Here is a 70,694-nt window from a genome sequence, read left to right on the forward strand (position 1 = left end):
TTTCATCATAGTCGTCTTCATGACACTCATTGTCAGTAAAAGGGAATGCATTCACAGTATCCTCTTTGCCTCCAATAATTAGTTTACATACAATGGATGCACATTCTTTGTAGCACCTGTGTTTTAAGTGAATTTAATAGTACAGTATCCTGATCGTTCTTGACGTTGAATCGACACCTGCGTATTCACAATTGGCGATCAGCGAATATTTTGAACCAGAAGATGATATTTTTGGAACAAAAGATGAGGATGCATCTAATCTCTATATATTTCCCCAAAGCAACCTACCAACAGATGGAGTTCAAAAGGGAAGACGTCGTACCTGAATCCAATCCGGTGCCTCAAATTTTTTATGTGATCATTTCAGGTTCAAAGAACAAGCAATCAAAGGCTAAACTTTCATTCCGAACCCGAAGACTCACGCATAATGACGTTGGAGGTGACGTCGTGAATTTGTCAAATATGAAGGAGAAAAATCTGTTGAATTTTACGACTTTTGTGGACTAGATTCTTTCATACATCGGGATTGTTCAACCGAATTCGTCTGTAGTTTAAATTATGCATCAACATCGTCAAAAGCATCAACGTTGCATACCACTACCTGTATAAAAAACACACTTCAAAAGGTACTTAAATTGAATATCGATAGCACCCACAGACAATCAAAGCTAACATCCTACATTTACTTTAATTTCCTCTAGTTGAGATTTCATTCCATACACACCATGTAGTTCTCATCTCACTCTCTTGATAATGATACGGATTCTGAATATCACTCACATGGCCTCCAGCTGATTTCGACAACACTGAATTCTTGTCTTTTGCTACATTTACTTTTGAAAATGTTTGGATAAGCATGCTGCCCAAGGTAATAAGACAAAATGTTCAATGCACTTTCATTAAAAAGAGACTAAAATTCTTCATCTACTTTAGATTCCATACAATTCCGATGTTACTGGAGCAACATATAGACTCAGCATGATCTTCTGCAAAAATTGATAAAAATGTTGAGTGCTAATCCAATGACCTGCAGCTTTTACTCACATTGCTGAACTCTATCTTTTTATGACATGAACATCCCATTGAGTGTAAGCATACTCTCAAAAATAACAATATTGGCTACCCTTTTCAACTAAAGAACCACAAGAATAACTTCCTATACCTAAGTTAGATATCACACAACTGGAATACCATTGAAACAATCTCCTTTTCGACTCGGAACACAAATATCGATACTATTACTCTATACTACAAAAATAGTCTCTTCCTATATAAACAACCCATTCTTTGTAATAAAGCTAGCTGTCAAAGGTAAAAAATTGATGTCTGACTAAATTACTCAGTTAAATGTAATCCAAATTTTATTCCGAAAGTCATTTTCACTTTTTTCTTTCTTTTTAATGTCTAAATTAAAAATAAGGTTTCCAATGATCACAAACATTGATGATACACTTAGATTCGTACAAACAAAAAATTTAAAGTTATACGAAATCATCCAGATTTGCCTTAAAACCAAAGCAACGTTTCAATAAAAAATACGCCATCACGTACAAAAGACATATTAGTGCGGCGAAACTCCAGGCGAAAATCGTCTCCATGAAGAACCAAAAGCATTCAAAATAGAGGAGCATTTTAAATGAATTTTTTACGAAAAAAAGGCGGAAGCTATACTCAACAAACAACATATTACACGGGAAAATTTAACTTTTATTCATTTCACTGGAGATGTTTATACACGTTAACATAAAGGACTTATTCATTCAACTTGATGACATTTAATAGTTTCATAACATTTTTTGGAAAAATCCATTGACGATAAACGAAATTCTTCACGAGAAACGGAAGAAATAAATAGTTTGAGGTTTGAAGAAACCCGTTTGATTAACTTGGAATTCGCGTTACCGTCACCCATTTCTCGTAAAAGTAAACGTTTTACATATAGTCAAGGTTACGAATAGACCTCATCAACTGGTTAGTATATAATGGATGGCAACACTTAGCATAACACATCAGTCAAGATCTGCAATCGTCAAGATGGAGAACACGACATCAGAAGACACTCCCGTTCAGCTGGAAGATTTCGAAAACGAAGAAGATTTGGAGCTAACCGCGGTCGAATGTCCCAGTCCCACCATCAACAAAATTGCGGACATAACAAAAATGCAAGAAGGGTAAAAAAATTTAATTTGTCATACTCAATGAGTGTAACTACAAATGGAACGTAAGATTAGATTTCATTATTCGAATTTTACCTTTGTATATGATTGCAACTTATTTTCTAAATTCTTACAGGGTCGGGCGTCTGTTATATAGATGAAAAATGGATGGACAAATGAATGGACTGCGGCCAGATGTCAGTGTTAGATCTTCGTTCCAGGAAACATTTGAACAAGAATCTGATGTCTATGTACAGAGTGCTTCTCTCCGAGAGTCAGAAAGTGAAAGTGACGACAATGAAGACCCCAATTCTTACGTTAATGACTGTTATAGAACTATTCAAGGAAGTGCTTTGGTAAGTTACTGCATGAGCTATTGGTTCAGTCTTTTAAATCATTCTAGTTGGTCTACTTGGCATTGGTCCTTTTTCACATCATGATGGGAAAATGTTAAAGTGCCTTGTCGATCGTTCTCGCGTTTCCCCAAAAAAATCATTTCATTTGATTCAACTTTGAGTTTTTTTCTTATGATTAAGTCTGATTTCCAGACGCTTTCTTTTCTTATTTAGTTGTCATCTATTAGCTCGGAGCTACCAAGAAACCGACGGAAGAATGCAAGAGGAACTGCCATTATCAACAGAAAAAAATGACATGAAAATCTACAGTCAACAATATTTTAAATTCCTCCCCATAGCACTGAGCAATCTCATAATCTGTCGATGTTAGAACGGAAATAATATTGGAATTTGTTAGGGACACTAAGGAGGCATCAAGAAAACAACCATTTGCCACGACCGGGGAGATTGTTCAGAATTGTCTTTCTACGAAAGCTGTAGAGGTTCTGAAAACGCAGCTTCCGTTTGTTAAACATGTTATTGGGGCTGTAAATCGGAGAGAGAACATCCCTTTCCCAAGATTGACCTGACAGAACCAAGCTAAAAAATCAACCTGGGTGCAGTAGATGGTAACTATCATCTATCTTCCAATTTTTTATAGAACACAACTACAAATATTAATTTCTAAAATTTTTCTAATTAATTTAGACCGAGATTGTTTCACATACACATACATATTTCCCTATACTTGCAGGGTCTCTGTCATCCCGGTTCCGCCACAAGCTTTTTTTAACGAATGAACAACGCCAACTTGTAGGAAGCTGTCGTCAGTGGTTTATGGATGGCACATTTAGAGCAGCACCAAAGGAATTCGCTAAAGAGTCTTTGACTATGTAAAGGTTTTTGAGGCGATACAAAACCCTGTTAACTCTGTATATGTGTTGAAGAATTTGTTTCTGATTTTGAAATAGCCGTATATAGGGCGGTAAAGAAGTGTTTTCCTGAAGTCCATCATTCCGTATGTTCCTTTCATTGGAAACAGGCTGTGTTACGTGGCAATTTTTGGTATTAAGTTATAGAGTTTAATTGCAGCTTACCTTACCAAACCACACGTCCACTCCCATGTCCACCCCCATGTCGGACATATCAACTCATATCAACTCATCAACATCAACATCATCATACTCATTAACATCCTGGTCATCAACTACCGACACGGAGGGATGGACAAACACCACCAATTTTACCACCTCACCTCTAATTCTCCTAACCACATCTAATACTAACCAAAGCGGGAACACAATTGATTTGTGCAGCCCATCGACAATTGATTTGTGTAGCCCATCGACAATCAGCAGCACTGTTGAAGTCAGTTCAGGATATAAAGAAGACGCAAAAAACCCATACGACAAGTCAACAACAAAAAATGTATTTGTGTCTGAATATTAATTTATGTCTGTAATTTGTATTTGAAATTCAAATTTAGAATAAAAGATGACCGATTGACGAAGGTCAAATGACGTCAGACAAAGTTAGACAAAATCTGACATCATGTGGCATACGTCAATTGATCAGACAAGGCGGGGCGGGCTATTGTAGCAGACATCATCTCAACTCAAATAATACGTTGCCGCGATGGTATGGTGCGCCGTTTGTAGCAGCGAAATAGACACTTTTCTACTACCCCTTGTCTGCTATAGTCGTCTGCATAGCAAAATTGCCATATATTCTTTTGCAACGTTTCTTTTTTTAATCAATGGCATTTGCCACATTAAATTTTAAAATAAATCAGCTACAATTAAAAAACGAAATTTTATAATTCCTCTTTTTTCCGCTCCCATCCCTTTGTTTTTTCTTTGGCGCGAGAGAAAAAAAGGGATGGGAGCGGAAAAAATGGGAATTTTATTCTTTAGTTTTTCAACTTAAAATTCAACTTAGATAATATAAATTAAAAAAAAATAAAAATAATAGCTTAAATAAAACTAAAGCAGGTTTATTTTTTATAAAGTGTTTCCCTAGCCCTAGCCGTTCAACTGAAAAAAAGGCCAAAGTGACCTTATTTGCATAAGGTCCTCTCGGCTTTCCAAAGACTTTTAGAACCGGCCAAAAGTACTTCAGGAAATGTAAACAAAAATCTTTAAAAAAATCAGAGGTCTTCCCACTACCTCTAGCTATCTCCACACCAAATTGAAAGCATTTGCTCAAAAACTGTACTATTGAGAGAGAACTGCAAAAACAGCGTTTTTGCATAAGGTCCTCTCGGGCTTCCAAAAACTTTCGGTAGGTACTGTATATAGAGAAGGGGCAACATGTTTTATAAAGACACACAGAGAGAAAAGTCATCCGACTAAAAAGCCCCATTTCCAATTGGGTCGGCGTATCATGTCCCGGTGAAAAGCCAGGGCCCACGAAAGGGAATGAAATTAAATTTTTCCTTTAACTTTAGCTTTCCGTCTCTCGACTCTTCGTATCAAAACATAATCGAGAATACGAGAATCGACAGACGGTAAAATACATGAGCTAGCCGCCTTGTCAGCATTGATCATTAAAAATCGTTCGGCGATAACGAAGAACGTGCGTCCAAAAGAAGGGGAAAGAGTAAAAATATAACGCGAGAAGAAGCAGAGGAAAGAAGAGAATACAAAAATTAATTCTGGGCGTAGGGTGGTTATTAGGCCCTACATGAGAACTTGACTCGTTATACTCTCACAATTCTTTTAGATGCTAAATCTGGTATTTATCTATGAGAGGCACAGCCAAGCGGCATTGTTTGACGCCTCACAACCAGCCGAGACCGACCGAGACCGAAGAAAACTCAGATGTAAAAAATTCTCAGGCATAATCTATAGGACAATCCCGTGTGTGTGTCATGGGCTCATGACCCAGGATCATTAGAGCTGATGTGTGCCAATGATCCGATTAGAATCCGATGCGTGTCGACTTTCATATAAGCGTAGTTGCCGATATGGTTGCCGAAACTGCCACGAAGGTTGCTGGTGAACTGTCCGGGGTGAGCTAGAGGGAAGCTGGCCTGGTCCAGCTCGTCCTGGCTAGCGCTTGCACCCGAATTGCGTTTGATTCAAATCGCTTCAACTCGAATTGCGTTTTTTTTTAGATTTTTCAAATATTCAGTTCATTTCGAATTGGAAAAATCCAAATTCATATTCATTCGGATTGTGAAATTTTTGGGCAAATATTCATTTCCCGATTCATGAATATATTCATTGTGAATATTCACGAATATTTGGGTCAATTCTTGTCAAATTTGAAAAAAAAAATGTTTTTATTGGAAAGTGGAGAGGTGGTGATATAGTCTGTTGTACTATGTGAAACAGCAAGTTAAAAAATATTTATTTTAATTATAAAATTCTTAAATTAATTTATGATGTTGTTCATAGGTATTTACTTTATTCGCTAAAAAATTATTACTTTTGTACATTTAGTTTTTTAGTTTTTTAATAAATAAAAAAAGCCCTCTAAAAATCTTTAAAAAAATACAGGATGTTTTTGGAATTTACTCAAAATTTTAAAAGAAAAATGAGATAGCAAAAGTGTAGATATACCTTTTATCTTTAATCCCCCAAACAATAAAATTTCTTACTTCAAAAATGTGTTTTATAATTTAAGTTCTCCTAAAAGCGTTTTTGGGGGTTTTAAACAAATAATTTTTAAACATACCAAAAAATCTAAAACCATAGTGAAAAACAAATACTAGGTGGAAAATATAATCGCACGAGTAGCCTGAGCCCCGGTCAAATCCGGGGAACTTTGGTCAAGCATAAAGTCGGACTCTTTTTCTATTCTCTTTTCTGTAGCTTAATAGCACGATCTGCCCATAATAGATCTTATCGTGGGAAATCTGCCCAGTCAGTAGATTCCCTACCTTACTTGAAGATTTCGTCATCACGGCGATGCTATAGACATCTGGTGGTGATGCTGGTTGTTGCGTCATGGTTGGGACATCAACGATTACGCTATTACGGCGACGCTATAAACATCTGGTGTTGATTTGTTTGGGCATCTTTGGGCAGCGACTCGACTGACCAATCACAGCGTATTCGCATTGTGACATGAATAAGCTCCTCCCCCAAAATGTTCGTGACAGACACAGGCTCCTCCCCAAAAAGCTTGTTCTTTTATTACTTATGGATGATATTTTTGAATTAATTTATAACAATATTTTATTGCTTTATTTAGAGTGTTTCGCCCTGCCCCATAAAAACCCCGAATTTTTCCACGCCCACTTTTTTCCGCAACTTTAAAAATCGGTAGCGGGTAAACTAACGACTTTAAAATAAAATAAAAAATATTGCATGTAGAAAAAAGTGAGGCAAATACAATAAAATATTTATTTTACAAATCGGATGATTAGGAAAGGCCCTACACGAGAAAAACCAAAACCGGTCCAAATAACCCCACTCTCCCCTACAACATTTTTAGTTTCAATTTCGACCGCTAGATGTGCCACCTCTTCGTTTCGTTAAACGAAGGAGATATTCTATTGTAATTGAATTATCACTAAATTAAGTGCGGTTAAAATTTTGGATGTTTTAGTGTAATATTTCTTGCCAAATTCAAGAAATAACTTTTTAGAATTTTTCGTGATTTCATTCGAATGGATTCTAATGGAGTTTCTGGCAATTCGATTTAATTCATTTTCAACTCAAATAACGTTAAAAAAACAATTCAACTCGAATTTCGATTTTTTATCGAATTGATTCGAGTGCGAGCGCTAGTCCTGGCTGACTGGATGGCCGAGAAAGATCAGGATTGACGTAGGTGACGAGGATTCCTGTGTATAGGCCGTGGTGGCGCGAACGTCAGCGAACGGATAGCAACGTAGTTTCCGTAGTATCCACCATTTGCGGCGCCGAGACCGTATCCGTAAATTTGAGCTTGAATTTGGGCGGCAAGAACCAACACCAACAGGCACGCGATCTGCGTATGGGATTACCAATATGTTAATTTAAAGAATTACGTCAAGATGAAATGTAAAATGAATCTAATCAAACAATAAAAATAAACATTTGCGTGCTTTTAGAGAAAAACCACGCTCTTGACGAGAAACTCTACGAGAAAAACCCGTGCTTTATTTTCTGACTGGTTATCGAGTATCAGCTATCCGCATTACTAACCTCGGGAAAATAATACTACCGCCGAAATTATGTCATCATTGGCTAAATATATCGGTGAGTTTTTTTCCCATGGACACGGATAACATTTGTCAAGTTACTATTGGTTGATTCCAGTTTAGATTGACAGCACGCACGCGAAATTCAATTGAGTATATAATAGAACGTATAATTTAGAGCATCTTATATTGTCTAATACACCATTCAAATATTTCAGATACGCTTTGGCAGCCAGAGGTAAATAAAGCAATTTCCACCGTCGTCTCTACATTCAAATTTGTCAAGCGGTTTTATTAGGCTACATGAAAACATCTGTTGCAATGTTTTCATTGGTAAGCTAAAATATATTACTTTATTCTTCACAGTTCATATCATGAGCAGACTACTAATTGTCGAGATTGTACCGTTAGTCAATTAATATAAATTTTTTTATTTTCATATCAGTTTCTCGTTATGAGTTTGATGTTGGTCACATCGCAAGCGGCCCAATTTGATGGTAAGTATAACGCACAAGTTCATAAGGGAAAGGAAACTGCAAATAGGCCTATACCTGTATGAAAATACTTAATGATTCAAATTTTGAACAGACGTTTGCAGTTTGAAGCGAGAATCCGTCAAGTGCCGAACATTACTTCCCACTTGGTATTTCGACAAAGCGACTGGAACTTGTTACTCGTTCAACATCGGTGAATGCAGCAGCAACTTTAACAGTTTCGGGACAAAAAAGATATGTGAGAAGAGGTGCGCAACACCGGCAAGTAAGTCTACTAAAATTCAAAAAATCCAAAACTGTACACATCATTATGATTAATTCTTTTCTCGCAGATGTGTGCACTTTAAAAAAAGACTCTGGAATGTGCCGAGCGGCGGTAACTGCGTGGTATTTCGATCCGCCAACTGACTCGCGTAATAAAGGCGAATGCAAAAATTTTATTTACGGCGGCTGCGGTGGCAACGCAAATCGTTTCGCGTCCAAGAAGAAATGCGACGACATGTGCGCTTACTTACCCTTTGGAGCCTCAAAATAATTAACCTACTAGATGTTTCCCGCGACTATAAAACTAACGAACAACAAAATCTTCGTTGGATGATGAATTGCTAAGAAGAAGACCATTCAGGCTAAACCGTTATCTTTTGTGCACCACCTCCTTTGCTATTTAAAATTGTATCCTTATAATTGGCTATAGTTCCGGAAAATAAATTGCATCAGTTATTATTTGAAAATGGTGTTCCGTATAGGGTAATCGTTGATAAAGGGTAATCGGCTAATAATAGAGGGAAATAAAGTAAATTCAGAGTCGAGAAAAATATTTTTTTAAATCATTTGTATTCGACTGTTTATTATCAGAATCAAGTTTAATCGAGAGTTTTATTATTCAACGTGTAACACAGGGCCTGAAACTTACAGCTGGTGCGGTGGCCACCAGGTGTAATCGTATTCAGTGGTCCGGGTTCCACCTTCGTACAAGTAATGCGGATAGGCAGTACAACTCATGTGATGGAGAGGATTCGTTCCCTCGCAAGGTGTGCAATGTCTTCTGTTCGGTGTCCCGGCTTTGTCGATCCAAAAACTGAGTGCCCTTTGGTTGATCTGAAGCGGAATGTATTCATCGTAACGCAGTCCCCACTTCCACATGTCCACGTCCGTTTCAAAATACTTCTGAAATTGTTCTTCTTTGGCGGAATGATAGGTTCGGCGGCGGATGTCTTCCGGAAACCAGTAGCGATTCCCACGGTCATTCAGTGCGTAAATGTGGTTCATGTTGTTACTCGGTTCGTTGACATATTTTTCATTGACGAATCTCGTCGCCTTGGGAATTTCTTTGTTCGAGTCGAGATCGTTTTCCACAATGCAGCGCAAGTAATGGTAACGATCCTTGCAAACGGTGCACACACGTCTAATGTCGTGTATGCAGTTGCGGACGGTGAAAGCATTCGCCCACCACTCGATGCTGAACTCCATCAGTTGAAGAGCAACTTGCAGACGTTGGTAAGAATTCACGGGATGTCGTGTTATCAGATCGAAGGCTCTTGTGTTGGTCATTTCGGGTTCTGTCAATGGACGAATTTCAGTTGGAGGCTGCGCCTGACAAACGAATGGTTGGCAATTTGACGTGGTACACGGAGGATGCGTCGGACAGGGTCTGCAAGTCTGAGCTGGACTATTGGGGCAAGGCAAAGCGGCTATGGGCGGACAAGTTGGTGGGGATGTACAAGGTGGCAAATTGCTTGGTGGTGCTGGGCAGCTGGTTGCTGGAGCCGGTGGCAGGCAAATTGGATCGGCGAAAGCGCACCCCGTCTGAAATTTGGCAACGTTTTCCCTCCCTCCTTTTTCCCCTTCTCAATTGTCAATTAATGTCGTCTGTAAACCACGTTGAATTCTGGGCTTTCACTCTCTCTCTCTCGTGTTTAACTGATTTGTTCGTGATTGCCCAAAGTCAATTTACTGGGTTTAAGGACCCGCGTGTGTGTGTGTCGTTCTTCTTATTCTAAGGTATTTCCATCATGAATTTATGTTGTATTTCCCTACTAATCCTGTGTCGTATGTTTCTTCAGAGACGTCACTCGAGTTGAATCTAGTGTGTGACGATCTATCCGACATTTGTGTGTCACAGGACACTAATTGGTATGTGTTATTTATGAATTCATGTCAATCACCTTAATTATAATGTATGTTCCCTCCCAGGCCTATTCACCTCTGGGTGTTGACCCTGTGTACGAGTGATTCTCACCTTGTGTGTAGCCTGTCTTCACAGGTAGCTAAATTTTTACTCGCTCTCTTTCTGATTATGTCCCTAACCTTATTTTATTCCTTCTCAGGAACCACCACTTCCTTATCACAAAGTACACCGTGTTCATTTATGTGAACACCAGTCAAGTCGAACACAATACAAGAGATTTTGCTCTTACGAGCCAACTCAGGTTTTCATTAAGTGGAAACATTTGGTCCTTCGAACCGGAGATCTCTCCACATCAAGCAAGACCCTTCTTGCATCCTACTTGTTGCATCGAGATTCTTCTCACCTTCTAGGCGGTTTAGTGTTGGTTGCTCATTCCGAGCCCTAAACCTGCTGTCAAGTCATCGAAACTCTTCATCTTGATTCCTGGCCGGTCATCGCAGATTCGAGATTCTTCTTCAACGTTGGGTCCATCGACACCACCTACTATGGACGCTGCAGCTATCACCACGTTGAAGAAAAAGAGGACGACGTTACGACAACAGATCACCAGAGCTGTCACCAGCCTCACAGCCTTGGTCAACGCTTCAGGTTCACGGAGAGGCGTGAAGGCGCTGGTGGTACACCTCGATGATCTTATTCTCAGAACCTCCGTCTTGCAGTCAGAAATCACAGCCGTAGAAGAAGACGATGATGAAGCGGAACGACAAGACGCCACGCATCTAACTTACGCTTCCAAGGGGGATGAAGTCATTGCAGCGGCCCAAGTTTATCTGTCCAGTCGCGAAGGAGAAGCCGCATCAGTATTAAACCCACTTGATGACCAGCCCGATCAGAATTCGCCGCTGTTTCCTATATCACCGTCAGAAGCAGACCAGCGCGACCAAGCACAGAAGGATGCAGCCATGCAACGTGAGCAAGCCCATAAGGAAAAGGTCGCAGCGGCTCAAAAGAAGTGTGATGAAGTCAGAGCTCGGGCAAACGCTCTTTGGGAAGAAGCCGAAGCAGCACAAGAGGCTCTCCGTCAGCTGAATCTCTGTCAACCAGATCCGGATCATTTCTCGTCCGTTAGTCAACAGCTAGAGAAACGGTCTCCAGCAGCCGAGGAATGGCGGACCAAGCAACGAAACCTGAACGTCAAACAGGAAGCTCCGGATGATTGGATTGATCTCTACAATGCTGGCCTTCTACTTCCGGTCCATAGCCAATTCTCCTCTCGTTCTGCCGTCTCCGCGGAATTGGACGTTTATAACGGAAAAGCCGTTGAATGGTTTGGTTGGATCGACCTGTTTCGTGCATTAGTGCACGATACTCCGAAGACCCCAGGAGAAAAGCTGGCACTACTAAAACATTACCTTAAGGGCGAATGTCTGGATGTAGTCTACGGGCTCGGTGGCGGAGAGACGGCCTACAAGCAGGCACTGGTGCGTCTGAAAGAGACATTCGGACGAAGAGATGTGATGCGAGCCGCCCACATCCAAGCTATCGAACGACTTGAATTCAAGAATGAACCAAGAGTGTTCAAACGTTTTGCCGAAAGAGTTCGGACCCATCTCTTCGACCTCAGCAGGATTGGAGCCGCATCATCAGCCGACATCATCGAGAAGGTCTGCTTAAGACTCAACCAGCAAGATCGACTCGATTGGAACGCGGGACGACGTGGCCGTTTGGAATTCCGCAGCCTCAACGATTTCGGTACATGGATCTGTGAGCGAGCGTCCGATTACCTCAACGCCTACAGCATAGCCGCGGATCAAGCCAACGAGACAGGAGGGCCATCATCAACACCAAGAGGAGCCTTTCCACGTCGAGCTAAGACTCATCATTCGTCCGCAAGAGCTACAGATGGAGGCGGAGCTGGCTCAACGAAGAAACCCTTTTGCTTCAAATGCGAAAAGGGGCATTGGCTCCAAGATTGCGGAGACTTTAAGGCCCTTTCAGTGGGTGAACGGGTCAATTTCTGCATGCGTCGCCGGCTGTGTTTCGGCTGTTTCAGTTGCAGACATTCAGCAAGAGATTGCCAAAGCAAGCGCCAGTGCAAGCAACCGGACTGCAGATTCTTTCATCATATCCTGCTCCATGAAACTGAGAAGCCGTCGACGACGGACGCCCGTCCTTCAACCGCTCGTGTCATTGGCCGACAGAGAGTGGCCCTGGGAATGATGAGGCTGCACGTGCAATCCGCAGATGGTAACTGGATACTCGCCAATATTTTCGCCGACGAAGGCAGTGATACCACCCTGATGAGGACGTCATTTGCGTCAAATTTAAAGCTGCAAGGGCCGTCGCAGGTGTTGACGGTGGATGGTGCCGGCGGAGTCATCAACCGATACCAGTCCAAACGAGTCCAGTTCCAGTTGCGCGCTGAATCAGGCGAAATCTTTACGATGGAAGGTTCAACAATGAAGATGGTCGCCAGCCCCACTCCTATCACGGATTGGAATAAAGAAAAGCAGAATTGGCCGCACCTCCGCGACCTCCCGGTCGGAGTAGTGGGAGGAAAGGTGGATCTTCTCGTAGGTACAGACTACCTGCATCTTTTGGTGCCTCGCGAGACCAGAGAAGGGCGAGATTATGAACCAATCGCCTGCAAAACAAGACTTGGTTGGATCGTGCGAGGAGTTACCAACCGAGGCCATCAAGTTACATCCATTCGTAGCTGCACGATTGCTGGCCAGATCCCCCTGGATAATTTGACAGCGGAAGTTCGTCGTTTCTGCGACACCGAGGCCTTTGGGACCGAATTCACCGCCGGATGTGTATCAGCCGACGACCGCCGAGCTCTAGCGATGGCAGAGGAGAAGACCCGGAGGTTACCCGTCGGATATGAGGTGCCAATTATCTGGAAGGAGGGGGAGCCGGACCTCGTGAATAATCGACCCATGGCTGCCAATCGCTTCCAAAGCCTTCTCAGGAGGTTCCAGCGCGAGCCGAATTTGGAACGAGACTACGAAATGACGATGCAGAAAACTCTGGATCAAGGATATGCATCACGGGTTCAAGATCCAGCGGATGAAAAGTACTTCCTGGCCCACCACGGTGTCTACAAGGGCGTGAAATTACGAATAGTTTTCGACGCCGCCGCCTCTTTTAAGGGGAAATCATTGAACGACGCAATGCTAAGTGGCCCTGCTCTACAACCTGCGCTGGCCGCCGTCGTCACTTGCTTCCGTCGGCATGAAATCGCTTGGGCGTCTGACATCGAGTCCATGTTTAGCCGTTTCCGGCTTTCAGCAGAAGATTCGAAGTACTTTTGTTTCCTGTGGCGAGATGCGGCAACGTCGGAGCCAGCGGTTTACAAGATGGAGCGACTGCCTTTTGGTGCCAGCTGCTCCCCTTTCGTCGCCATCCGCACAGTACGTCAAATCATGGAGGATGCCGGAGACGAAAAGATGGCTGCCGTCGTACGTGAACGGATGTATGTAGACGATTATTTAAGTTCAGCAACAACCGTGACAGCCGCCGTGCAAGAGGCCTCCACTATGAAGTCGAGATTGGCCGAAGCGGACCTGAATCTGCAGAGCTGGGTCTCCAATTCCGAAGAATTTATGCGAGCCATGGCATGCGGGGAGAAAGCTGAACAGAAGACACATCCGTTAGGCGACAGCGGCGAAGAGAAGGTGCTGGGAGTATTTTGGGATACACGCACTGACACGTTAGGCTTCAAGGTTGCCGAGAAGTCTTACACGGAGTTAACCCGGATGGAGTTGGTTAGCCGAGTTGCTGGAGTGTTCGATCCGTTGGGCACCGCCTCTCCAATCATCGTTAAGGCTAAGATTCGCCTCCGAGACTTAGGCCAAAAGGGCCTAAAGTGGACGGACGTCGTCGAAGGAGAGGACCGAAGATGGTGGGACCAGTGGTTCGAGACTGTCCTCCAGCTGAACGACGTCAAGATGCCGCGCTGTCTCTTCCCAGATTCCGCCAACATCGTCTCATCTGAATTACACACTTTCTGTGACGCTTCCGAAGAGGCTTATGCCGCAGTGGTCTACGTCCGAAGCGTCTATGGTGACGGAAGCGTTGTCGTCCGGCAAGTAAAGGCGACAAACAAGTTGGCGCCAAAGAAGACCATCTCCGTTCCAAGGCTGGAATTGAACGCCGCTCTGCTGGGAGCACGAGTAGCCCGAGCAGTTCAAGAAGCTCTTCCAGCTCATGTGAAACGACGACGGTTCTGGACCGACAGTAGCACGGTCCGAAATTGGATACGAGCCACCGCAGCCGATTATCAAACATTCGTCAGCAACCGCGTCGGAGAAATCCAAACCATCACAGAAGAGGAAGAATGGAGGTTCGTGCCAGGGCTGTTGAATCCGGCGGATGCGGCCACTCGTTCCACCCTAGACGGCATCAATTTTCCTGCCGTGTGGCTGACAGGGCCGGAATTTCTTATGCTGACAGAAAAGGACTGGCCGACTGATCTTCCGTGGCTTGTGGTGAAAGATGAGTCGAGGACTAGCCGCACGTTGCTTGCTTCCGTGCCGGAATCGCCGGTCGTTTGGACCGACGTGAAAATAGCCCCGGACGACATCGCGGCGCTCAGTAAAATGGACGGCCGATACCTGGAGTTGGTGAAGAGCTGCCAAACCGAAACATTCGAAGAGGAGATCCGTCGCATCCGGAGGGGCAAGAATTTGCCGTCTTCATCGAACATTCTGGCCCTAGCACCAATTTTAGATTCCGGCGGAATTCTTCGACTCGGTGGTCGAGCCGGGCGGGCGCAATTGCCCTACGACCAGTTGCATCCACCGTTGTTATCCGGAAAGCATCCTTTTGCCGCGACGGTGGTCCGTGCGTTCCATGAACATTTGAAGCACGTTGGAACAGATTTCTTGTTGGCGTACGTCCGTCAACATTATTGGATCACCAACGGCCGTGAGCTGGTGAAAAGAATACGCCGTGACTGTGTCATCTGCCGACGGAATAGGGCCAAACCAGGAGAGCAGCTGATGGGAAACCTGCCGAAAGCTCGACTGGATGCTGGAGCGTTGCCGTTCACTCGGACAGCAATCGATCTGTTCGGGCCTATAGAAGTCGGTCTCTACCGTAACCGCACGGCCAAACGATGGGGAGTACTCTTCACATGTCTAGTGACGCGAGCTGTTTTTCTTGAGTTGGTGCCTTCTCTATCCAGCACGGATTTTCTGCTATCGTTGAGGAAGTTCATCGCTTTGTACCGCCAGCCGGCGGTTATTCATTCGGATAACGGGACGAATTTCGTTGGTGCGGAACGTGAGCTACGTGAAGCTGTCGAGGCCCTACACGCCTCCGGAGAGGTTCCCGTTTTCATGGAGAAGGCAGGGATTGATTGGAATTTCCAGCCTCCACGTACACCCCACTTTGGCGGCGCTCATGAGTCGTTGGTCAAATCGACTAAACGCGCCCTTTACAACGCACTGGAGATAGAAGGAAAGAGTCTGCGTCACCCAACGGAAGACGTCTTGAGGACTCTTCTATATGAAGTCGCTGGTTTATTGAACACCAGGCCGCTCACATATGTTAGCTCCGATCCCGAGGACTTCCGGCCGCTCACACCGAACGACTTCCTTAACAGATCGCCGACCGCCTTCCCGCCAGCTGGATGTTTCGATGATGCAAGCCCTCGTGAACATTATCGCTATCTACAACGGCTGCTCAACTTATTCTGGGATATCTGGAGGTCAGGGTATCTGCAATCTCTGGCCGCCCGCAAGAAATGGAAGGTGCAGCGGCCAAACTTCACGGTGGGAGATATCGTTCTCGAAATAAATAAGACACTCGGCCGCGGACAGTGGAACATCGGACACATAGTTCAAGTTTATCCTGGGTCAGACGGCTGTGTCCGAGCAGTCGACGTCCAACTACCAACTGGAATCTTCCGGCGAGGAATTACCGAATTATGTCTTCTGGAATCCAGCTCGGCCGGCGAGCCGGCCTCGGGGGAGGATGGATCGGCGAAAGCGCACCCCGTCTGAAATTTGGCAACGTTTTCCCTCCCTCCTTTTTCCCCTTCTCAATTGTCAATTAATGTCGTCTGTAAACCACGTTGAATTCTGGGCTTTCACTCTCTCTCTCTCGTGTTTAACTGATTTGTTCGTGATTGCCCAAAGTCAATTTACTGGGTTTAAGGACCCGCGTGTGTGTGTGTCGTTCTTCTTATTCTAAGGTATTTCCATCATGAATTTATGTTGTATTTCCCTACTAATCCTGTGTCGTATGTTTCTTCAGAGACGTCACTCGAGTTGAATCTAGTGTGTGACGATCTATCCGACATTTGTGTGTCACAGGACACTAATTGGTATGTGTTATTTATGAATTCATGTCAATCACCTTAATTATAATGTATGTTCCCTCCCAGGCCTATTCACCTCTGGGTGTTGACCCTGTGTACGAGTGATTCTCACCTTGTGTGTAGCCTGTCTTCACAGGTAGCTAAATTTTTACTCGCTCTCTTTCTGATTATGTCCCTAACCTTATTTTATTCCTTCTCAGGAACCACCACTTCCTTATCACAAAGTACACCGTGTTCATTTATGTGAACACCAGTCAAGTCGAACACAATACAAGAGATTTTGCTCTTACGAGCCAACTCAGGTTTTCATTAAGTGGAAACACAAATTATTTCGGTTTCTACACCAGTTGGAATGCAGAAATTATAATAAACAATCAGTCCTGTAGCCGTCATCAAAATGAAACCGATGAAAACAAAAAGGAGAAAAAACCACTTCTGACGGGACATGCATGAGCAGTTGCTTGCCCTGCCGTTTGCTAGAGACGCCATTTTTATTGAGTTTAAATGCGTGTACTTTTCAGTAGCAGCCAATGCCCTTAAGTAGACTCGGAGGTTCGAGAGTGACATTGGCACTAGAGTTGCCGTTGCGATTCGACAAATTATACGTTAAAAATCGGACTTCCTGTCAAATTAATTTTGATTTTCCATATTTGCTTAATTATTCCGACCTTGTTCAACCATTAATTTATTGATTTGAGCAACATATAGTTTTATATCTTCAAATTATAAGCAAGTGGTTGTTGCGTTACGAGTTGTGTGTTGTTACGGATTCGAACGCCAGGGGGCAGAATTGCCCGGCTGAAAATCCTGCAATAACTCGGCAATAACTTAACCGCCATAAAATGTTCTAGCTTTGGGAACGAGGTTTTTTAAAATGGATCCTAATACTTGGATTTTGTAGAACCAGCCTAAATATTTTTTGCAAACACTTGAAATCAATCCAAATATAATTATAACTCAAATGTTCATGCACAATCAACGAGTGATAATTCCTTTCATATTACTTTTGAATATCAAGATGCATTCAAAAAAATAATCCACCAAGTTAAATTTATTTAAAAAAAAAAATTCGTGTACGAAGCAAGTCGTAGCATAATATACCATTATTAGCATACAGTATACCATCTTCTTAACTATATATATGCTGGAGTCCGCCGGTCCGCCCAGCAGTTGGCATTTCTCACGGGGTGCGCCGGTGCGGCCTCGACGATTGCGACCACAACGGCCAGTAGGACACAAAACCTGAGCTGGAAAATTCATGGGGAAAAACAGAATATCGGTGGCATATGGAAACAAAAAAGATGGGCAATAAGCATCAAATAAAGCGTGTTATATAAGGTTAAATGTATTTAATTGTAGTCCATCTGCGACAGTACAGACACCAAAGGAATATATATTACGAGTCATGTCGGTTGAAGACAGGTTGAAGAATGATGTCCATTCAGCCTCAGTCAAAGGCTTTTATAGCCAATTTACATTGGTGTGAGCCAAAATGAAATGGAATTGAGAAGTTTGCTGGAAAAAGTTTCTTCGTAACTGGGTGAACTGTGAAGCAAATCCATAAGTTTTCACAATCAAGAGGCCAAAGGCAGACATGGTGCGTCATTACGAAAAGGTAAACAAGGCTCTGATTCCTATAATGGGAAACTTTTTTCGACTTTTTTATGTGCATGATGCTGGAAGTATAAATCGTATAAATGTATTTCTATAGCAATAATCTCGTGGCCGCTTTCTCGGTGATGCAGAATTTCGGTGCGTGTTTCGTTGTTTGGCATCAGTTTTGAATTGCTGCTTCAACGCGACAAAGCAGAGCATCACTCACCTTCTTATCTCGTACAGGAATAATTCAATTTGACGATTAAAGAATATCAATCGATTCGTCGTTTAATTTTATATTTACAAACATTCAATCATCAAAATAGATACCTACACAAATGTTGCACCTTTGAGACGCGGAGAATCATTTAAAACTTTTGAATTTAAAGGGTTGTAGCGTTGTACAGTCGAAGGGAAAGGAAGAAACAATTAAAATTATCCGCGAAATTTTTTGCCACTTCCAAATTCCCCGAATCGTCCGCCTTCGAATCGCCCGCCTTCAAACCGCGGGATGCCCCTGTCCAAACAAAAGTACGTATCTTCCTTTTCTCCCACAAAAAAAAAAACAAACAAAAAAACAGCTGACCGTTTTCTTACCCCTATATTTATTAACTATAGGCCTGAAAATGCAAATAATAATTGAGATAGGCTAACGAGTATTGTATTAGGTATCAAAATGCAAAATGCCCAATGGGGCAGCAGAACACCTTTGTCGTAATGTAAATAAATTTGTGTTTTATTTCTTTAAATGATTTGAAAATTTAATCACAATAGCAGTTATACAGATATGATTGAAAATGTTGTACCAATTTTCTGACTGAAATGGCGAAATACAGATCATTGAATCATAGTATTTTATGGTACAAAGGAACATCAAGAATAATATAAATAACAATTAATATTTTTCTCGAGATTTAATAACCACCGCCGTAACCCCCGTATCCTTGGTTATATCCGCCGTACCCCTGATTGTATCCGCTGTATCCGTATCCTTGGTTTTCGTACCCTCCGTATCCTTGGTTACCATAGCCTCCGTATCCTTGGTTATCATAGCCTCCATGCTGTTGACCTGTTGATCACGATATCGAAACCATCATGATCCATCGTTGAACGTTTAAATCATTCATTAATAGTTTACCGTAGCCTCCACCTCCTAGGAGTCCACTGAAGAGGCCGCGTCGTTGGCGATTCTCATGGGAGGCGCCATCGACGACGATTGCGGCCACAACGGCCAGCAGGACGCAAAGACTCAGACTCTGGAATGTCATGGGGAAAATCAAAAGTTCAGCGTCATGCGACACAAATGATTCAAGAATGAAACAGACAAACAACGACTAATCTATATACAATTCCGTTATGATATTTAAGTGTTGGATATAGCTAATATTTAGCTTACCAGGGTAGTACAATTCATGTTGGTTGGTTGGTTGCAGACTTTGTCGACTGATGTCCACTCCGGTCTCAGCTAAAAGCTTTTATACTTTGCGGACCAAAGCAGCAGTGTGGTGGCGGATGACAAAATATATAACTAATCAGAGAATAACATGGTGCGGGTGCCGCAATTTGCTGCAGCGCGGGATTGCCAACGAAGACACAAAATGTAACAATGCATCGGAAGAGAAAGTTCCTTATTCTTCTACACACTGAAGTCAATCCAGTATTGACAACCAAGAACCCAAAAACAGCATTTATTACATAATCTAACGTTTGCCTGAATTACGGTAATCAGACCCCGATGACGCAATACGTATGTACACCTGAATTTCTCACTTTTTCTCAAATTTCTTTTCAGTTCAGAAACCAAACGGATTTCTCACTTGTGCAGACAATGTAAAAAGAAAACTAAATGACGTCAACTTGGGTTTGGGTTAACCAAATCAGATTGCGCCATTTATGTGCAATTTTGTTGCGTGTATAATGTCGGCAGTCGTTAAAACGAAATCAAACCATAAAAATGGACAAACGAATATTTTCCTTCTCCACCATTAACAGAAAAGGTTGGCTGTTTGTTTGTGCTCAATGAACTTCGATGAACTTATTGTTGTTATTATTGTCGAAAAAGCATTTTGGGTAATCCCACAATTGGACTCTGCGCCAAACCGCATAATCCAGTTGACTCAAGACATTCCTTCACTAAACTTACCACGCAACATGTGAAATGTAACCAAAATTCACTTGCTGTTTCGGCTTCAATGTCGCGCAGTATACGTTACATAATAGCTTACATACAGTATTATGTAGTGAACTGGCATGACATTTTATTGGCGTTCATACGAACACAGCATAGTCAAAGCTAGCCTTTATGTCTGTCGGGAAAATATACGTAGTTCATTTTGATTGCGGCAGTCCAATAATCACATTTTTTTTTGTTTTTCGTAAAAACTTTTTTCTTCAAGTTCGCAACAACATAAAACATTCTTCAATCCGAGTTACCGTATTCAATCTGAGAAATAACTTAAACCTCAATACCAGGGAAAGACGATTCATGTTGGTTGGAGATTTTCGACAAGATTGTCGATTGCTGATGTCTACTCGGTCTCAATCGAGGGTCTTTTTATAGTTCGAGTGCCAAGGCTATAACGGAACGGGCCAGCACATCGAGATACAAGGTTGATTGAAATAAAGGTATTTTCCTGGGGAGTCTTATCTCTACTAACTAGCTAATGCGCGGATTAACGGTCATTTCCAAATGTTCAAACTTGCAACTGTTGAACCAGATTAAAAAAGCGAAGCTAAACGAGGTTGGAAGAAAGTTCTATATATACGTGAGGCTCAATCGTACAGTTTCCTCTGATGGCAGCGGTAAAATGACCCTCATCGGGAAACTGGCTAGCTGCCAATCAGCTTACGCGGAACTGTTGGCCGAAGCCGACGTTTCGCAAACCAAACAAAAAAAAGGACCTAAGTAAAGGAAAACCGCGATACAGTACAATTAAAATACCCCTTCCTCCCCACCTAAAAAAACAAACAAAACAAAACAAAAAAACAATTACTCTTTTTTATGTGCTTAGTATGTCTTTATGTCTTTTGTCTTATTCTTCATCTTTCCCCTTAAATCTTTCCCTTCATCCTTTTTTTCTTCTTCATCTTTTTCGTCATCTTCTTCTTTCATAAATTGGGTCGGATATTGGTAGTTTCATCCGACAAAACTTTAAATTCGACACCCATTTGATGCACCTTCGACATATGGCAACTAGATTTCGACTGGTGCGAGAATTCGTCGACACAGTGTATGCTTAAGTACTTCGACAATTAGTTTTTAAGTTTAGGTTAAGGTAGTTAAGGTTAGGTTAGATTAGGTTAGGTCGAAGTATATACGCTATATATCTGTTGTCGAAATATTTTCGCACCATTGTGGAAATATAGTTGCTAGCTGTTGAAGGCGCGTTAAATGGGTGTCGAATTTAAGTTTTGTTGGATCAACATTGTCAATATCACGGCCCGATTTCTTTTCTTTTTGTTTTACTTTCACCTTCTTTCTCATTTCCTTATCTTCCTTATCTTCCTTCGTGTCAATGAATGGAGTGTGGATTTGAAGAATATGTACGAAGTTGTGTGTGCGTGATTTGTTTGAATGTCTGAATAAAATTTCTTAAACCAAAACTATAGCTACCATCATTTGTTTGTCTTTTTATTATTTAACATTTTTGGCAAGTAATATACTCACTCAACAGTAATATAAGGCATTTCACATTGAACATACTGTAATTAAATTCGTTTTTTACTTTGGTGTGCCTGTTATAAATTTCAGATAAACAGAATAAACGACGATTGGGTGAGGGAATTGAAATGTTCAAACGACTTTGACAAAAAACGAGGTTCAGATTATAAGTAAAAAATTATTATAAGTAATAATTAAATAAGTAAATTCCGATAAAGATAAACTCAGAAATTAATAAGCCAAATGCAACTCCCAACTTGCAAACCAACTTTCATTAACTTGTTCTTCTTCATTTTCAAATTTTTTACTCTCGTGTGATTTAGCAGACGAACCAACAGGATCCAATAGGAAATTAGGAACCCTCTATCTTTTACACAACGACCAGCCAAAAAGCGGAGGATATTAAAACAAAAATTAAATATTTCTGTAAAATAATTTATTATAAGTTTAATTGGAGGCGAAGGTTGGATAAATCACCCGGCACCACACCAATTGTGCGCAGCCAATTTATTCTGTGTTTGAAGCGAAATATTTCTAGTAAATAGTAGGAAAAAAATAAAAAATGACTAGGGCCTTCGCTAATCGCTATTATTATTTTAAATTTAGCAAACGGAAAGAATTTATTTATTTGCAATAGCCCTTTTCATCTTCTTCTGTATTATAGTGTCATCTCTGAATCCCAGATGGTATTGTAAAGTAACTCCCAAAAGCAACACTAGATAGAGCTTTTGACAATTCTCGTCGTCTGCTTATTGCTTTTTATATTGTTCTCGTGGTTTGTCTTGCACAGTTGCACATGGCCTTTTCTTCTTCGTAGTTTCAGTTTTTTGCTTGTCAAGGTGCAGTTTTTACAGATTTTATAAGTATTTTCAAATGAAAAAAAAGGGAGCAAGGATGGAGGACCATGTTGAGGACAAGAAAAAGGCCCACCGGGAACGCCGTGCTGGTACATAACTTTTCGGATTACAGTATTTGAAGATTAAAACATTTAACGATGGTAAAAATTTGTAGGGCGCAAAGCGGACAAGAAAAAAGTCAAGGATCCGCACGTTCAAGAAATGGATGCCCGTCAGCGTAACCCCAAGGCTTTTGCTATCCAGTCAGTAGCCAAGGCTCAGAAACATTTTCACAGGTAAATCGCTTGGTTCATCAAAGATCAATCAAGGCTTGCATGAAGTCTCTTTCAGAGCCGGCAATATTTTTGTTCCCTCGTTGTTAACAATTTCAATTTTTTTCAGGGCCCAAGATTTGGAAACGAAAAAGCAGCATATTCCATTAGTAGACAGGACTCCATTAGAACCCCCACCGATCATGGTAGCCATTGCTGGCCCACCCAAAGTTGGAAAAACCACTCTACTCCAAGCTCTAATAAAAAACTTTACACGACAGAATATCACATCCATGCAGGGGCCCGTAACCATCGTCACGGGTAATGCGTTATCCGTTAATTTTTTACAATATTGAATCTAAAACTTATTATTTTTCTTGAAAAATCTAGGTAAAAAACGAAGGGTGACTTTTATGGAATGCAATAACGACATCAACTCAATGATAGACATCGCGAAAGTGGCTGACCTTGTTCTGCTTTTGACTGATGCTTCGTTTGGCTTTGAAATGGAAATTTTTGAATTTCTCAACATCTGTCAGGTAAGATTTACTGAAGCATACTCCTCGTGTTCAAAATTTATGATCTCGAACGATTACCAGGTGCATGGATTCCCCCGAGTAATGGGCGTTCTGACTCATCTGGACATGTTCAAGAATAACAAACAACTGAAAAAAACTAAAAAAGTTTTGAAGCACAGATTTTGAACAGAAGTTTACCAGGGAGCAAAATTGTTTTACCTTTCTGGTCAACTCCACGGAACCTACCCTAAAAACGAGATCAAGAACCTCGGCCGCTTTATCTCGGTCATGAAATTCCTACCTCTGTTGTGGAGATCGACTCATCCTTACGTCTTGGTGGACCGATTGGAAGACATGACACCTCCCAGTCGATTACACGAGAATCCCAAATACAATCGGGACATCTGCCTTTACGGTTTCGTGCGTGGTGTCCACTTGAGAAAACACTGCCCCATCCACATCCCAGGCTGTGGTGATTTCCGCCTTAAAGATGTTTCTTTTCTTCCCGATCCTTGCCCTTTACCGGATAAATTGAAAAAACGTTCGCTTGTCGAAAAAGAGAAGCTGATCTATGCCCCCATGTCTGGGGTGGGCGGTATCATCTACGACAAGGATTCCATCTACATTGAGCTTGGCGGCAGTCACTCGCACTCCAAACAGGATGGCCCTACAAATCCTAAATCAGAGATGATCTCGTCGCTGATGAAGTTGCAAAGGACGCTGGATGTACAGATGTCTGAATCAAAAGTAGAAGGACCTACTCTGACTCAGGCGGAAATTTTGGCTGCCCGATTTTGGCTGCCCGATTCCATTAAGAAACCCGTTCGGCTGCCCAGCTGACACCAAGGCCGTCATTGAATGCTCGTCTGACTCGGACTGTTCCGGCCGGGCCAAGTGCTGCTCCAACGGATGCAGTTCCACCTACACCTCCCCCGAAGGTCCGTTTAATTGGAAATTATTTAAAGTTAATCGAATTAAATTTAATCCAATTAAATGGAATTTTTTTTAAATTAACAAAACAGAAAACAGTTCCGGCCCGTTGATGATGTCCATCTCTCTGCCCGTCTGCACCCTGAAGGGCGACTATGCCCGGGAGCAGAGCCAGGGCGAGTTCAGCTGGTGCGTAGACACGACCGGCCAGCCCATCGACGACTCCTTCACCCGCGGATCGGTCCGCTGCTCGCCTAACGGGACCGTCCTGGAGCAACGGGCCCTGGGTCCCATCTGCCCCGACCCGAGCGTCCAGCCAACCGCCTGCCGGGACGAGTGCCTCCACGTCCGCTGCCCGTTCATCCCGGACGCCATCTGCGTGGCCGATCCTTGCGACGACTGCAAGGTGGCCTTCATCGACGAACAGGGCCAGCGGCTTGAGTGCACCGATCGCTGCAGCTAGCCGGCCGAGACGGGCCTTTGTTGGGCCCTTTTCCCCCGCTACTTTTACAACGTTTCTTCCCGATCCTGCGAGGAATTCATTTCCGGCGGATGCGAAGGCAACGAAAATAATTTCGAATCCGTCCAGGAGTGCAGCCAACACTGCGAGAAACCAGGTAGAAAATTCAATTGACTTTAATTCATTTAACTTAATTCACAAATTTTTTTGTTTCATTAAAAAATTTTGTTTTATTATTTTTAATAGTGAACGTGTGTGAATTGCCCAAGGAGCCGGGCATGTGCCGGGCGAATTTCCCTCGCTGGGCTTATAATCCGGAGACTCAGCTGTGCGAGAAATTCTCGTTCGGCGGATGCGGAGGCAACGCCAACAACTTTCACAGTTACCAGCAGTGCGCCAGCCGCTGCCCGGACTTGGTCCTCTGCCCGCAGCAGTCGCCGATGCTGGGCGAGATCAAGTCGTGCAGCCGTAACGAGGCCTGCGCCGGACAGACGTGCGCCAACCATCCGGAAGCTGCTTGCTCCGTCGATCCCTGCACCTGTCAGGCCGTCTTTGTCGGCGCAGACGGACAGGCCGTCAAGTGCCTGGCTCAAGTCGAGCCGGCCGTCCTCCAAGCCGAGCCCCGCCACGCCTTCCACGACGTCCAGCCGGAAGTCAAAGAGTCGACGACAACAACAACCACGACAACAACTACCACCACCAGCCCAACAACCACCACAACAACAACGACGGAAGCCCCAACAACAACGACGACAACTACAAAAACAGTGGGTCTATCTCCTGCCCAGCAGCGCGGTAAATCGCTGGCCCATCCGCACTACACCCGGTGCCAGAAGATGCGGCAGACGCAACTGAAGGAAGGCGGTGGCGGCCAGAGCGGCGAATTGATTCCGGAATGCGACCACCTGGGCCGGTTCCAGCCGATCCAGTGCCTGCCGGCCAAGTCCAACAGCGGCCAAGTCAGCTGCTGGTGCGTCGACGAAGCCGGAAATCAGGTGGCCAACACCACCCAGTTCCTCCCCGGAGACATGCCGTAAGTGTCCAGCAACAACAACCAAATTATGACGAAATTTTTAAAAAATTTGGTCCGTCCGATCAGGTCTGGTGCCAGTGATGGTCGTGGCGATGACCCTGGGATTCCCGGCCATGGACCACGCCCAGGAGCAAATGGAGAAGGAAGTGCGTCAGCAGGTGGGCGAGATCCTCAACGGCCTGTCGGCCCGCACCATGGAGTCGACCCTCCAGGTCAAATCCCGGCAGGACGGAACGGTCCTGACCTTCACGCTGGTCGGCGACAACAAGATCGACGTCGCCTCCCACCTCGAGGATATGGTACCATCTTTTCTAATTCATTTCAAAATGATTTGATTAATATGATTGGCAATAATCATTTGGGTGACAGGTGAAATCGGGCCACTTTGCGCTGGAAATGGACGGGCACACGATGCCCTCCGACAGCATGTCGTCGAAATTCTACCACAAACTCGACTCGACTCATCTCAGAGTGGCCGCCACTAAAGAGGAGAGCAGCGACCTGCTGTACCGCAGCCTGGAAACGCGGGAAATTCTGGCCTAGGCCCTGGACATCGAGGCCCCTTACCTGGCCATTATTGTCGTTTTGTCGGTGCTGGCCAGCATTCTGGTTTGCGGGTTCATCATCGGACTGGTCCTCCATCGCCGCCGCACCACCGGCGCCTACCCGAAAGATTCCAGCTCGACGCTGGCCTCGCCGCCCAAGCCCAGCAAAGGCGGCTCCGACAAGTCGGACGTCGTGCCCAGGGGTTTCCCGCGCGTCGGAATCAATCCGTCCGACGTCGTCCAGATGCCCCAGCTCTCGCCCACCGTGCCCAGGAGCAAACGACAGACCCGCAACGCCGAGGCTTGGTGAAACAATTCAATTTAATAAACCCCCGCGAAATTCAAAAAATTGAATTTTATTTTTCAAAAAAGACTCGGAAGAAAGTCGAGCTATGCTCGAGTGTGAAAAAACACCACCAGATATAAATTTTTGTGTACTAATCTTTGAATAAAAAAACAAAACAATGTAAATAACTTTGATATCCCAATGATATAAAATACGAAACAAAACAAAAAAAGAAAATGAAAATTCTAACAAACGCAAACGATTGGAGACTTATTATTTTTGATACTTTTTATTTCTGATTTATGTTTCTTCTTTAAAAAGTGATTTGTCTTTTTATTCCCGGAGCGAATTCCGTTTTTCCCCCTTTGTGTGTGGGTGTGATTGTATAGGGCATTATACCTATTGATGACCTATATAACAATTTTAGGCTGGTCTCTATTTATATATATACAAGGGATTGAAAATCTGAATTTCCTCCGGCTGCTGTCCATCTCTTTTTTTGTCTGTTTTTATTTTGTAACGAAAGAGAGAGACGTCTTATACAACTACATGCGGTGATGCATTCAAAAATTCAGCATGAAACAATACATGTGAAATAGATAATAACCTAAGAATTAATTGGCACCTCGACCGATGGGCGCACCTTTTTTCATGAGATACATGCAGACACGTTTTCTTGATCGAATATTCAAACTCAGAATAGAGAATTAGCTTGTGACAAGAAGGCGAGACAAATATATTGAACCGAAATACAAATTCAAAGAATATTGTCTCATCAAATAGCATAAAAATCCACTTGGTTTCTTTGGAGAAAAGAAGAAAGAGTTTAGATGCGCATTGGTTCTTAGATGTTTAGTCTTATTACAGGAGCAGTTGTATGGAGTGCACAAGGTCAGTCTTATTAACGTCAAAAACAGCATTTTTTTTCAGAAAATGGATATGTACAATGTTCAGGAGAAAAGTTCTGGACGCCAAAACATCTGATGTCTCATGGGCTAATGTGTAGACAAGTGCGATCACTCTTTTCAATTATTTTTTCTAACTTCTGTAGCAATATTCAAAAGAATGACAAGATCATTTAGCAGTCGCACACATGAAACGATGTAAAACAAAACAACAAATGTTACCTTTTCTTGTCCTTTTTCTCGCTTTCACCGTTGGCTTTAACAAATTTTCTAAGTTCATTGAATTGGTCGGTTGGTAAATTGAAAAAGTTATTCTCGACAATGTAGGCAGGCGGCCTATTATCGCCAATAAGTTTATTGTCATAGTCTGATGAGCTTTTCTCCACGGCGGAGTTGAAACCATCATCTCCTTCAACCCTTTGGTCAGCCAAATCAGCCAAATCAATGTTTTTGACAAGCCTTTCTCCTTTTTGATGCTGAAAAATAAAATCGAACCACAAATTGAACTCGACAATGTACACGTGAAAGGCAAGATATCAAAAATTGACTTACTTGATTTCTGATAAATTTCAGAAAGTCACCGAATTGGTCGGCTGATAAATCGAAAAAGTTATCCTCGACAATAAAGGGCCTATTATCGCCAACTTTATTGTCATAGTCTGATAAGATTTTCTCCATCGCGGAATTGGCACCAGCAGGCAAAAAAGGATGCGGGAACCAATTCAAAGGAGCTCCGTCAACTCCCAGCGACAAAAATAAACAGCAGATGACCAAAACCGAAATCCTATCATTTGTTAACATGAAATTATCAATAAAATTCTTTGCCTTGTACTAAATAAACACAATAAAGTAACAAAAAACCTCACCTAATGAGAATCATGTTGCAGACTGTATGATGTGCTGCTGATATGTTATAAGTAAAACGTTGTGGTAGTGTTGACTGATGAGTAGTGACTACAGCAGAGTTTCGCTGCTCCTTTTATCCTAGCCAAACTCCCAGTAACTGGATGTACCCATCATCATCAGAGGGGGCGGGTCCCTTGGAGTTCTTAATCTATAGGCTTTAAAAAGTGCATTTAGCCTATAGTTGGCTAATATGCTTTTATTTTAACTATTGATGGCCTTCATCATAGCTACAGCTTTTGGGCACCTTTTCTCGGAAACAATTTATCTATCCTATGATAGCTCTCAATTATAATAGTGCTGGCATTCATTAATAATCCCTTTGGCCGTGACTTTGGAAGAACGGTATTTTAAAAATGATTGTTGATTAACGCTTTATAATCATCCATTGGCGAGAAATGAATTTTCAATTTGATTCATAAAACCTTGTCACATTTCTCCGGGATTTCTCATTTCACACCTGCGTTAGCGAAGCATTTTCTAGATGAGGTAGTTTATATTATTACAATTCCTTCGATTCGAAATGTAGTCGGTCAATTATAACTTGAACCTTTAGCGTGAGATCATGCTTGTTGATAAGATCCAAAATTTGGACGACGCGCTCTCCAACTGCGCTTTCCAATTGGTTGTTGCTGCACGAGTGAATCCTCCATGGGCGTTGTCCATGCGCGTGTCGTAGACGATTTTCAGGAGGTTAGGAACGTCCAAATTTCGGAAAATGGCAATGCAATTTGGATTCACATCTTTTCCAAATTCCAGCAGAAACCGAATGATGCCTCAAGTGAAAACAACCCAAAAGCCCAGCACGGTGGATCTACAACCCACTCAAAAAACGGAGAAAAATGGGAAGAATCCTGCCCCGGACGATTCTAAAAACACCCCCCGCACCATCATCAGTGGCCCAGTAAAGACGGAAGAAGAACTCGTCGTAGTTTCCAGTCCAATTAAGGAAAAATCTCTCCCTGGCAACAGACTTTTACTCACCAATATCCAAGGTGGCGATTATGGGCGGATTGTTGGTAGCGGGGGATCAAACATCTATCGCATTGAAACAGAATACGAAATCGTCGTGAGTACAAGAGGATCAGTCGACGGCACCTATTCACTGATGATATCCGGAAATAATGAGGAGATGCGAAAAGCGGCCGCCGACGACATCATACGTGGATTAGCGGTCGTTACAAATTGTTCAAACTTGCAACTGTTGAAAAGGATTAAAAACTTCAGGCTATACGAGGTTGGAAAAAAGTTTCCCGATAGGGATTTATCGGCAAACGACCCTGTCTCCTCCCACCCACCACCCCACCCCACCCGACCCCACTCTACCCACCTCCTACTCCGACTGTGGGACGACGTCTCTTTCTTCTACGGCTCGATAGCTGTTTTCGGGGTTTTTTACTCGATTTCTCTCTGGGAGGTGGCGCTGTTCCTCTCGGAGAGATAGGGAAACTATTTTCGTTTGGGGGGTTCCATTGTTCTTTTATGCGATTTGTGGGGGTTTTCGTCACGGTATTCAAATTGCGACCATCTTGTAGAGGGGATGCTTTTACATTGCAACGTCGTGATCCCGCTTTGATTGAGATAAAGGGGTTGGTGTGATTTAAATGTAAAAAAGAATCGCTTATTTTTAGTTAGTTTTTCTCCCGACAGGTGGTTCTGACGCCAATCCATAATTCAAGGCCGACGAACTTCAACGCGGCCTTGGATTGGAATTCAAAAACAAAACAAGGCTGGCTGCTATTCAAAAACAAAACAAGGCTGGCTGCTAATCAATCAACTGAATCAAGGCAAGTTTAAAGAAAAATGTATAGTCAAATTTTAAATAATGTAGGCTTATAATCCTTTGATTGTAAATTATTTTCCCTACTACGTAAAGCTGGTACAATAGCAGTACGGTTTTTTATATACCGAAAAGCATTCAGTCATCATGGAGTCCAGGTATAATTAAATTCTGTTGGTCTCTTATTGAAATAAATTGTCCTTACTTAACGGATTCAAATTTGGAAATATTAAAGGATGATTTACGATGTGATGGTAGAACAATGCTGGATTATCACCCTATAATTCTTGAAACTACATTAGTTTCCAATGCCAGTGGATCGGCAAGGCTGAGACTTGCAAACTCATCAACATCTGGAAAATGAAATTTGCAAATTCCTACAAAGATCCTATGCTTCAGGTGATACAATTAATTTATCTCAACTTTCTTTATTGACACGACAGCAATGTTGGGTCATGTATTTTGACATATTGACATAGCTGATGTGATATTACTACCGATCAACAATTTATCATAACATATTTTAATGGCATTAAAATAGATTCTTGAATGTGGAGTGAACCCTTATGATGCACTGTCATTGGCTGAGAAATCGGCTCTTTATGCAACCCAAATTCCATTAAAATAGCAACCATGGACGGATATCAACATGAACTGGAGCTCTCAGATGATCCTTATGATACCAAGAGACTAAACACAGAGAACATTCCTAGTGTACTGACTTTGATGAAGGTTTGTAGGTTAAAACATTAAATTTGAAATAAATAGTCTAATACTAAGTTTTCAGGAGGTGGTGTCCTGGTGGCACGTTGCGAACATGACGCTGTCACCGTTGGATCGGCTGGTGATAACCAATTTATCAACATCAAAGCTCTTAATGAATGGGACTCAAGGGTATGCATATTTACTGTTCGTAATGAAACTGTGTATTTAAAATGATTTTGTACTTCAAGTTGTCTGGTGAAGTCGAATGGCGCCAGAAACTGGACACTCAGCGAGGTGCTGTTCAGGCCAACGAGCTGAATAATGCATGCAAGCTAGCAAAATGGACTGTGCAAGCTCTGCTCGCCAACTCTGATTGGATTAAATTCGGGTATGTGGAGGCTCCTGTTGTCCTTTGAACATTATTGTAACTAATATTGTTTGCTTCAGATATGTTTCCCGTATACACATACGAGATACATCGCGTCGTGTAATCCTTGGAACACAGCAGTTCCACCCGTCAGATTTCGCATCACAAATCAACCTTAACATCGACAATGCTTGGGGCATTCTCCGTTGGATTAATGATTTGTGTATGAAGGAAGAGGATGGCAAATATTTGTTGGTGAACGATCCTAACAAGCCCGTCATCCGCCTTTACAAGGTGCCCGATAACACGTTTGAGAGCGACGATGAAGCATTTTTCGGAGAAGGTTTGAAACCAATCAATATCGTAACGTGCGTGTGTAACTGCTGGCTTGCTTTTTTTGCTTGGGTGTTGGCCTCTCTTTTTTTTTACTAGCAAAGATTAAATAAACACGTCCAAGCAGTTAATCAAATTTCCCTGCATTTGTACGCCGTGTTACGTTTTGCTTGAATTCGTAGCTCGAGCTTTGTATTTATGTATAATATCTAACCACTAGTGGAAGTGCTTGGCTTCTTGGGGGAAAAAAACCTAATTAGATATGCGACATGACTTAAGGTAGTTTTAAAAAAGGCGCTATTAAACGCATGATTTCATAACGTCAACTACGAAATGGTAAATAACAATGTATTCATTTTCTACACATGAATAGAAGACGAGTAACGGCTGATACAAACAAAAGAACAGCTCTTCCACCAATTCCCCAATCTACAACAATACTACGTTTGTAATGATCGTTACATGGAATAAAGCACTTATGAAGCTTCCAGTTTACTTATACAGCGTTACTTTGATTGATTTCATCAAAAACATACCCTTATTTGTCTTGAGCGAGATTGATGTCTTCAGGTGTGTTACTGCAGTGAACAACAATTATGATGTTCGTTTCAGTCATCGGGTAAGCAAGCCAACGAATATCTTGACCGATCCCGTGAACTTCCTTTTCAGTAGATTCAGCAAATCTTTTCACAATTGAATTAGGGGTAGCACCTGATATGGGCTCGACTTTAAGCATAACCATATTCGTCTCTACGATATCTCGATCAACTTCCACAACGCTTTTTCAAACCTCTTGCGCAGTAACAGCCAATTGTTTGGTGAAAATATGATCTTGAGCTACCCTGGTAGGTCCCTTTGTAAGTGACAAAATTCCGGCTGCGGCCAAAATACCCGCCTGCCGCATTCCTCCTCCAAGTGCTTTTCGACAACGATGAGCCTGAGTATGAGTGTTATTGAATACCTCCAGTTCATGTTGATATCCGTCCATGGTTGATATTTTAATAGATGGAATTTGTGTTGCATAAAGGGCCAATTTCTCAGCCAATGACACTGCATCATAAGGGTTCTCTCCACATTCATGATCTATTTTAATGCCATTAAAATGATTTTACCTTTGACAATGCAGCGTAAGGAAATCGATCAAAGTTTCCCGATAGGGATTTATCGGCAAACGACCCTGTCCTCCCACCCCCCACCCCACCCCACCCGACCCCACTCTACCCACCTCCTACTCCGACTGTGCGACGACGTCTCTTTCTTCTACGGCTCGATAGCTGTTTTCGGAGTTTTTTACTCGATTTCTCTCTGGGAGGTGGCGCTGTTCCTCTCGGAGAGATAGGGAAACGATTTTCGTCTGGGGGGTTCCATTAATGTTTTATACGATTTGCGGGGGTTTTCGTGACGGTATGCAAATCGCGACCGTCTTGTAGAGGAGATGTTATTACAAGGAGCCGTCGTAGTCCCGCTTGGATTAAAGGATAGGGGTCGGCGTGAGATAAATCGAAGAAAGAATGACTTTTTTAAAGTTATTTTTTCTTCCGTCAGGTGGTTCTGACGCCAATCCATAATTCAAGGCCGACGAACTCCAACGCGGCCATGGATTAAACTATAGGTGAATCATAACAATACCAGCTAACCTTGGATTGGAATTCAAAAACACAAAACAAGGCTGGCTGCTAATCAATCAGGGCAAGGTTAAAGAAAAATGTAGGCAAATTTTAAAGAATGTAGTATATAATCCTTTGATTGTAAATTATTTTCCCTACTACGTAAAGCTGGTACAATAGCAGTACGGTTTTTTATATACCGAAAAGCATTCATTCATCATGGAGTCCAGGTATAATTAAATTATGTTGGTCTCTTATTGAAATAAAATTGTCCTTACTTAACGAAATTCAACTTTGGATATATCAAAGGATGATTTACGATGTGATGGTAGAACATTGCTGGATTATCACCCTATAATTCTTGAAACTACATTAGTTTCCAATGCCAGTGAATCGGCAAGGCTGAGACTTGCAAACTCATCAACATCTGGAAAATGAAATTTGCAAATTCCTACGAAGATCCTATGCTTCAGGTGATACAATTGATTTATCTCAACTTTCTTTATTGACACGACAGCAACATTGGGTCTTGTATGTTGACATATTGATATAGCTGATGTGATATTTCCACCAGTCCTGATGTATCAACACTGGTGCAGAGTCTACGACAAGCCATGGCCCTTGAAGCTAAATTCCAACCAAAGCTTCAACTTCTGTCAACACTCAACAGCCAGCAATACAGGAGTAAGTATTCTGTAATGCTTCTTCTATTGAGAATACAAACTAATTTGTAATTTGTTGTCTGTGTTTTAGGAAAGCGGTGAAATTATGTGTGCAATGAGGGATAGAGCTGCTCATGTTCTTCGCTGCATGAAAGTCTGGTATGATCTTCCTTATGCAGTTCTTCTGGATGCTCTCAACATGATGGACTGGTTCATGAGCCGCATGAAAGCACTCCTAAACACCTCTCATGCATAGCAATCAGCTCCTTCCATCTAGCAGCTTGCCAATGGATGGAGACGATTAAACAGAACAACGTTGAGGTATCTTCCATTCAGAGTCCATTGTAGGTATGTTGACAGTTTTAATTGGCTAGTATTCAGGTTGTCTAATAAATTTTAATTAATAGATTGTTCCTGAACCTCAATATCTGGTAACGATATCTTAATGTAAATGTACCGCCGGAGACATCAACCGGATGGAAAAAATTGTCGAAGCCAAGTTAGCTTGTCTACCCCAAGAAGAACCGGTCACGACCTTAACATTCCTCAACCTGTATCACTCACTTCTCTCGACGACTTTACCTGCCACTCTTCAGCAAGACCTTCTTATTCTTTCATGCAAGCAGGAGACCATTTGCTGTGACGCAAAATAATGCTGCCTTTCCCTCATCTCTTTTGGCTTTCGTCCTACTGTTTGTCGAAATGAAGTGTCACCAGCCGGCCATCGAGGTTATTATCAGAGACGTTTTACTAGAACTTCAGCGACTTGTTCAGGTATTTAGTGGTTGTGCTTGTTTGTTGATTGCAATTTTGTAAGCTGATATTTTACCTCTAGGTCAAAGATGACTAGTTGAAGGAGTGTATAAGAATGGCCACTTCGGCAATGGCACCTTACGATGGCTATGCCCAAAGCAATCCGTCTCATCGTCAACGACTTACCTGGAAGTTGTCCTTTTTCTACTATTTCTTTGCCTTCTAAACCATTTATAATAAGTTTTGCCTTTAGTAAAGCAAAATGCCTAGCTTTTTCTAGTCCTATACCACTTACTTGTTGAGCCTGTGTAAATTCGGGTCTCAGTGATATATGATTACCACTCTTAACAAGAAAACTAGATATTTCTTTAGTCACTACATCAGAAGTTTCTCCAAGTGTGAGGTCGAAAATTTTAGTCAAAATTCCCTTCATAGATAAGAGAAATAGAGCCGTAATTTCATCCTATAAACGTTCAATTAATCTATCAAAAATCTTATCTTGTTTAGGGTGGTTATTAACCTTATATGTTATTTATATAAATTTAAATACTATAAATAATGGTTCGAAATTAACTGAAAAAAGCAACAAGACTTCTGTAATTTTACGTAATTTCGATGTTACGTCATGACGTCATACGTCGAGTATAACCACCCGAATCAGTAAGTATCGGCTTTGACCTATTCATGAACTTATATAGCCCACAATTATAAAAGCAAAATCTCCTGTCCTATTTACAAGAAATGCTTGAATTGCCGCTTTATTTGCCGTTTCTTTTTTATACCAAAAGCACTTTAATTCAGACAAGGGGCGATGGTAAAGAAATTATATAGTCAACCTAGGTTACGAAGAGATAAGTAAAGGTGAACTCTTGGAAGATTTATATAATCGCTTAAATGTTATTTCTCTAAAAGTTCCATCTTTAAGAATATCATAGCTGATGTCTTACAACTGTCAATTTTCCTAACAGCAGTAATCATTTTAATACCAGAAAAGCTGCAGCATTTTCATTTTGGTGTTGGAACTACTAGGAAATGGTTTCCAATCTGAAAGTGAAAACTTAGTATTAGACTATTTATTTCAAATTTAAAGTTTTAACCTACAAAACCTTCATCAAAGTCAGTACACAAGGAATGTTCTCTGTGTTTAGTCTCTTGGTATCATAAAGATCATCTGAGAGCTCCACATCAGGTTGATATCCGTCCATGGTTGCTATTTTAATAGATGGAATTTGTGTTGCAAAAAAAGAGCCGATTTCTCAGCCAATGACACTGCATCATAAGAGTTCCCTCCACATTCAAGAATCTATTTTAATGCCATTAAAATGTTTCATGAGAATTTGTTGATTGGTGGAAATATCACATCAGCTATACCAATATGTCAACATACAAGACCCAACATTGCTGTCGTGTCAATAAAGAAAGTTGTCACACCCCATACTTTCGAGTCAAACTCGCGCGTAGGTTTTTAATTTTTTGGGCGGATTCATTTCGGTTAGCAATTTTTTTTTCACGTTCCTATTGTTATGAGGCTTTTTTTTATCCCTACAAAACGATTAATCGAACAAAAACATCGAACCCAAAGCTAAAAAGACACAAACTCCGCAAAAAAAACCCTATCGGGAAACTCGCGCGCGAAGCAAGGGATCGGCATACTACGTAAGGATCAATCGTACGTTTGCCTCTGACGGCATCAGCGGTAAGACGACCCTCATCGGGAGACTGGCTAGCTACCAATCGGCTTACGTGGAATTGTTGGCCGAAATCGACGTTTCGCAAACCAAACAAAAAAAAAAGGACCTAAGTAAAGGAAAACCTCGATACAATTAAAATGCCCCTTCCCCCCCTCCCCACCCAAAAAAAAAAAAAAAAAAACAAAAAAACAATTACTCTTTTTTATGTGCTTATTATGTCTTTATGTCTTTTGTCTTATTCTTCATCTTTCCCCTTAAATCTTTCCCTTCATCCTTTTTTCTTCTTCATCTTTTTCGTCATCTTCTTCTTTCATAAATTGGGTCGGATATTGGTAGTTTCATCCGACAAAACTTTAAATTCGACACCCATTTGAAACTGGGACAGACGCTAGGGGTTCTACGCAGGATGCTCGTAAGAACCACCTAGCGGCTGTCCGAGTTTCCGTGCAGGATACTGTACCTTCGACATATGGCAACTATATTTCGACTGGTGCGAGAATACGTCGACACAGTGTATATGCTTAACTACTTCGACAATTAGTTTTTAAGTTTAGGTTAAGGTAGTTAAGGTTAGGTTAGATTAGGTTAGGTCGAACTATATACGCTATATATCAGTTGTCGAAATATTTTCGCACCATTGTGGAAATATAGTTGAGCTAGCTGTTGAAGGCGCGTTAAATGGGTGTCGAATTTAAGTTTTGTTGGATCAACATTGTCAATATCACGACCCGATTTCTTTTCTTTTTGTTTCACCAAGGGGTCCGCAACTCAAATTTGCCACAATAAAATGACCAAAAAGAGGAAGGATGAGCAAGAAAAATGAAAAAAGGGAGGTAAAGGATTAAAAATGAGCCGGAGTAAAAAAAATAGAAAAAAGAAAGGGATCGGTAAGAAAAAACAAGGAAAGGAGAAAAATGAAGGAAAAGGAAGGCATAAAAGCAAAAAAAGGAAATTTCCTTTTTTTTTTTCCTGAAAAATCCTAGCAGACAAGGGGCTATTCAGTAGTAAACATTCGAGATTCTCGGTAACAATTTTCGTGTAATTTCTCTGTTGACTTGCAACTATGGCACACCAAAACAAAGCGTCCAGTGTTTTTGACTTGTTACGTGAATATGATGTGGAATTAAGTCCTCAGGTACAGCTAATATTAGAAAAATTAAAATTCAATAGCGTCCGAACTATTTCCATGATCAACATAGAAAAACTTGAACATCTTGAGCTAGACGTGCGTTCATTGTTTGCTTCAGACGAAGAACTTTTGAAAATGACTCAAGAAGATAGAATTGCATTATTTGGGGAATTCTTTGCTGATAAACCCCAACAATTTAAATTACTTGCCGGTGAGAAATGCTCAATTCATGCAGCAGTGACTATGTGCAAAAGGTTAGTTCAATCTTATGAAAAGTGTTATCTATATGACAAGTTTAAAAACGTGACAGACCTCCAGCGCAAAAAAAGACAAGTACAGAGGCATAACGCCAACACGGATAACATAATTTTAGATATTGACCAAACAAACTCGGCTGAGGGAACTGAAGAAATCACTTTGTTGGTTAGAAGAAAAGGCAAGACCCTCCAACAGTATATACAGCAATGGTTCTTATCAACAAAACTAAAACTGAACGTTACCTCTACTGACTTCGAAGTTGTCGACAACGGAATCAAGTGCACGAAATGCAGTAATCGGCCTTTTAAAGTCACCGTCGATAGCTCAGGAGGGTGGAAGATTTCATCATATATGACCCATCTTCGAACTGCGCACAAAATGCCAGATGAAGTGGGTGTAGCCGATAATACTGGTAACACAAATAATGGCAGGAATGAGTCTAACGACGACAACGCGGCCAACGAAGACGATAATCGCAATGGAGAACCGCCGCGTAAAAACCCAAGACTTGAAGAATCGGATTTTTCCCAGTCGACGCCGACAACGAGTCAATCGACGTCAACTTAGCAAATGACTCGAATACCACCCCACTGTTTGACAGAATCGAGAAACAAGCGCGCGTAAACCAAAACAAGAAACCTAGGGGACGACGTCATAACGATAAGGTCATCAACCAATTTTGTATGAATGCGCTCATTACGGGGGGAGGGAAGTTTTTCAATATTTTATCAGCAAATTCAAAAGGTGCGCTACCTTCGCGGCGCACTGTAGATAAAAAAATGAAAGATTATGATTTCCCCGTAAATGAAGGGGAAGTAAATATCCGTTTGTTAGTACAAGTCCTTCGTCAGCAAAATCTCCCGTTCCGTGTGGCATTGGCAGAAGATGCAACATCAGTAGTTGCAATAAGGGAATACGACTCTACTTCAAATAGAATTTTTGGCTTTAGCCTTCCTTTGAGTTCTAACGGTAACAAAAAAACTACTTTTATTAAAGAATTCACGCAGCTAATTTCTGTTTTAATTGCCAGGTCTTCCAGACTCTAGACTATCCAAAGCCTTGAATGCAGAAAATATAGTTGACATGTTTTGCAATTATCAGCGGGCTTCTTCTATTATGGTGATCATGGCACAACCTTTGGCCATAAACGCCGAGCCCGTCCGCATTTGTTACTTCGCGACAAATAACAAATTTACTGCATCAGATGTGGAAAATCGGATCGCGTACGTAACATCGGAACTGAAAAGAAACGGGATCTGGGTCGATACCTATTCGGCGGATGGCGACCCAAGGGAATTGAAAATGATGCGTCATACTCTTAGCTTAGGAACTTGCCCTACATCTATTAGAATAAGAAGTAAGCATGCCTCAAATTTTGTGTAAAGCTAAAATTCTAAATAGTTTATTATTATTTAGAAACAACATTAATCCAGCCGGAGAACCCTCTATTTCGCTTGAGTAAAAAATGGACCTGGTTCGCAGCTCAAGTTGTCACGGAAAGAATTCCCGTCCAAGACACTATTCATCTTGGTGCAAAATTTAGGGTGCGTTTACTGAAGAGAGAAAGGGGAATATTCATGGTTCTAGGTAATAAAGTTGCGAGCTGCTCCGACCTGGAACATTTACTCCGGAGAGTATCGAAGGACCTGCACCTACTGCGAGATGGGGATATCAACCAACACGATAAAATGAATTATGATGCCGTCGAAAGGTTATGCAACCCCAACATCAGAAATTTATTAGCAATTCATGTGCCAGGTATAAGATCAGATAACGAAATATGAAATTTGCAGCAACCATACTTATTATTTTTTTATACAATTAGGTTCACAGGCAACATGTTTTTATTTGAAACTAGTTGAATACTGCACGTCTAGTTATTTAGACAAAAAGCTAAAACCATTAGAAAGGATTTACAAAATTTGGTTTGTAAATTTCGCCCTTCGCTTATGGCGTTTTTGGATCCTTTGCGATGACACATATAACTTACAGCAGCACTTTGTGACACCTAACATAAGTGAATGCGTCGAAGTTAATGCCCATTCATTACTTCTGACTATTATCAATCTTAAGAAAGAAAAGCTGCCTCAACTGTTGATGCCATGGAAATTTTCAAGCCAGTCTTGTGAGGGACTGTTTAGATTGCTACGGTCCGCTTCTTCAACCTCATCCACCCAAACAAATTTCAGCGTAAGAAATTTTGCGGTTGATAAGGGGAGAAAAGTAGACGTACGTCTTCGGGCCACTGCTGAAAATATGAACGATGGTGTTCTTTATCCAAGAAACCGAAAAACTTTTGATGAAGATATTGCTGCTCATCACCCTATTCATGAACTACCAAGCGAAGAAGAAATGGAAATTACTGTTCTTCAGGCTCAGAAAGATGCCGAAGCGGAACTAGCACTGCTAGGTTAGTTGAAAAAAAAGCTGAAATAAATAAAACCTAATTTTAATTTCATTTTCTATCTTGCGCCAGGCTTGAGGATAAGTCGTCGCCGCGAAAAGTATTTATTCCCAAAAGATCTGGCTAAGCGAAATTTGAAAACAAATCAAACCCGTCCGATTCAACCCAGAAGTTCTGCCGTTTTAGATGACGATGACGATGCCAATGAAAGAGAAGATGATGATGAAGATTGTGAAGAGAATACTGAAGAGCTTGTTAGCGTTGATAGGGTAAATTTATTGAGGTCTATTCAAAGCGCAAACCTTAAAGATTATTCTAACCTAACTACGAACAACTATTCTAGTTTTGAAAACAGCCCTTTCGTGAAAATTCATAGCGAAGACGGGTCTATTAGGTTAATTAAGAAATCTTCGATAGTGTGGTACCTCGAAAGCGGCGTAAAAAAATTAAGCAACGACAGGCGACTTAGAGTGATGCAATCTGTGAGCTTCACAGAGCAAAACAAGCATATCATTAAACAAGTTGAGAAGCGCGCAAAAATTCAAGTTGGCGATTATTGCGTGTTTCAATGTTCTGATAATTCTAAATTTCTCATTGGTCGGGTGATATCTTTCGCTTTCGAATTCAATACCAACAAATCTGTTCCTATGTGGGAATGGGATGCGGGCAGTCGACAGTCCGAAAAAATATGCGCTTTATGTAATTGGTATAAAGCGGAAGAAGTAGATAACACTCTAACGGGGAAGCTCATCGACAGCGATTTATCAATTATTGGGTTTTATTCCTGCGATAAATATCTTTGTAGTGTACCCGATCCATGTTATGCAAATGTTGGAGAATCGAGACAGTTGTTGTTTAATGCTACTGTTGCAAAAGATATGACCGAATTCCTGAAGAAACTGTCTTATTTGAAATAAAAATAATTGGCAAATAACATTTCTCTAGTTCATTATTTGATCTATTACTTCCGTAGGATATTTCAATCGTTTTGACTGCATCAGGGACTTCATTTGCCGCAATGATATACTCACTGTAGCCTTTGGCTACGAAAAAATAAAAAGTAAAAGGTAAAAAAAAAATAAAAAATAAAAAAAGGAAAAAAATAAAGTAATAAAGTTACTTAAACAACAAAATGAGGAAAAAAAAGAAAATAAAGTAGAAAAAGCAAAGAAAATAAAAAAAATAAAAAAAGGGGCGGAAAGGAAAAAAATGATAGGAAAGCAAAAAAAATGAGCTTATTTTTAAAATCAAATTTGAGTTGCGGACCCCTTGTGTTTCACCTTCTTTCTCATTTCCTTATTTTCCTTAGCTTCCTTCGTGTGAATGAATGGAGTGTGGATTTGAAGAATGTGTGTCAATTTGTGTGTGCGTGATTTGTTTGAATGTCTGAATAAAATTTCTTAAACCAAAACTATACCATCATCATTTGTTTTTCTTTTTAATATTTAACATTTTTAGCAAGTAATACTCACTCAACACTAATAGGTATAAGGCATTTCACATTGAACATAATTAAATTCGTTTTCTACTTTTGGGTGTCTGTTATAAATTTCAGACAAACAGAATAAACGACGATTGGGAGAGGGTATTGAAATGTTCAAATGGCTTTGGATGACGATATTGTTTCGCGCAGTTGACCAGGTGACCAGTTCAGTCGCCTCCTTAATTGGAGGTGGCTGATGGCACTTCTTCTGCTAGTATCTCGTCAATTTCGACAAGTTTTCAATTTTACCATCTGAAATTGGAGAGGAGTGCATCAGGATAGGGTATCGCTTTTTGTGAATAAATAATTCAATTTTCTTTCCCTTTACCGGTATGTGAGTTCAATAAATATTTTTCAAAATTCAAAACGGGTAAATTCTTATTATCTAAAGTAAAAAAAACGGTTTAAGATAAGACGGGCTATAAATTAATCATTAGATGTGGGCAGAGAACATATGTAATTTTTTTTTAACCTTTTTACACAATATTTTTTTTTTCAAAAGGAGTGTCCTGTACGCCGTCACGAAAAATTTCAAAATAAAATTAAATCCGATCCTAATAAACTCAGAAATCATTAGCTAAAATGCAAGCCAACTTTCTTTTACTGGTTCTTCGCTTCACTTTCAAATATTTCACCCGCGTGTGATTTAGCAGACGAACCAACAGGATCAAATAGGAAGCCGTCTATCAATCTTTTACACAACAACCAGCCCAAAAGCGGAGAATATTTAAAAAAACAAACTGAAAAACAATTTTGCAAAATAATTTATTATGTTCAAACATTCTTCTTTTTTCAAAATTTAAAGAATGGTAATAAAAGTCATGATGGTACCAATCATGAAGCACCAAATGATGGCACTTTTAATAAGTATTGACTAAATCATTGATGATGGTTTGTTGCGGACGCAATGACCGGCTCTGTAATAAACGGAGTGGAATCGTTTGTTTCATCATTTGTATCATCAATAACAACTGAGTTATGTTCGTGAGTATTTTCCTTGTCCTGTTTTACAACGACTTTAAAGAAGAAGAAAAAGAGTATGCCAAAAATGCGGCAAAATTGGCAGCTTCAAGCATCGCTAACGCCGCTTCGATTGCTGTAAATACATGAGACTATTCACTATTAGTACAAACAACGTAGTAGCTGGTAGTAATTAAACAAATATTGCGTATACTCACTTTTCCACGTAATAATTGGCGACTCAAAATTGAAGAAATTAAAAACGCTGATGAAAAGTCTTTTGGATGCAAATGAAGTAAAATAGGGCACAATATTTGTTCTGAAAAAAAAAAAAATAAATAAAGGAATTGAAAAAATATCAAAGGAATTTTTACCATAAACTTTGGCCAATTCGAGTCCAGATAAGTAGCTACTGAGACCAACAATGAGAATGTTGAACCAGAACAATCCCGCAGTAAACGTCAACATGTTCAGAATTAGAAATATCCAAAAGGTTGCGTCGCCCGTCTTAAATCACAAGATAAATGGTGATGAATTTTTCGAATTGAAATTGAGGCAAAATGAATTGATTACATCACGTCGCAGGACTTCCGCGAGTTCCAGAATGGCCATTAAAATTGTCAACAGCACCTGGGATGAGACAAAGGCCTGATAAATCAGCCCACCAATAAAGCGCAGCCGATTTCTGTTATTGAATGAAGTGAAGAATTTCTAGAAAATCAGTAAAAGATAACTAAAAAATGACAAATGAGTAATACTTGGTTAAGTCGAATTGAATGAACTGCAGTTGGTCGCAGAAGAGCGAGAATGTAATCAAATGCCACTTATTGCCGATATTTTGGACCTTTAGTAAAACCTCCTCGCCACCGCCAATAGAGTTGGCTAACGTCCGAAGTTGCCAATTCGCTGAAATTGTAAAAAAAAAATGGACATGAACTAGTAACAGTTTTTTCATGGCGGCTTACGGAGTTTCGCCCGTTTCAGTTTTAGTTTTAATTTTTTCCATATAAATTTTCGTCAGTTCCGTTAAGAATTGAATTACAAAATTCCTTCGTTATCAGGTAATCTTTCAATTTTTATTTCACCTCGATAGTCATTGTAGTTAATTTATTATTGATTTTTAAGTAAAAGGCATTTTATTTTCAAAGACTATATATCCTACCCCGAGGAAAGAGAACCCCGCGCCACCCCTTTGTCCCCTCTTAGTTTCTTCCTTCGTCTCTTCTTTCCATTCTTCCCTTGGGGCAGGAAATGGCGATATCTTTTTGTAAACACGGCTGGGACGTTTACAAAAAAATTAATAATAAATAAACTTCAATGAACATCGAGGGTAAATAAAACTTTTTTAAGTTTTATTTTCACTGCTCTCTGGAATTGTCATGGCGCAAAAAATGAACATCTGTTGAGTCAGTTTTAGCTGTTTCTTTAATAATCGATTGATAGAATATTGATCAATATCTCGATCGATTATTAAATGAACAGCTAAAACTGACTCAACAGCTGTTCGTCTGCTTTTTTGGGGGCCTTAATTAGGCTTCTCCTACCAAAGATGGCTGAACAGCCAAATTTGGGAAGCAGGAGCCTAATACAAATTTAAGCTTAAAAATCTCGCGAAATAAATTTTTTTGAGGTAACAACCCTCTCGAAAAAATGATCCCCGTAAAAAATTACCCTAGCCTTGTTAAAAACAAAACATATTTATTTTCCGTGCGTGTACCCCATTACTACAGCGGACAAGATTTACAATTACAAAAGAACTGTGTGAAATTTTCTCTTGTATTTTTGAAAGTTCATTTGGGATCCTTTTTATGTTTCGGAATTATGTGTGATTTCATTTCAATTAATTTTTACGATAGATGCATTTGTCATTCATTGCAATTGATTTGAAAATTCTTATTTAATCTTAAGTGGGATCTGTTCAAAGAAAAAAATTCACTTATTACTATCGCAACAGTGTAGGGACTGTGAACAACTATTGTAGTTGAAATAGGACTGCGAAAAACCTTTTTCAATTACTACAACACTTTTCGATTCAATTACTTCTGTGATCAACCTTTTACAATTGTTATAGGATTTGAATACTTGTTACAATTCAATTAGCACTGCGTGCAAGCTTTTACAATTAGATGGACTAAGAACAAGCTTTAGCATTTCAATAGGACTGCGAACAACTTTTACTATTACAGTTTGTATATTTCCCTTCTATTTTTTGGTTCATTAGGGATTTCCCGCCTTTAGTAAATCCATGTGACACTTCATTGGATTTCATTTATAGCTATATAGTCTGGAGCAAGATTATTCATCTCCTAACATATTTCATGATAGAAATGTTTCAATATTCTTCATCCTAGAAATCATCAGATTCTTTGTCTACATACCTGTTTTCTGTTTCCGTATTCCTACCTAAAGAAAGAAATTTGAGTTTTGCAATTCTTTTTTTAGTAGAAAATTATTATTACTTTGTTGTCGACCATCTCGCTGACACATCCCCTCCAAGTGGTCATCCCAGTCCGCCATTGTGAAGATATTTCTGCAGTACTCCACTTGAGGTCTTCTTCGCGGACTTCTTATTCCACGACGTTTTCCACGTTGATATCCCTTACCATGGTGACGAGGTAAAGGGTTTTTGGTAATTGTTAACATAAGAAAATAGTTATTAAGAGTTGAAAGGCAAAAAATTAGGTGTATAAGATTACAGTAATTGTTGTCCCAGAAGCTGGGCCCATATTAACCATTATTAACTCCTGGCTTCGTCCCCCCTTGTGATACAGATGTAATACTTTTGCTTGCACTCACGGAGACGTGGATATAGCTGCACCAGCTTTCCATGCACGCTTTCCTTATTGTCTAAATAATTTACCACGATATTATTTCGCCAACGAGGCCGTTTGCTTCTAGAACCTCCCAATAAAAGAATTCTGGAGCGTAGTAGGGTTCGTCGGAAGAAAAATCGTGTCGAATACGGTACAAGAAGAAATCCTTGTTTTCCTTATCGTTTTTCTCTATGAAAAACATGTTTTCATGAATTAGAATTTCCGAATTTCCCCTGTACGAATTGCGACAACTTTAATTAAATTTAGTTACTAGAAAAAGTGGTCTTAGCAGATGTCTTCGTCATTTTCCCACTACGTATTTCCTTCTTCACAGTCGAGTATTTCTCCCCCCCCCCCATAATTTGTTTTTGGTGGCGATTACGATCTTCTAGAAGGTCCTGGCCTTGACGACGTTGATCGGGTAGACGGGCCTTGCTTAGGTGACAGGGATCGTCTAAACGGTCCCGGATTTGGTGATCCCGCACATGGAGACGGGCTTGATGAAGATGCCTTTGATTTCCTGGCCGATGGTGGGGAATTTATACTTCTTGACAAATTAACTCGCGAATACGAGGAATATCCTAAAAAAATAATTCATGTTATTGGCCGTTCCGTAATTGATGAGTTTTTTTTACTTGGCGTAGGTTCCGTAAATAGTGCCCCTCGTCCGCGTGTTCTATTTAGAGATGGCCCCGACGAATTACCTAACGTACTGTGATGACCGCGGGCCCTACCTAAAGATGGCATCGACTGGACTCTAGGATCAGCGTCAAATAAGATAGATTGGCCACGGGTGGGGTAATTTAGAAGCGGGGTTATATCCTCTTCGGGGGTGGTACGCAGGGTAGGTTGTTTCCTTTATTTCTTCGAAATACAATTTCTACCGAAAATCGAAATCAATTTAACAACAATTTTCATTTTACAGACAACAACGCGTGAAATCAATTTTCTTTTTAAACAATGTTTACAACATCAAACGGCAAAATTCTTTTTCTCAATCTTTTGTTGGCTATATTTTACTATTTTTATCTGGGTTACCAGAAAGGCATGGTTTGAGCTTCTCGCAATTCAATTTCCTCCCAACCCGACCAGCTCAAATTTCTCCTGCGGTACTGCCAGGGTACTGCAATGGAAATTTCTCGTGGCTTGTAGTAAAATTGTATTTTAAATTTCACGTAATTCTTTTGCATTCTAATTATACAACCTAACTACAGATGTAACAAATTTCTAGATACTGGTCCCTATTTGCTGTTCCAACCGCTAACAATTTACACGCCTTTTACACCAACGTTCTCGGTTTCTTCATTTCGTTTTTTCAGACGCTTACTCTGACGAGTACTTTCCTCATTTTTACGTTTGGATTTTTCTGTACTGGTTGGTGGCTCACCATCGTCACAGTCACTGATCAGTTGAACCTTTAGTTTCATCCGATTTTTATTCTTTTTTTCTCGTTCATGGTTTCTCTTCTTTCCGGTGTCACTTGATTCCAACAGAAGTAAAACAAGCCTTTTTTTCTTCCCTGTACCAATGTTCCGTTGAGGAGTGAAGAATGACTTGAATTGGATAATTGGTTTTGCGCTTCAACGGCGTTGGTAGTTTTTGGACAAATTGCCCAATCTGCATATTAGATCTCAAGATATTAGCGACTCCAACAGCTAATAAATAAATTTTGTTAGCGGTTGGAACAGCAAATAGATTCAAGTATCTAAGAATATTTATATTATATCGCCTTGTTATTAGCGACTCCAACAGCTAATAAATTAATTTTGTTAGCGTTTGGAACAGCAAATAGGGACCAGAATTGGTTTGTTGTAAGGCTTTACTTCCCTTTTGGATGTTGGAACTATCTAATCGGAAATTATTTTTACGTTTAAATCAAACTTATCGGCCAACTTAACAAAACGACTAAAGCAGGGCCTATGATGATGGCACGTCTCCATCGGCATGTGAAAGCAGCGTTAAGTAGCAAAATGCTTTGTGCTTAAGTTACTCATTGTCGGAAAATTTTGTATATTCTTCGAGAGACGTGCAAAAACTATAAGATAGGGAAAACTTGGAATTTGAATTGTGTGGTTATTCACAATGCTGATTACTTTAAAAACGTAAGGCACAATTCAATGAAAAAACTAAGCTAACTCAAATATATTTTTTTATTCTCAGGGGAAGTCTTTCTATTTCTTAGAGAGTGGAATAAAGGGATAGATTATTACCACTGGGATTTCTATCACACAATGTCTTTTCTGGAACAACACATAAAACAGAGAACGTAACTGCTATAACAATTGTTTATTGAAATTATAAATGGCACTTGTACAGCAATTTTTTTTACGTTAGTAGTAGGTTTACCAATCTCTCATCAGCGAAGGTACTACATATTGATTTAGTAAAAGATCTGCTGCGAATAAAAAGGAGAATGATGATTAAGTGGAAAATGTTGACAAAGAGTATGTATTATTACATTCAAACGACGAGTCATTGCTATCAAACGATACACAATTAAAAATTATGGACAGCGAATCCTCTTTGAACAGCGAAGATTCTTTACAAATTTCAGGTACACATACATGTGTTTCAATGTTCTCAATTTACACCGTTTAATTATATTGACTGTTTAATGAAATTTCCAATTACGATATTATATACAGGTTCCATGAATGTATCTTGTAGTAAAGATGTATTGACAACGAAACAAATATTGACTTCCATGGCTTCAAGTCAAAGCTAGAAATCTGTCAAATATCCTTTTGAATCAGATACCTCAACCGAGATTCGACCTCAACTGTTTCTCAAAACATCGACACCCACTCTTTTAACTTTATCATCAGCTGGTATAGTGTAATTATTGGAATTAGAATGGAACCAATTGTATTACGTTACTCAGCGTTATCAAAATCAATAATAAAGATCATTTCGAGCAATTCTTCCGATGCCATTAATCTTCCTCCTCATAATTTCTACCGGTATAGTTGACAATGCCCCTCTGCCATGGCACTGCACCTTCATTTGAAAAAGTATATTTTAAACTTATCACGAATATTTTTGGCGACAGTGGTGTAGTTCACTCCTGTTCCTGGCCACAAGTCACTTCACAAAGATGTAATGATAAGATTAATTGTTTTATGCGTTGCTTTCCTTAAAAATATTTACCAAAACATTGGTGTTATTGTATCGTCCGTCCTCCAGGCCCCTTCGATTAAAATTCTCTTTGCATCAAAATGATCTGGTAGCTTTTGATTATCCAAGTAGAAGCGGCTATCTTCGCGAATCAGCATATTGTTCAAGACAACGCCTGCCTTTATGTAATTTTCAACATTTTGAGGGCTTCCAATTATGGGGGTGCGGAAAATGCGCAATTGATTGGTGAAATCCCGAAAGCATTTTAATTGTTCTTCTTTCTCGAGACAATCTAAAGCACATATATTGTGCAGTCCTATCTTTCACCTTATATGGCTGAAATATATGGAAAATGTATTGAATTCTACCTGTAATTGAAGATTAGTTCTGCTTCAGTCAATGATCTTGTACTTCGTCCGGGATATGGCTTCATTATGTTGGTTTTCAATGGAAATGCATCATTCTAGATAAAAAGGCAAACATATCGATCAGTGTTGAGTATTAAAATAGCACGTCAAAGTATCAAACATTACCATTACAAAAACGTAAGGTGATAAATTACTGGAGTAAATCAGTGTTGATGGTTCTTGAATACCCAAACAACCGTTATCGAGGTCTTCCGCAAACTGTGATGATGCAAATATACTCGCATCTCCCTCTCTACCATAAGCCCCGATATCGATATCAATGAAACAGTAATTTGCATGGCAAACGGTGAACATAACCTTTTGTAGCTGTACAAATTAGAGCCACCGTTGTCAGGGCACTGCATCGCGAAGTGCTTTCCATCTCCAGCCCCAACACAATTTGGGAAATACCAAATTTTGGATAAGTCATTCGATATTTGTTTCCACTTATTTGTATCTGGCAATTGTAAATAGGTAGGAGCAAGGATCTCATACACTATTCTCCATGTTTCGTTCACTATTTTAGATACTGTGTCCTATCCGGAAGGAATAGGAAAGAGATCGCATACAGTCTCCTGATGCGAGGAACCTCAGAGTCAATGCCAATCGTCGCTCAATTTTATTGATGAAATAATTACTAAAAAAATTCAGTTTAATTATTTGTAACATTAAAATCTTACCAACTGGAATAGCACGTCTCATTTTGGTGTCTTTTTTGAATAATTTAGGGCCTACCATGACCAAAAATTTGTTGAACAAGGCTAGTTGTTGAACGAAAGAAGTTGAACATACGAGTAATGTTCCTGAATGTAAAGACGTATGTCATTCTCTTCTCTGACAGTAGAATAGTAGTGTACAAAGAATTTTTCTCTCGTTCAGGTTCTGAGTTATGGAACCTTGTCCACAATTTACCTAAAAATGAGTAATATGAGGTTTTGAGATTGTTTGTGGTGATCTCTCAACTGAAATTATAATCCTACCAACAGGTCGAAGATTATTGGCTAACAACCTTCGTCGGTGACGTTTAAACAACAAGGACAACGAACATACAACCTTGGCCTTCCAACCCCACATTTCCAAAGTGTTTTGACGAATAATTCGTTCTCTTTCTTGATCGTTATTATCAAAATAATTAGAAACTTCTTCAACGGATGAATCACTTATGTTTTTTCACTGATGTCTGTTGAAGTTGATGAAGGAAACTGTTGACATGCTGTTGATATTGACAAGTACTCCAACTGAAAAACACTACACTACATCTATTACAAGAAAAAATTTAGGTTTGAATTGACGTTAAAACCCAACTCTAACGTAAGTGCACAGTGTAGTGTGAACAGAGTACAAAGATTCTAACGTAAATTTTGGTTCGTAAAAACCTAAATGAAATTTACGTAAGAAAAACGTAAAACGAACACATAGAAAAGAGTTGTAGTGTGAACGAAGCTTTAGTTATTATTTTTGTTGAAAACAGTCGATGGCAGAACCTATCGCTAGAACTATAAGTTCAAAAAGAAATTTACAGCAAAAAATACGAAGAATGAGTCGATATTTGATGCACCTCAGGGTTTCTCAAAAGCAGATGATTTATGGCTCGACATAACAATAACGCATGTATTGGCAACTTTTTTAAAGAATGTTGTGGTTCTAAGGGCAAAAAACAGATTTTGCAAGAGAAATAACATTGTATAAAATCGAAGAAAGAAAAAAGAACGGGACCAAGAAGAAAAAATAGCGTGTCGAGAGCAGGAAATTGGTCAAAGTGTAAGTCGAGCTGGACACGACCAGTTGAGACGCTGTGACCACCCAGAAGGAACTGATGAGGAACAGAAGGAACGTTGAGACTGAGGATCTTTCTTGGTGGATTGGGTCCTTCTTGGTGCCGGTTTGGGAGCTGTGGATGGGGCATTAACCAATGTGAAATTCCTCGTAGGCCGACTTGGTCGTTCCGTTGCCGTCAGCGCCATACAACCACTGCCAACTCAACCGGACTGTTTGGCGTTAAGCGGGTGGATGGGTTCTAGTCGGTGGGTTCTAGTCAATCACGCTAGAGAAGGGGAGAGCCACTGTAAAACTTCCTCCAATTTCAAGATGACGCCGTCGCCGCTGCCGACGGATGCCCTGGCAGAGTCGTGAAGCAAGGAAAAACCGGACTGAGAGTGGACATGCTGTGCGAGCGTTCTTGGCTCTGACGAGCACCACGTAGGACGTGGTGGGTTGCAAGTCTGTCAAAACGTTCCAATCTGCCAGCTCCATTTGGTCGGAATCGTCGGTCCAGCCCACGTTCAGCTGTTGTCTTGATTCGAATCGTGGTCGCCACTGCTGAAAATTTCGACCGTGTAGCTCAGCAGAGACGAAGCGCCGATTCTTGAGCCATTCTGTCAGCCAACCGGCAAGGAGTTGGTCGTGTTTGTAGAGGAGCCGCAGCTGAGATGGAGAGCCGGACAGAGCCATTGGGTTTCTGGGGCTACGCGAGAAGGCGACGTTCGAGTTGCTCTGGCTGGCCATCGTAAGAGAGGCCGCCCAGTCCACCGTCTGATCTCCGAATTCAATCCAACAGGCTTAAATTCTGACGTTGGACGTTGGTTGCTGTTTTCGCGAGCGCTCTGTGGCTTATAGGATAAAGGCCGGCATGGCAAAAAAAGAAACTTTTAAGATTTGTTTCCATAATTTTAATAATTAATATCTCGGCTTCTCAGCCGAGTTTCGAAAAAATCTGGAAACTTTTTGAAGAGGTGGGCTATCTAATCATTTTGAAACAATCAGAATATTTATAGGTACAGCATTTGACGAGAAACTGCTGCACAAACACACAACAACAGCAAAAAGTCAAAATTCCGGCAACCCCCCCCCCACAGTTTTTTGCTAATATCTCCAAAACGACAAAAGCTAATCGATAGCAGTTTTCACCAATTGACTAAGCAAAAATTTTGAACTAAACTCATCTATTTATGTATTTATACAACCCCTAGTGATGATTTCCTCAAAATAAAAAAAATGCCAAAATGGTCTCTTTGAGTGGCGGATTGCTTGTAAATATTAGCTTAAAGCCTCAAACCTACACTGACATATTGAGAAATGTACACAGAACAAAACTCACTTGCTAGTTCAATGCAAATTTCCGGAAGTTGACAAAAAAGCAAATTAGCGAAAATCTAACAAGCGAACTTAATTGCTGGAAAATTTACAGTATAATAATCCACATCATTTTCTTACGTTAGCTGCCGATATATGACTTGTGTAAAATTAAGGAATTGTGTAAAATAAAAGTAACTGAAATGGATGTTTTTGACTGCTGAAAGCAACTGGAATAAAACTGGAATAAATCTGGTTTTGCATGCACAGGAAATTAACCAGAACCAAAACATGTTAAGTAAAAGTATACAATAGAAATTTTTGTTAGTTTTGGGTTACCTGAATTCCAACACTTTTTTAACAGTTGATGTGAGCTCTGCTGACTTGCACCTTCATCAGGCAGTTCTGTGGGCAATCTGATTGGATTTGACTAAAAGAAAGATCAACAAAATCTAAAAAAACTTGCTCAGATTTTGCAAAGTGCTTAGCAGCCTAAAAAAAGAAAATTATGTTACGTAGGGGACAGGAATTGCCAATGACATAAACCAATGAAGATAATGAATTACTTCTACGTTAACATTTCCATGGATTTTTAATTGGATTTCTGAATCAAGTGAAATAAATTCACAAACAAGACACAAGAACAAAACTCAAGAAAACAAAGTCTCACGACAACATTTTGTGTAAATGAGATTAATTTTTTTATTGAAAATCTCCAATAGGGCAGGAAAATATCTAACAATGCTGCGATTCACATTCTGACTCATTTTCTACAGGCACTATTAATAAAAATAGATGTGTGATTAAAACCCAAAGAAATAAAAAATAAAATAATAACTTACCTAAGTCCCAATTTGTGGTGCCAAAGACTAGTAAGATATTTCGCAAACTGTTTTCATTTGATTTGAAAAGCAGTCTGATTTGAGAAAAATCATCTTCTCTTTGCACTACTTGTGCTTGAAGATCCTTGAATACGTCCACCAAGGACAGTTCATCAAAACCGTCGAGCTCAGCCACATTATCTGCGTCAAACGAAGACACGAGGTAGCAAAACACAGGAGTTGCTGCGAGATCATCTGAGATGTCAAATAGCTGGGTTTGCTTTAACAGTTGCTTATTTCCGCTGTCGACGAGAACAAAAAAACACATAGATGAACCTTTTTCATTTTTCGAACAGCAGTTATCATACCAGTTATTTACCACTGTAATACTCGTGGTGTCAGTTGATTGCTTGGTGGATTTCATTTAATCTATTCACGCGACCGTCGTAAGTTCTTTGAAATTTTCATGTAGACATTTGTGTTGTCCAGTGCATCATCAAATGAGTACACGTTTTGATGTATTCAGTCTGTCAGTCAACACTTGACAGGCTAACAGCCAAACAGTGTCAAACACAATGAGTGTGTGAGTTCATAACGAATTTTACATTTCAGATTATGCAAGGAAGGCATTTCAAGCAAAGTCTATATGGCAAAGTTTACTTTAAAATAACAGAATGTTGAGGGTCAGCAAGTGATACATAAATTAAGTTGTCGCACTCAAAATTTTGTTTCTGCTGGTATGTTGTGGATGATTAAAGCATGTTGAAGTAAACTATTAAATGTGATGCATTGTATATCACTTATTCACTGTAACAAATTGTATTTTTCTCAGAAAGGTGGAGAGACTGAATTAGTATCTGGGGTCTACACTTTTAGTCTAAACAAATTAGAGAAGCAGACCAGAAAAGAAAAAAAGTCAGCTAGCAGCAACACTGGAGACTTGTGGAACCTTACGAGGTCTTTGAAGAAGAATTTTTATGCCAGAAATCTCAGAATGTTTTATTCAAGAAAAGATCGAGCTCGAAATAAGGAATTAAAGAAGTAACCAGGACAACAAAATTTATCTTGTCTTCAAGCCTGAAACCATGAATAAACAAGAGATTACTAGACTAAATATGATTGAAGTAAGAACCCTAGAGGGAAAAAATGGCGTGTCCGGCAATTTGCACATAAGAAATCAACCAGTTCCGCCCAGTTCCTGTTTTGGAGATTCCGTCACTTGCCAGTGTTACAGTTTTTGGTACAAGCCAGCTTTACCTTAAGAAACAATCGACAGAGGAGCCTTTTCTGTTCTTCATTTTGAATCTGTTATTCGTGCCTGTCAGAGGCATACCCAGAGACTGCCGGATGGATCTCGAACTGTATTTCTTGTCGGAGACGGAGCCAGAGTGGGCAAAGGTCGAATTGCTGCCGCAATTATCTTCGAGAACTTTTTACGAGGCCGTAAAAACTCTATCTGGCTCTCAGTGTCGAACGAACACAAACACGAAGCCAAGTGGGATTTACGTGATATCGGCGCCGACCAAATTGCCTTCCACCATTTGTACACCTCTTAACGCTCCCTCGTCTCTGCTGGAGATGTTTTCGGTTCAGTTAAAGAAGGTGTCGTATTTTCTACTTTCTCCAATCTGACCGAGTTCTCGTATTTCCGTAAGAAATACCAATCGAGCCTTGACGAGCGGTTGGATTCGTGTAGGCAAGATTTTGATGGCGTCATCATTGTCGACGAATGTCATCAAACTAAGAAACAATTTTACAACAGCGTGAGGACTGGAACAAACATTCAACGTGCAGTTTTGAAACTACAAGCCAGATTACCAAATGCAAAGATCGTCTACATGTGTGCAACTGGCATTTCAGAACCCATCAATATGGGATACATGACCCGCCTTGGATTATGGGGCCAAGGAACTGCGTTCCATGGTAATTGAAAATGAATTGTTTATAAATTTTTATGCATTTTTAATATGATCTTATTGTTTTCACAGAATTTGAGCATTTCGTTGAAGCCTTTTAGGATATGGGTTGCATGGAATTGGTGGGCATGGAGAAGCAACGCGGAATGTACTTGGCACTTAAACTTTCTTTTGAAGACGTCGTTTTCGACATATTTGAAGTTGACGAGGATCAGAATATCGTCAAAATTTACGACCAATCTGTTGAACTGTGGGAAGAATTCTTAAAATCTTCACATCGATCTTTCACAGAAGCTGAAAATCGCCAAACCATCGATCAAGATTCTCATCGAACATTATGGTTACACTTTTGGGCTGCACACTCTGATTTCTTCAAGTACCTGTGCATTTCGGCCTAGATAAGGGACGCCGCCTTAATGGCTCAACAAGCCGTAAAGGATGGGAAGTGTGTGGTGATAATCGTGATAATGACGATAATCGCTCTTTTTTCATTCCTTTTATATTCAGTGGGGTCAGGTTATTTCAATTTAGAAGCTCAGAATGTTTTGCTGGAATATCGCGTGGATTTTGCTTAGTTTTTCCGGAATATGCGGAAGTATGGAATGGGGAAGAAGGTATTGAAACCCGTAATTTAATTTTCCTTCTCACAGATGTTGCACACGTACCACCCTGTTCTTTTGTTTACATCCAATGGAATGTCTTTTGTCAGCCCGAATGATGCGCTTGAAATAATGTATGTAATCTGTAATGTATTCATTTCAAATCTAATAAATGAGTATGGTAACAAGTGTTCTGAAAGTTTATGATTCTTTTGTTCTTCCTCTTTGCCAAGTAGACTGGAGCTCCAGTACCGACGCGTTCTGCGTACGATCCTTCGCGGGGAATTCAATGGATACGACCGGCGGATAATTGAAGTCTGGGCATGCTGGATCGGGTCTTTGACTTTCACTTTACTTTGCCTCCTTTACCACGGCTAGACATGTTGACATGTCACCTCTGTCAAATACTACCGTGGCCCTAGATCCGCAAACAATTTTGGACGAAATTCTCAGCCATGATTCCCTTAACGTCTTTGACCAACTCATTGATGAATTAGGGGGCCCTGATAAGGTTTCCGAAATTTCAAATCGTCGAGGCCGTGTCATTCAGAAAGATAATAGCCAGGTAAGCACTTTGTTATCATTAAAAAAAGTTGAACATTTGATCATTAATTCTTTCTTTTTTAGATCAAATATGAACATTGCTTTGATGCAAACTTTCCTTCGAAGATAACTATCAGCGAAAAAGAACTGTTCATGCAAGGTAACAAAAACATTGCGATTGTGTCTGAGGAATGTAGCAGTGGGATTTCGCTTCAAATATTTTGTATTTCTTATTGATATTATGATTTGTTTACTTAAACCTAAGATTTTTTTCGATCCTCAGGCTGATAGCCGTGTGAAAAATTAGCGTACCCGTGTTTATATTACTATGGAATTGCCAAGCAGCGTCGAGGTTGCCATTCAACAGTTTTGCAGCACTCACCCCTGCAACCAAGTAAGTCTAACCATTAAAAGCAATCTGTTCAATCTAATCGATCATTATTTAAATGTGTTATTTTTAGGTTTGTAATCCTGAGTAAATTCTTTTGTACTCAAATTTGGACGGCGAGGAGAAGTTTGCTTCGAATGTTGCCAGACGGCTCAAAAGTTTTGGCGCTGTAAATATTGTTGTCCAGCGAATCGTTGAAACATTCGGCACTAGTGAACTTACTTTAGCGACAAAATATGCACAGCGGGCGCTCGTTTCTACTTTTCAAGCTGTCTTGGAACACAATTATGGATCAAACCCAATTGTCCCACCCCCAAGTGATTACTTAGGAGAATTTTTCTCAGGTGATAAAATTTGAAGCTAATTTGCAATGATCAAACTTCTAACAGATTTTTCATTATTTTTTTTAATCATAGATGTGAAAACTGATTTAGTTGGAGCTGGTTTAATGGCCATTGACGACACAAACACTTTGAAGCTACAAAGCAAAACCAGCGTTAAAGAATTTTTCGAAATGATGCTAGTTTTCCCTGTGAGGCTTCAAACAAGCCTGCACAAGTATTTCACCGTAACTGAAGCAACCATCCTCGCAAAAGCAAATATGCTGTCTGAATGTGACGTAATAAATATTTTGGAATGGAGCGCTGGTCAAATCGTTGGTCGCAAAAAATTTCACAGACTCACGAGCCCGTATTCTACAGCAGCGCCGCTTTATTGTGCAAGAATTGAATTGCATACATTTGAATTCGATCAGGGCATGAGTTGGAAACTAGCTCACGACATGAAGGCTTCCTTGTCTGGAAACAGCGAAGGTTTTTACATATTGAATTTGGTAAAAAAAAACATATTGATTGTTGATGAATTTGCTCCACTTATCCCTTTTTATTTTTCAAAGACTCGGAAAGGCAAGCGTTCTGTCTTCTTGATTGTAAATAACAAGCAAGTGAGACCTGGCCAGGATAGTAATTCCTATACTGCCATTTGGCCTAATAAAAAAACAGGAATGGAATTCTTGCCATAGTCTTGGGAAATTTTTAAGATTAAGCACGAAAAGGTGGCTGCAGATAGTCCGCAGTGAAGAGTTGTCGAAGAATTTTGGAATCTTCTATACAACGCCTTCAAAACGGTTTGCTACCACAGATACTGGTTCGTGACAAATTATAGTGCATTGCTTATACAGAATGAGTGTTAAAGTATTTTTGTATCTAGGACTAGGCAGTGCATTAAAAAGGACCAAGGACTTGAATGTCAATGTGGTTTGAGTCTAAAGACCCTGAACGTCCAGTGTGGACAAATATTTTCAGCTTGGAAAGAAATTTCATCAGTTATTAGATCGATGCAGGTATTCACTTAATTTGTAAAGATTGTGATTAATTTTAAAGGTTCAAATTTGAATTTGATGTTTTTAGGCTGTTCGTGTGAAATCCCGTAATATTCAACATGTGGGCCTAATGATACCGGAAAACTCCATTGAGCTCGTACTCGCGATTCTCTGGTGCAAAGGATAACACATTTAAACATAAAAAATGATTGAGTTTTAAAAAGAAACAGTTCGCAGTGAAAACTTTAAGGTAAGCTGACAAACTCGTAGACAAAAGATATGCCTATTTTATAATAAAAGAGGACGCAGGATGTCTTTATTACATCTAATAAAAACTTTGACAGCTAGATTATCCTTGTCGTTACGATTTTTTCTACAAGCACAATGCCAACCAGCCAGAACCAACCAATAGAAAATTCTCTTTCAGATGGGGCAGAAGAAGCTTAAAGAGCTAACAAATTAGAAAGCTAGCTTTGATAAATATGGAAAACGATGGCGTTGACTTGTCCAAAAAGCGAGGGAGTCAATTTTTTTGCGGATTCCCTCCACCCATAAAACATGAACCTCCAAATCCATTGCGATATAATCTAACAGTTCTAACTGTATCTTAGATTTACTTGACCCAGGGTTTCGAAAGTGAGATTCGGGAGTAACACTCACGGTTTTTGTAAATAGTAACTTAAACTCGTGTTTATCTAAATTCCTTGGACCATCAATCATATAGGATAGGCGTTCACATATTCGTAAACATATGGAAAATTTGTGGGAAATTTGTGGGATATGTAAATGTGTGGAATATTCCCTGTAATGACAATTGTTGATGATATGCATTTTTTTTCAAGTTTCTTCAAGTTGTGATTTTTTACTTTTCTAAAGTTTCAAATTTAAAATCCTCCACAGGCTTGCGATTAATAATAATGAGTAGGGTGTGAAGGAATGAATATCTGTCAGTCAGTCAATCAAAGTCAGCCAACTACATACAAATTTCTCCTCTCTTTCATAGTCAATAAAAAGATGAATCGTGGATTTAACAAGAAGTATTGTAAAAGATATATGGTGAATAAGGATGTTTGAATTCCGAAGTCAACCATTTCTGATTGGAATAAAGCAAGACGTTGAATCTAACGAATCAACAGCATCAGAAGATATGGAAATCCACGAAGGAGATGATATTAATTTAGATAACAATATTGAAATGCAAGATAATGAATATAATGTCAAAAATGATGAACTGTTTTCAGGGCTGCATAGTAATTATAGTGCAGAGAATCAAACTCAGGAAAATGATGATGAAACGTCAGAGTTTGAATTTAATGATTATGTAAATCAACGAACAAAAGGAAATCCTCTTTATACAATGGGAGCTCAGTCAATCTTTTACATGCTATAATTATGCTTGCAATATTTGTCGCTCTATTAGAATGATGGTTTGCAAAATGCGTTAAATATACTAGAGTTACTTCTTCCTAAAGATTCTCAACTTCCACCTACAACCTCCTAATTTATAAAATGTTTGCCAAAATCCAATATTGAAACCAAGTACTTTTGCCCATCTTGTCATGAACCAATTATGGAAGAAAATCAAGTTATTTAGTGTCCATGCTCTGGGGTAGAAGAACAGACGAAATCTGACTTGTTTCTCAACGGATGTTTCTATCTATACATGTCTGTGGCTGATCAACTGAAGTTTATATATTGGAATCTTTTGGGCTTGGGAATCATATTAAATGTATCGAGGGTAACAATAATAATGGAAACGTAATATCTGACGTCTATGATGGCTTAATGTATGCCCAGTATTCAGAAAGAAGAAAGGGACAGTACGGAATTTCACTTTTGGGATAAACTGATGGCGATGTCAGTTTTAAGACAACTAATACAGCACTTTGGCCAGTTCAATTCATCATTCTTAAAATTCCTCCCTCAGAAATAAAAAAATTCCCTATAATGAGTAGCTTGTGGTTCGCCAAAGGTAACCCTAATTGCAATGCACTTTTAAGAGGATTTTGCGAAGAAATAACAAATATCTCCATCTCCGGTTTTCAATGGAAACGCAACAATTAAATTGTGAAGTCACCAGTTGAATTGCTAGGATTTTGTTGTGATATCATTTTCTTTACTTAAAAATTACAGATAGAGGTTTTACACAAATTGGAGTTTCGTGTCAAGGCTTATCTCTATTGAGAAATTCTTGCGGTAATCTGTGCCCTTAAACCACGGAGCAACTCAAATAGTTAAAGATCTCATTGAGTTCATCAGGCCACATCTCTGAAATGTGAATCAATGTCTTGCGGAGAAGGACTAACTCCTGCTTCTTTCTCACGAACCACGGCACGCTCCGATTGCTTTCAGTTAAAAATGGAAATTCGTGAGATAGATTTAATCAGAGCTAATTCTGTTACGGAGAATGGATATCATCGACGGAAAATTCATCAAGCCATGAGGTTTTTGGCTACAAATCTTTCGTTCGTGAACCAATGCAACGTTCATCACGAGATTCAGAAGAGTCTGAAAAGAATTGATCACACCTTCACAAATGGAATCGAATATAAGTTCAGCAATTGCGTTACACACAACACCTGGATTTTTATCATGGTAGGTTTCTTTAACTATCTCCCTTCTTATTCTTTAACTATCTCCCCTCTTACTCCTGGACTTACCCGTATCGATATTTTTCTTCTCGTACTTATTCACTTACCTAAACTCCGATAATTGTGCCTAGCTGGGGAGGAAGGAGAGTCCAGTTAATGGTGATGTTCACTTCGGTACATAGAGAACCAAGAGTTCAACAAAATCAACAAGGTGGACGACGACGTGGTCAACAAGCTGGCCGGTCCCACAACGTCAACAGCGTCAACAACGAGTTGGCCAACAACGGGGTTAAAGAGGTGGTCAACGAGGTGGTCAAAGAGGTGGTTAACGAGTTGGTCAACAAGGTGGTCAATAACATCACAATTGTCCAACACAAAATTTGAAAAGCTATGTACTGCGTTGGTTGAATGACACTAACTACTTTTTCACAAATTCATGTTCTCGTGCAACTGTAGTAACTTGAAAACTAATACAATGTCTGCTGCGGTGTTCAGAGAATGAATAACCTCTGCTTTCTTTAAATCAAATAATCAATACAGTAGACTTAGAGAACTTAATTTTAAAGAAATTTATTGTATTGCTTGATATCAATTTACCAACTGATTAGTGATTGTAAGTGAGGCCAAGGATTGTACTTCAATAACATTGTGTCCCTGTAAAAAGAAACAACATTTTTATGTATGTTTATGAACACCATAGATGCCTGAGTTTCCTTGACAGGCCACAGTTGCTGAAACAGTGCAATCACTCCTAATACTACCTGCCATCCTCATGCAGCATTCCACCAAATCATAAAATGAATTTATTCTGTCTTCCACTCTGCTATCACTGAGTGAAATGAGGATGAAATTTGTTTATTTAGAAACTTTAATTTAGCATCTGGTAAGTGAAATTCGTAATATTTTTTCTTACAGGACTTCTTCTCTCACCAACCGAACACAGCAGACGTTGTCGTTGGAAGCTTAATATTTTAACGGAATGGGAAGTGGATTTTGGCAAGCTACCACTAATATCAATGTGAAATTTATGCATGCAATATTTCGTATCCGTATAAAATATCATGTTCGATCTCGCACCACCGGTGGAGAATTCTAAGCATTTGATGCCGATATCGAAGACCAAATTATAAGATTAAGTTCTTGTCGGTAATGGAGCAAGTGGTTCAAAATCAATTTGAAACGCTGCAGGGTTTGTCTATTGCGAAAATGTAACACAGTTACGAACGGGGAATATTTGTCTATTTTACTAACAACCCATTAGTATCTTTCATGTTTTACCAGTCATCAGTTTTAACTTAATCGCTCTCAATAACAATTCCTTGCCCTCATTTGAATTATTTGCAGACTAAGATGCTGAAAAAACGAGAAAACACACAGATTCATAAAGACATTTGTAAACGACAAAACGTCTTATTCGTATAAAAAATATTTTGATAACTTTAATTTTTTTAACACTTAGAGGGAAGAAAATCAATCCAACTCCGTAATGTTAGGAGTATTTCCGTAATAAGGGTTTCCCTTTTTTTAATGTGATATTTGGTTTTTCAATTTCTGAAAGGTAGCTTTCAAAGAGGATATTGCCAGCGAAAGAAACTTTACAAAATGCATTAAACTAATTCTTTGGTATGGATAGGAGCCTCTGACTGGTTAAACATGGGGACTTTTTACTGTTAAGTAAGTCGACGCCGGCATACGTCGGCGTGATTGTATTCACGTGAGACTCAATTCGCATACATACGCACAAGAGCACAAAGGGAAAGGAGAATGGCGGTCGAGACGATAAACCTCTGGCATCGCCCGTTGCAAGTGTGAGAGACCTCCGGTGATCGACGTGGTGGGCCTAGAATGTCTAGTACACAACATTTACTGTATATATCCCTATACTGTTTTTTTTTTGTTATAGCAGACGACTTGTATTGTTCGAGATTTTTTTTATTATTTTATCTGAATGAATGAATGCCAGGAAAAACATTTTATTTTCCAGGCAAAATTTATTTGAAAATTCAAAACATGGTTGGTAGTTGTGACGTGAAATTTCCTATCCGCCTATGCCTCGTTTTACGGAACGCCAAATGACCCCCTAAAATAATAGCACTCGACTAGTGCTATTTATTTTACAAATCACTTGAATAATATATAACTGCATGGCGCCATCTAGCGGTTTCAATCGACGGAACGGATTGTATCAATTTTTACCGATTGTACGCATTCATATAGATTGAAAATCGTTTCCACAAGCTAAATGTTGGAAAAGCTGTGGAATTGCGGATTGTGGAAAGAAAACTGTTGACTCTGTTCATGCAGTTCATAAGAGTGTTAGTTCACGCCGTTCATGGTAAGATCCACTTGTGTAGATGCTGATCATCAAAGGCAATTATTCAGGCGAGAGGAGCTTCGTTGGCGACGCCGTTCAAATGTCCAACTTCTTGACGCATTTGTAGACAGAGGCGGTGGCCGCCTTCTTACGGTTTGACCGATCCGTCTCATTCCGCCTCGTCCAGCCGGTCCAACAGCAGGAAAACATAAAACAACAGATCTTCAGCGTCGACAAATCGACCAAAAAGTCCAGAAGTTTTACATTTGACAGAATTTGGACACCGGCGTCGCCAGCGCCGCTCCATTTGCTTGAATAATTGTCTGTGTTGCTTGTGATTCCGCCAGTCGCGGATGCAATCGATTTGATTGCAGATGCGCGTGAAGCAGCAGCCGTCCGATTGGCAGGCCAAATTCTTTATGAAATTCCTAAAAGCCGTCGTGGGCCAGCTTGTTTTTGACGAGGGAATTATTGTGTTTTTCGTTTGGTCACAGAAAAATTAATGTAAAATCAGACGATGTGGATTTTTTTGAGCAGTGTCCGTCGGTATGAGACAACGAAATTGATGAGAATAAAAATAACGTCAAAGTGATCTTAGACCCATATCGGCCTTAGACTCATGGTGTGCCGGCCGTTGAAGACGCGTCGTTCGCCGGGTTCGCCCAAAAGCGTGGGAATCCTTATTGGATGATGGCTGGATGAGTCTTTGCGGTGGTTATTGACGTGCATCTGGACATCCGACTTGCAGTTATCCTATCCATCGAATTGAATCAAATTTAATCAATAACCAAAAGGGGAAAAATTTAAAGAAATATTGGGCTTATAAAGAAAGAAAAATTTTACCTTAACTCAATTTAAAATGTGGAAACGTACCCAGATTTTAGTCGTAATTTTCCGTTTGTGTCAACATTTTCTGCCTTTTTTCGATTATTGTCTTTTGTCTTCTTTCAGTTAAGTAGTATCTGTCGCCGATCAAATACAGTGTGGTTTTTCAAATCCTGAAACAGTTTATTGTATTACCTCTATTTGTGTATCAGTCGGAGTCTTAAATTTTGAAAGCAACCGGCGAACAGAATTAGGCCTTAAACGAAAGTACAGGCATTTCTTTTACAGGCTCCCAATCCAATTGCGGAAATATCGACGGCTTCTTAAGGAGCTAAATTTGATGTTGCATGAATACACATGTATTCATTTGACTCTTGCACACAGTAATATTGAAACGGATAATGATTGTAATAAGATAGCAAAAGGACTGTTGTGATCAGTGGCCGGATATGTAGGACATGAAAAGCAGCTATCTTATAGCAAAATGACTAGAAATGGAAGAGGGAAAATGTAGTAGTCTTCATCAATTTATTCAAATACAAATTAGCGCGCCCCTACAGTTTCAAAAGATGTTTTGATACAAATAGAGTTAAACTATCCTGTCGAATTTCCATCAAACGTGAATAAAAGGGAAATTGGGGATTTGTGTGTGTGCAACTTAACTTTTACAATTAGTAGTCTGTTCTCTTTCACCCAAAAAATTCATGATTTAAACAACTTTTTTTTTGAATTACAGGAATTATTCATCAGAGAAATTTTTGAGAGAGGTATTCCAAAATCTGCGTTTTACATACATTGCCACGGATTACGCAGTGACAAGTCAGTTACGATGCAGTATACAACAATCACATTAGCATCTGATCTGCGCGATGCATTACGTAACAACATGCCTCTATATGGGATGAGACCAGCTGTTTCTGCTTTCCTTTATGAAGGACAAAAAGGTAAGCAGCTCTCCAATACATTGACTTTAACAACCAGGAAGCGCCCTAACAGGTAGCACCCAAAAGTCAGTCCCGAACAATAATTAATTTCTGATTGTTTTAGTTTCGGTTCGCTGTGTTTACTAGTCTTGAAATATTCGTGATTGTTCCGTGCATCTTGTGTACCAAAAGACCACATCCATCGACAGCATTCTGTGAAGTTTTTCCTTTCGCCCCATTCACCCCATTTGTTTACATTTCCAAATGTCATTTACACACACTCGGTCAGACCTGATTGCTCTCAGCCAGGGGCCTACCCCCAGGCTACCAGTTGCCATCTTTATTCACCTCGGCAAACTCAGTCTACTCAGCCGAATGAAAACAAGTAGATCACGCAGAAAAAAGGAGAAGAGGAAAAGTGAGAAGCAACCGAGTGGCACCGAAGCTGAGCTTTCTCTAATTAATGCAAGAGACCTTCGTACTTTCTCCACCGGCTCAAAAGTTTCCCGCCTGCTAGCGAAATAATGCCCAGACGGCCAGACCTACTGGCCGTAACTGAGACCTGGTTTACGGACGCGGCCGGTGATCATGACGCAAGATCTATCTGCCCGCGCGGCTGCTGTGCTCTACAAAAACCAAGAGACCTGGTTCAAGAGAAGAAGCGGAGTGGCGGTGGCCTGGCACTTTTCTACAAGAATTCAACTAAGGCAATCGTTCTGAACGAGCTTCCTGAATTTATGTATTTTGAGTGCCTCGATATCAGTCTCCTTCTACGCTCCACAAAGGTTAGACTCATCCTTGTTTATCGCCCACTAGATAAGTCATGTGCTGAGTTCCTAAAAGAATTCTCTTCCCTCCTTGAATCGACGTCTACGGCACTAGTGATCTGCACTAGTATCTTATCACTAGTATCTGCACTAGTGATCACTGGTGACTTTAATCTGCACCTCGACGTACCGAATGACAGCTACACCCAGCGTTTTTGTGCAATCATTGAGTCCGTCGGTTTCCGGTAACACGTTCACCAGCCAACTCACAACAAAGGACACACCCTCGACTTAGTTCTCTCGCGAAATACGGACAACAGAATTGCATCAACGCATGTTGACAACGACGTGTGCATCTCGGACCAATCCCTCATCTAGTGCGTGCTCAATGTGCGCCTACCTCAATGGCCAACCAAGACCATATCATTCAGACCAATGAGATCCATAGATATGGACTTGTTCCTCGACGATGTAAGCCACCTTCCTCTCGTCCACTCTATTGAAGATCGAATGTCTCAGTCACTCAAAAGCGAAACTGCGTTGGGCTGATAGATGCTGGCGCGCCGCAACGAGGAAGCACGATCCAAAAGCTGGGCGTTTTCACAGGGTGTACAGAAGACATCGCACCAATTATTCAAACGCCATCAACGAGGCAAGAACATGCTCGGTTCGGGAGCAAATAGCTGATTGCAATGGTGATAAGCGTTCTCTCTTTCGCCTAATTGGCGACCTGACTGGCTAGACAGCCCCACAAATCCTTCCCGATCGTCCTTGCTCACAAGACGTCGTGGACGATCTTAGCGACTTTTTCGCATCGAAAATCTCCGCGATACGATCGAACCTGGACCGTGCAGCTGCATCTGCTTCACCCTGCCACGCACTTCCATCCGAGCAGTCTTTCCTTCAACAGCATGAAGAAAACGATATGTTTCGGCTGAGAACCGTGTCTACAGGAGAAGTTCTCAAGCTCGTTGAGTCCCTACCGACGAAGTCGTGCCCGCTAGACCCATTGCCCACTCATCTGCTAAAAAAGTGTTTATCGGTCCTCACCGGCCCGATCACTGACATCGTGAACCCGGCTTTTTCCCCTCTACCTCAAAGGATGCCATTATCAGACCTCTTCTGAAGAAGCCCACCCTGGATCGCAACACCCTGAGCAACTATCGCCCCGTATCAAACCTTCCGTACCTGTCAAAGCTCATCGAAAAAGCGGTCCTCGCACAGCTTACAGAACATCTAACAAAGTTCAACCTACTTCCCGTCCATGAATCCGCATACAGGGCCAATCACTCGAACGAGACGGCACTCCTTTATCTCTATGATGATATTATCACAACTGCGTACGTAGGCGACGCCAGTGCTCTTCTCCTCCTAGACCTATCTGCAGCTTTCGACACGATCGACCACAACATCCTATTGGATAGGCTATCGCAATTTTTTTGCCTCTCTGATCATGCCCTCGGCTGGTTTTGTTTCAACCTAAGTGACAGAACTCAGTCTGTTCAATTGGAAGACGTTGAGTCTAGTGAAAAGCACCTGACATGCGGCGTCCCACAAGGCTCTGTTCTTGGAGGACAACTTTTTATTACTTACGTCACCCCACTAGCCGATTCCACAGCGTCACGATTCCACGACTAGTGGCGTCACGATCCAAAAGTTTTCTGACGACTCGCAAGCCTGTAAGCGTTTTGTCCTACGTCCCGATTTTTCGGCGCATGTTGAATGCTGCAGCGAGCTGGCCAACTGGGCCATGAGAACTGACGCATGGCTCACATCAAATAGAGTGCAGCTAAACATCTCCAAGAGCACCTTTCTCTAATCGTCCATGGTGAGCCGAGAAACCCTCATCGAGCCAGCCACGCCGGTTCAAGTGGGATTGAACCTGGTCTACCCCTCCCAAAAAGCAAACAATTTGGGAGTTGTCATCGAGTCGTCCCTATCGATGTCCACCCAGATCCGAGAAACCTGCAAAGCTGCTCAATTTCAGCTTAGCAGGATAAACAAAATTTGCCGTTTTCTTGATTTTTCTACTGCCAAATGCATTGTAAATGCCCTAGTCCTATCCCGAATCGACTATTGTATCTCCCTCTACCTCGGCCTCCACGAAGAACTTCCCAAGCGACTGCAGCGTGTACAAAACGCTGCAGCCCGCACGATTTTTAGCCTCAATAAGCACGATCCAATCTCAAAGTATCGAAAGGCCCTGCATTGGAATCGTGCAAAATTCAGAGTAGCCTGTCTGTTCTTTCGCTGTCTGAATGGCTCGGCCCTAACTTACCTCTCTAACCTGCTGACGCCTTACTCCCCGGCACGCGACCTGCGATCGGGCGAGAAAAACCTTCTTGTAACCAAACCCTACCGCCTTATTCAATACGGCAAGTGAGCCTTCTCGCGAGCGGCCCCTCTCCTATGGAACTCCCTCCCCGACCCAGTCAGACAAGCCCCCACACTCAGCACGTTTCGCTCACGTTTGTTTCAAGTACTGTTTTCCAGTGAACACGACTAGAAGTCCAATGAAATTCTTGTATCGGTGACTGTACAAAGCCGCGTCATTTGAGAACTTCTGAAAATGCGAGTTATAAATAAATCTAAATCTAAATCTAAATTTGAAACACATTTGTTCCACTTTGATTTTTAAAGGTGACTAATTCACTTTTGAAATGATTTAAAAAGGTGTCTTGGCACGGAAAATTTGGCAGGATCCGGACGAAACCATCTTTTTCCAAATAGCAAAAAACCGGAATCTCAAACCTATCGTGATCGCAAAATGGCAGAAAAGGCCGAGAAAATGACATGTAACTTCCCGTAGTGTAATTCCACAATTGATTCGAACTTTGCTGTCCAATGTGACAAGTGTGGGAATTAGTTCTATTGTGATTGTGTTGCGTTTCCCAAAGAAAAGGTAAAACTAGTAGACCAACAGTAAAAAATGTGGATATGTGAACCGTGCACAACCGAGCACACCACATTATGCACAATATCGCTACCCCAACCCCGATATTCGTCACTTATTCCATCTTCACCAATTCCAATTCCAACCATCATTTTGCAAAAACAAAACAAAAAAAGAAGACAACGGAAAACACATGTCTGGAAAGATGTTAATTTTGTAAGGTTTCCCAAAGAGTTACACACATTAGCAAAAGTTAATACTTCAAGTTTCCCCGTGACTAAGACATCACGAGACATCATGATGATATCGAGCGACGAAGAAGACTTTTTTAAACCAACGACAAAAACCAAATCTGCCCCAAAAGCCACTAATGAAACACAAAAAGCAAACACCTTAGCCAATCCAAAAACGCATTTGATTAAAAAAAGACAGTCTACATACGACGATTGTCAAGCGGGACCAAGTCAACAGAAAACATTAAAAACGTCAAAAGATACAGATAAAACAAAAAGAAACAAAGAAAAAACATCAAAATTACGTTTACGAAACAAACACCAGAATCATCTCAACTAAAACTCAAATAAACTTAAACCTAACTAAACTTTTACTCAACTAAACTTTAAGTTAACTAAAACTCTGAAACTAAACTCTTTGCTTGACAGAGCCTGAAATTGGGAAGTTGTTCTCAACATCCAATCCGAATGATCGCAGAGGTGCTCTATTGGATTAAGGTCTGGTATTTGGGGTGGCCAATCCATTAGAACAATTTTTCCTTTGAAAAATGGAAACACGTTAAATTGTTTGTTTGTAATTGAATTTCACTTATGAAATTTTCAAATTTCCATTGAAGAATATCAATAACTTCTCTGCAGCAGGCACCCTGTCTCATAAAACTGCTATGTAAAGTTATGTAATTTGGTTGTCCCGGTTAACTGAAAATGAATCTCTTGTGGCGTTAAAATCACTATAACAAGAATAGTAAAAAGTGAAATCGACAATAATAACGATAGAATTACTTGGGAAAAGGTTGTAACGACGAAAATAGGAAAGTTGAGCCGATCAATGAACTGACTTGTAAGAAACAAGTTATAATTAGCAATGTGAATTAAGAATTAAAAAAACGAAACAAAACATGACTGCTACACTGCCACACTTAATTCTTCCCCAAAATTAATTTCGTGAAAAGCAGAAATTTAAAAACTTTATTTGCCATTTGAACAATATTGCCTCATCAATCTGTGGGATTCTTGAGTAAAATCTAAAAACGTAAAAGGATCGTTCTGGCATAGATAGAAATGGAATAATATCGATTTTTTAATCCATTTCTGGATATTTCAAGAAATTTAAGCTTCAAGCAGCTAACAAGAGAATTATTTCTTTCCATTACTCTAGAACAATAAAGAGCAAAATGTTATAATGGATAGGATGCATTAAAACTGTTTGACAAAGCTATCTTGTTTCCTTATATTGTTTTACTTCCTGCCATTTGCTTTCCTGTGTTTCAATAATCATCATCAATAATCTGCCTTTCTTCGTTTCTCACATTCGCCATCTCCCTACTTAACCTAAAGCGAACCAAATTATTGTTGACGATAACTCTTACTAGGAATTTATTTTAACTTACCCTTTTAAAACCGCCTAAAACTTAGAAGATTTTAAATTATATCACAGAGAAGTCTGTATGTTACCAAACTTCGTTTATTGCAATTTCGGAATTTGCAATGCAGGGTGTTAATGATTTATCTGCAACACACTTCCTTCCTCATCATAAAAACTTCTTGTTGCTTTTGCCTCCAAGAGATATTCTTGCATAATCAGATCAAATTTATGTGTCCAAATAAATTGGTAAGCTAAATGTACAGTATGGTCCAAAAAAATCCGAACAGCGATTTTATTTTGAAAGCCACCTAACCACATTGTGGGAAACTATGTTTAACTTTTGGTCCTAATTTTGGGGGGCTAGGAACAAAGTGAAAGGTGGGAAGAAAGAAAAAGGGGTAATAGCCTTATTTAGTCACTGGTTATGTCCCCCCCCCCACAAAAAATTCTGAATGAAACCAGACAGGCTGTCTGGAATTTCTTTTGCGGGTAAAAACAAATAACCGCATTGAAATAGCCTTAGGCTCACCGTCAATTTTTCGAAAAGTTACGAGAAAAGAAAAAGCTCTTCTAATCCTGCACAATAAAGCGGGAAACATTCAAAGTTATCTGAATGTCGCTTTGAATCACTTTTAAGTCAATTTTGACCGAATGTCGTGAGCTCGTGAAGTCAATTAAATCATTTCATTGGTGATTATTAATCATTTCCTATCATTTTCCTATCATTTTCCTATCATTTAATTAAAGAAGTAACGAAAAACGACGATTTGAATGTCAATTAAACAAGTTTCCGTTTTTTGGATGCCGAGATTTTAGCTCGGGGCGGGCCAAACAATGTTCAGCCAATTTTTTCTGTCTTCCTTCACGGAAGCCCAGAAAAAAATCAGATTATCTATGCCAAAAACAAACAGGAACACTAACAAACAACTGATTGTGACAGAGAAGTGAAAAACTTTTGCAACATACAAATAATGTGTGTATCCCGGCGCCGTTATACTTTGCAGTAAACTCTTACGCTTCTCTTATGACTGAAAACTGCACGCAGTTGTCGATCCCATGAAAGATTCAAACTGCGACAGAATTGTCATACCTGAAAAAATTCGGAAAAATAGTAGCTGAAGTGCAACCAGAAATATTCCTGG

General features: G+C 40.4%; 7 protein-coding genes, 3 long non-coding RNA genes and 1 pseudogene across 12 annotated transcripts; 7 read left to right on the top strand and 4 right to left on the bottom strand.

The window, feature by feature from the left end:
• The first annotated feature begins 8,071 nt into the window (after window positions 1–8,071).
• LOC124312504 (BPTI/Kunitz domain-containing protein-like) lies at window positions 8,072–8,810 on the top strand. Its single transcript, XM_046777036.1, has 3 exons — window positions 8,072–8,119; window positions 8,211–8,381; window positions 8,449–8,810. Exons 1-3 carry the CDS (start codon window positions 8,077–8,079, stop codon window positions 8,649–8,651), a joined length of 417 nt encoding a protein of 138 aa, XP_046632992.1. The 5' UTR covers window positions 8,072–8,076; the 3' UTR covers window positions 8,652–8,810.
• Window positions 8,811–10,789: 1,979 nt separating this feature from the next.
• Window positions 10,790–16,252, top strand: LOC124310774. The gene has a single exon (XM_046774748.1). It carries the CDS (start codon window positions 10,790–10,792, stop codon window positions 16,250–16,252), a length of 5,463 nt encoding a protein of 1,820 aa, XP_046630704.1.
• A 2,628-nt stretch (window positions 16,253–18,880) lies between these two features.
• Window positions 18,881–19,643, bottom strand: LOC124312519 (keratin-associated protein 19-2-like). The gene is made up of 3 exons (XM_046777052.1): window positions 19,562–19,643; window positions 19,304–19,421; window positions 18,881–19,234 (listed from the first exon to the last, which is right to left on the bottom strand). Exons 1-3 carry the CDS (start codon window positions 19,577–19,579, stop codon window positions 19,080–19,082), a joined length of 291 nt encoding a protein of 96 aa, XP_046633008.1. The 5' UTR covers window positions 19,580–19,643; the 3' UTR covers window positions 18,881–19,079.
• A 2,882-nt stretch (window positions 19,644–22,525) lies between these two features.
• LOC124312389 (ribosome biogenesis protein BMS1 homolog) lies at window positions 22,526–24,390 on the top strand. Its single transcript, XM_046776895.1, is given in 5 exon segments — window positions 22,526–22,772; window positions 22,838–22,958; window positions 23,065–23,255; window positions 23,325–23,473; window positions 23,534–24,390. Coding segments are annotated over 5 exon segments (1,293 nt in total). The 5' UTR covers window positions 22,526–22,699; the 3' UTR covers window positions 24,293–24,390.
• Window positions 24,391–24,608: 218 nt separating this feature from the next.
• LOC124312406 lies at window positions 24,609–27,312 on the top strand. The gene is made up of 4 exons (XM_046776913.1): window positions 24,609–24,999; window positions 25,089–25,875; window positions 25,942–26,174; window positions 26,245–27,312. The coding sequence occupies exons 2-4, from the start codon at window positions 25,121–25,123 to the stop codon at window positions 26,358–26,360; spliced, it is 1,104 nt and encodes a 367-aa protein (XP_046632869.1). The 5' UTR covers window positions 24,609–24,999; window positions 25,089–25,120; the 3' UTR covers window positions 26,361–27,312.
• On the bottom strand, window positions 27,211–28,075 carry LOC124312582. The gene is made up of 2 exons (XR_006910576.1): window positions 27,834–28,075; window positions 27,211–27,751 (listed from the first exon to the last, which is right to left on the bottom strand). It is a non-coding gene; the product is annotated as an uncharacterized LOC124312582 (long non-coding RNA).
• A 1,157-nt stretch (window positions 28,076–29,232) lies between these two features.
• On the top strand, window positions 29,233–32,194 carry LOC124310775 (annotated as a pseudogene).
• A 1,029-nt stretch (window positions 32,195–33,223) lies between these two features.
• Window positions 33,224–34,973, top strand: LOC124312526. Of its 3 annotated transcripts, none has more exons than XR_006910511.1 (6): window positions 33,224–33,536; window positions 33,616–33,779; window positions 33,860–33,990; window positions 34,060–34,316; window positions 34,376–34,742; window positions 34,804–34,973. It is a non-coding gene; the product is annotated as an uncharacterized LOC124312526 (long non-coding RNA). The 3 variants fall into 3 exon arrangements; XR_006910512.1 differs by having other exon boundaries at window positions 34,060–34,312; XR_006910513.1 differs by having other exon boundaries at window positions 33,881–33,990.
• Window positions 34,974–35,461: 488 nt separating this feature from the next.
• On the bottom strand, window positions 35,462–36,367 carry LOC124312533. Its single transcript, XR_006910523.1, has 3 exons — window positions 36,093–36,367; window positions 35,828–36,024; window positions 35,462–35,765 (listed from the first exon to the last, which is right to left on the bottom strand). It is a non-coding gene; the product is annotated as an uncharacterized LOC124312533 (long non-coding RNA).
• Window positions 36,368–42,626: 6,259 nt separating this feature from the next.
• Window positions 42,627–43,601, bottom strand: LOC124310785. The gene is made up of 5 exons (XM_046774759.1): window positions 43,405–43,601; window positions 43,220–43,331; window positions 43,021–43,153; window positions 42,865–42,965; window positions 42,627–42,798 (listed from the first exon to the last, which is right to left on the bottom strand). The coding sequence occupies exons 1-5, from the start codon at window positions 43,599–43,601 to the stop codon at window positions 42,694–42,696; spliced, it is 648 nt and encodes a 215-aa protein (XP_046630715.1). The 3' UTR covers window positions 42,627–42,693.
• Window positions 43,602–66,885: 23,284 nt separating this feature from the next.
• Window positions 66,886–67,869, top strand: LOC124310788. Its single transcript, XM_046774760.1, has 2 exons — window positions 66,886–67,439; window positions 67,734–67,869. Exons 1-2 carry the CDS (start codon window positions 66,886–66,888, stop codon window positions 67,867–67,869), a joined length of 690 nt encoding a protein of 229 aa, XP_046630716.1.
• The last annotated feature ends 2,825 nt before the right edge of the window (window positions 67,870–70,694 follow it).

The sequence above is a fragment of the Daphnia pulicaria genome, chromosome 8, assembly GCF_021234035.1.
Source record: "Daphnia pulicaria isolate SC F1-1A chromosome 8, SC_F0-13Bv2, whole genome shotgun sequence".
Taxonomy (NCBI): Eukaryota; Metazoa; Arthropoda; class Branchiopoda; order Diplostraca; family Daphniidae; genus Daphnia; species Daphnia pulicaria.

Bases quoted from the DNA above. Each gene is read 5' to 3' on its own strand.
- LOC124310774 (XM_046774748.1), top strand. From the start codon at position 10,790: ATGGACGCTGCAGCTATCACCACGTTGAAGAAAAAGAGGACGACGTTA.
- LOC124312519 (XM_046777052.1), bottom strand. The intron at 19,235-19,303 runs GTAAACTATTAA...CGTGATCAACAG, and splicing joins CCTAGGAGGTGGAGGCTACG to GTCAACAGCATGGAGGCTAT.
- LOC124312406 (XM_046776913.1), top strand. From the start codon at position 25,121: ATGTGCCGGGCGAATTTCCCTCGCTGGGCTTATAATCCGGAGACTCAG. The intron at 25,876-25,941 runs GTAAGTGTCCAG...CCGTCCGATCAG, and splicing joins TTCCTCCCCGGAGACATGCC to GTCTGGTGCCAGTGATGGTC. The intron at 26,175-26,244 runs GTACCATCTTTT...TTTGGGTGACAG, and splicing joins CCTCCCACCTCGAGGATATG to GTGAAATCGGGCCACTTTGC.
- LOC124310785 (XM_046774759.1), bottom strand. From the start codon at position 43,601: ATGAAAAAACTGTTACTAGTTCATGTCCATTTTTTTTTTACAATTTCA. The intron at 43,154-43,219 runs GTAATCAATTCA...TTGTGATTTAAG, and splicing joins CGGAAGTCCTGCGACGTGAT to ACGGGCGACGCAACCTTTTG. The intron at 42,799-42,864 runs GTGAGTATACGC...AATAGTGAATAG, and splicing joins GCCAATTATTACGTGGAAAA to TCTCATGTATTTACAGCAAT.
- LOC124310788 (XM_046774760.1), top strand. From the start codon at position 66,886: ATGGTGAGCCGAGAAACCCTCATCGAGCCAGCCACGCCGGTTCAAGTG. The intron at 67,440-67,733 runs GTGAGCCTTCTC...TGATTTAAAAAG, and splicing joins CGCCTTATTCAATACGGCAA to GTGTCTTGGCACGGAAAATT.
- LOC124312504 (XM_046777036.1), top strand. From the start codon at position 8,077: ATGAGTTTGATGTTGGTCACATCGCAAGCGGCCCAATTTGATG. The intron at 8,120-8,210 runs GTAAGTATAACG...AATTTTGAACAG, and splicing joins GCAAGCGGCCCAATTTGATG to ACGTTTGCAGTTTGAAGCGA. The intron at 8,382-8,448 runs GTAAGTCTACTA...CTTTTCTCGCAG, and splicing joins GAGGTGCGCAACACCGGCAA to ATGTGTGCACTTTAAAAAAA.